We start from the raw sequence: 69,668 nt of genomic DNA on the forward strand, positions 1-69,668 counted from the left end.
TTCTTATTATGCTTATAAGCCCTCCCGGATATAAGCCCCTCCACTTATAAGCCCACCCAAAACCCCTTACGAAGTTGTATAAGCCCAGCCCAGGGCTTATAACCGGAATTTTATGGTATCTTCCTGCTTATCTAAATCAGGTTGATGTAGTATTGAGTATTGTAAAGAACATGTAAAAATAATAACATCCTCTTCACTTCCAGTCTGAGATGGGGTATATAAATATTTAACTCTTTACTCTGTAGTGGAGAAGCAAATTTGAGCCTTTTTGGTCTGAGATCATCACCACATGATGCTTGTCAGTATTTGTCAAACTCCTATTTTCCACAAATTCCTTTTCCCCCAGTCAATATTATGAAGTCAGCGTCACCACAACATACATCAGAATATTTTTACATATGATATGTAAAAATATTCTGATGTATGTTGTGGTGACGCTTACTTTTATAATGTAGTATGGTTGTTGCAGGCTCTTGGAAATGGACCCCGGGTGTCATTAATCCTCAGACTCAGGGGTCAAGGTAACCAGGCAAAAGCAAAATAATACATGAAAAAAAAATAAGTCAAATAATTTTGGCCTTTGCTAGCCCTGATTATCCATCCCTGTGTTTACAAGAAAGAGTGTCTTGTAGTGTGGATCAGAAAGCAGGCTTATTTCAATCACTTTTCAATTTTGCAATAAGCCAGTTCATCATTTCCACATAGTTCTGAAACTATCACGGCACAACTTAGGTGCTCTAGTCTCAATTCTCGTCATCTCACAACACTTGATGTGTGGTGATCAAATAAGAACAAGTGTATCTTGAAAAATCCTAAAATTATCACATTTAAAACATGAACAACACAACAACAAGACACTTATTGACTTGGCAAGACAATAAACAGCTAAGACTGACATTTCAACAAGAGAATTACTCATCAAAGCCAAAATACAACAAAAAATTAACACAACAAGTGTACAGAACGAAGGAAAATGACAAAAATACAGCTGATATACACACACAACCAACACACACTGACACAAAACAAAGAGTTATAAACCCCAATCTCCCGGATGAATATTAACCGAGCAGACACTGGCACGAGAGAGTGTTTTGACCGTGAAAACTGAAAAGACTGGAGACTAGTTGCCGATAAATCAAAATGGCGGATGAGTCGACAGAAACGAACGAAGAAATTTCGTCCAAAAAACCTACTTGCACCTTTTTTAAGAAGGCAAACAAAAACCGAAATGTGCGTAAGAGAAAGGTAGAAAAGTCGGACAGCGAAGATGATAATGTTACGACGGTTATTAGGAAGGAAAAGAAGTCGATTTCCAACCCAATGTTCCAGAAAACAGAAGGATTCGGTTCAAAGTCAAAACGTGACTTGGAAGAGGATGAAATCGACGTTTCATTTAAATCAACACGTTCTGCCATGCGAACAGGTCCAGAGGATCTTGGAGCGACAGCAATTGTAGAGATCGATACAGAGTTTGACCGAGATGCGCAAGCTTTGTTTGAGAAAAGTTTGAAGACGAATGAAGAACAGAAAGACCAGGAGAAAGATGATAAACAATATAAAGGATTAAACAACTACATGACCTTCTACGAGAAAAAGGGAACTGCACAAGGAAATGCTGCCAGTGGAATGGTCAGGTAAGCTTATTGTACATGTGGTGAAGAGTGACAAGTCCAGACTTTGAGGGGGTGTTTTTTTTTTTTTTTTTTTTTTGGGGGGGGGGGGGGTCACTTCCTTCCATTTGCGTAATTCATAAGTAACCAGTTAAAATGCCCCCAGGACAAAATACCCCCTTAAAAGTGTATAGAAAATAATAATTCACAATTAACTTACCTCAATGAAAAATAGTCTGGCTCTATATTTCTTGTTTTAAAACGTACCCTACCAAAGGCATGTACTAAAACCTGAAACAACAAAATCAAACCACTGAAACGAAATGGTCGAAACAAGTTAAACCACCGAAACGAATGAAACGAAACTACTGAAACCAGCGAAACCAAATAAAGTCACTGACACAAGCAAAACCCATTGCCATTGTTGAGAGCTAACCATAAACAGGCTACCCTGAGTGTGCACTCCGGTTAACCTAACTAGCACTCCAGTTAGCCTGTTTACGGTTACCTTTCAATAATGGTAATGGGTTTTGCTTGTTTCGGTGATTTTCTTTTGTTTCGCTCGTTTCGGCCATTTCAGTGGTTTTACCTTCCTTGGGGTACACAATGTAGGTGCAGTAAGCATACTACGATTTCCAGTTGAGTAAGGCACAAACAAAGTTTGGTGACGAGGTTTCAACGTTACAACGGCATTGTTGTCAAGGGCAACTTTCTCAGTTTCCATTGGTAACAAATTTGCGTTTGTAACTGTCTTGCTCGACAATCTCGATGCTTAAATAAATACAAACACTACAAATATCGTTAGCAACACTTTATTACGCTTTCAAATAAAAAAATATATACACAGAGACAACGATAAAAGAAACAAATAATGAAATATCTTATGCCTTAGCTGTTTTATATCGACGGTAACAGATCTGTGTTGAGAGTTGACGTCATGTTCAACGTGCGTCACTTTACCTTCATCGTTAGATTTACTGTTCAACTGAAATTAAATCGTTTTCCAACTCCAGGGATTTTCTAGCAGCTTTAAGAATTCCTTCAGCTTTAAATATTATATCTTTCTCAAGTGCAAAATGAATAACTCGCGAACTGAAATAAAGATCATTTGGCGCTTCGTAAAGCTGACAAAAGCTGACACCATTTCAGATCGAAATTTCAAAAATTAAACAATCAAAAAATTGCTCAATTAAAACTGACGCCATCTTGGATCGAAATTAGCCAATCAAAAAATTGCTCTGTTTCCCAAGAGGTCCTCCTTGTATAAAAGAACAATGGCGGTCAGTACCTGTAACGACAGTTACCAATGGAAACAGAGAAAGTTGCCCTTGACAACAATGCTATTGTAACGTTGAAACCTCGTCACCAAACTTTGTTTGTGCCTTACTCAACTGGAAATCATAGTATTTCCTGAATGTGCACATTCTGTATCAGATTAATAGAGATTTGATTGATCAGTTAACAATACAATCTCCATGTGTGTACAGTGATCAGATAACATGGTGATCTATCTTTTTTGTGGGGCAGTAATTACAGTGCGGCTACTGTAACCGGGGTCACCTAGACAAAGTTAACCAATCACAAAGCAGAACGGAAACAATAAATTTCAGCATTTTTTCCTTCAGCCAATGAAATATCGAGTACAGAACAAAGAAATTTCAACTTCTTCGTTCGCCACGAAAACACATCAATGCTAAATTTTGGCTGTATGGCACTGGATTTTCAATTAACTTCGATTGCATCCCTTTTGAGCTTGAGTAGTTGTGACAGCACAAGTTGGAAAGTAAATATCAGCGACATTAATGAAAGAGGAGTTCGAAACTGTGTCAAAACAGGGAAAGCAACGGCCGTGCCACATGTCTCCAGACGTAAAAGTGCGTGGCGGAGTTCCTCTATGGCATCAACCGGAGTTTTGGTGGTACCATTTGGAAAATAAATGCACGTAAGGCCAGCAAAGGAAGACATTCTAAAGTGCATAACGTACCAGAGAAAGCGAGGATGACAACATTTTTTTTCACTTGACACAATAAAATGTCAGTTGAGTAAAAAACAGTAAAATTTCATTTTGTTCACTCGTGAAGCTATTTACTTTATATGTTGAATGGAGCGTTAGCTAGCGTTGACGTTTCGATTTAAAATTTGAGTAGTTTCACATGCTGTACAGATGAATGTCATTTGTCATGCAAGTTTGCAAGAATCGATTTCAATCTCTGTGAAAGCAGTGAACGCGATGGTCGTTTGTTTGGACAAACTGTGTGGCGGAATTGATTCTCGGAAAAAGTAAAACTTTATAGCCGGCTGTTTCAGTGTTTTCTCGCAATTGTAACAATGCAGAAAACAGAACACATTCCAAACAGGAACATCGGTAATGTTTTCATTACTAACTAGCAAGTGAAACTGTTCTTTAAACTTCATCCATCTTTCGACGTGCTAAAGAGCAAGACGGATCGAAATCCGCCAATCACAGCCCACTAGCATGACCTTCTGAACTTGTGGGTCATTTGCATGTAACCAACAACGGTGGTGGGGACTTTTCTCGGAAAAATCGAAGCTTCTCTGCCGTACAAATGAGCGACCAATTTTAAACTGTTTTAAAGCAAAGTTGAGGTGCCCGAGAGAGCTGACCGGCGGCTAAGTTTGAAAATTTCAAAGACGCTATACACTCCTCATCATCCAAGACCAACAACTCGACAAGCTTGTGAAGGAATTTGTTTCGAAAAGAAATAAATTCAGATAAAAATAAATAAATGAACAAAGTATGTTAGTGTTGAAAACATCACCGATGTTCCTGTTCGGAATTTATCCTGTGTCTTGCATTGTTTATACAATTGCAAGAAAAACTAAAACAGCCAGCAATTAAGTTTTATTTTTCCCGAGAATAAAATTCTAACAAACGTCCGTCGCATTCACTGCTTTCACAAATCGATTCTTGCAAACTTGCATGACGAATGACATTCATTCGTACAGCATGTGAAACCACTCAAATTTTAAATCGAAACGTCAACGCTAGCTAATGCTCCATTCAACATATAAAGTAAATAGCTTCACGAGTGAACAAAATGAAATTTTACTGTTTTTTACTCAACTGACATTTTATTGTGTCAAGTGAAAAAAAAATGTTGTCATCGTCGCTTTCTCTGGTACGTTATGCACTTTAGAATGCCTTCCTTTGCTAGCCTTACGTGCATTTATTTTCCAAATGGTACCACCAAAACTCCGGTTGATGCCGTAGAGGAATTTGTTTGAAATTGTCACGAGCGAACTCCGCCACACACTTTTACGTCTGGAGACATATGGCACGGCCGTTGCTTTCCCTGTTTTGACACAGTTTCGAACTCCTCTTTCATTAATGTCGCTGATATTTACTTTCCAACTTGTGCTGTCACAACTACTCAAGCTCAAAAGGGATGCAATCGAAGTTGATTGAAAATCCAGCGCCATACAGCCAAAATTTAGCATTGATGTGTTTTCGTGGCGAACGAAGAAGTTGAAATTTCTTTGTTCTGTACTCGATATTTCATTGGCTGAAGGAAAAAATGCTGAAATTTATTGTTTCCGTTCTGCTTTGTGATTGGTTAACTTTGTCTAGGTGACCCCGGTTACAGTAGCCGCACTGTAACAGGGAGCAAAGTAGTCATGGAGCCAATAACCAAATACCGTTAGGCCACTGCTCAGGTGGATGGCAATAATGTGTTTGGTTATGTATAGCATTTTCTGTTTACGTGCACGAGACCAATCACATTAACCATTTTTTATGATACTTTGCTTTTAGACAAGGGCCTATTCGAGCACCAGCCAACCTGCGTGCGACAATTCGCTGGGATTATCAACCAGACATATGTAAGGATTACAAGGAAACTGGTTTTTGTGGTTTTGGAGATAGCTGCAAGTTTCTGCATGATCGCGGTGACTACAAACATGGCTGGCAGCTGGAACGGGAATGGGGAGAAGGAAGCTACAGCAAACAAGATCCACATGCATATGAAATAGACAGTGATGATGATGATGATCTTCCATTTGCCTGTTTTATTTGTCGAGAATCATTTACAAATCCAGTTGTTACCAAGTGTAAACATTACTTTTGTGAAGCTTGCGCCCTCAAACATTACAAAAAAAGCAAAAGGTGTTATGTCTGTGGTGTTCAGACTAACGGCATGTTTAATCCTGCAAAGGAGCTTATAAAGAAGTTGAAATCAATGAAAGATGATGAGAAGGAGAAAGAACAAGAGGATGATGAGGATTAGAAGAAGGAATGTCTGAGAGTTTTTTGTTTGTATCATTTCTATCAGTTTTTTATTTCAACAAAACGTTGATAGATAATGATGAATCAAAATGAAAATTGTTTAGTTCTTAGACTATTCGCAGTCCCCTATTTTTCTGTGAAGTTGTAGAAATCGATTGTTGAATCCCTGAACATGAGCAAAAACTGGGGAGAGTGCTCCCCCACCCCCACGCCATAAACACCCCACATCCCTGCCCACAGGTTTTTGCACACTCCCCAGTCTTTGCTCGCATTCAAGAACCAAGATGGCGGCATGTTGATCTCAACGATCAATCTTTATGACTTCACAGAAAAAAGGGGACTGTGAACAGTCTATTTAGTTTCTGTAAGTGAAAATTATGTTAAATGCTTGAACTACATGTTGGTTAGCATTGATTTTCTATTTAAAGGGATGTAGCTAAGGAAACACTGAGCCCGCTCATTGGCAAACTTAGCTGGCCTTTCTGGCTTTGGCAGCTCTAAAAGTTCACCTAAGTCTTTGTATTTATGTGACATTTCAGCTTGATTTAAGTTCTTTTTAAGTTGGTCAAATTAGCCGGCAGCCGGCCCTTAGTGACATCTTTGTATTCATTCAGAAGTTTTTAGCCTCAGTGACATAACAGACAAAGAGAATTTGTGATCATCATAAACTCGAGTTTTTTTTCCCAAATTTGCCTGGGATGACAAATCAAGATTTTATGATCCTACAAACTCTCTTGGTGTCAGGGACAACATTACTAGTTTGCAACACTTACACAAACTTATATTGTGTAGTGACAATCTTGGTGATAAAGTTTGCAAAATTCGGAGACATTTCTTATTACAGTGTTTCATTTACTACGGTAACCATTCCCTTGTTTCACATGGCATCTACAAGTATCAAAAGTGCACATTTCTGTGCAAGCTATCTAAACTTCAGAGGAAGTATATTTGAAGTGACTGAAGTTTCTCACAAGTGATTTTCCCCCCAGATTCAGCGGCGCTAAGTGATGTTATAGCTACTTGGAAATTATTCAAGTTTATTCAATGTCCTTGAAGCGTTGGTACCGGTCACCGGTAGTAGTCCTGAAGGGATACAATAAAGCCCTAAAACTTCAAAATTGTAATTTTTAATATACATACTGAAATATTAGGGACTTATTTTATTTTTATCGAGATAATTGGGGAGCCCAAAGCTATCTTAGGACCCAGACATAAGGTTGGGGAAATAATTACAGCATAAAATCCTGGGAGACCAACATACTGTAGATTGAAGTCTTCTCTTTAATGGCCTCTTGTACTCAATTATTCATCAACATAAGGCAAAGACCTGAAATTCAAATTATCTAAAAAATTGGGTACTGATTACATAGCCCTGTTGTGATCTGTGTGGTGTCACTGCTATGCCTCAGCTTCTTGTTTTGAAGTTTTGGACATTAAAAACAAAACAAATGAGTACCCTGGGTACAAGAGGATTTTTCTCCTGCATGGCAGTATACTTTGCTTACGAGCTTTTTGTGGGTCACAAAGACCTACCGGTAACCGAAACTTGAAACTGCCCAGGAAAGGCGGCGGTTAGCCTCCGGCACCCAGGGTAACACGGTGGTCAAATCTTGGACATTGACTCTTGCCAAGATGAATTGAGAGTGTAAGCATTTTTCATGGTAATTTATTAGCCCTGTTTTGTCTGACCATCAAGCAAAAGAAATTATTAGGATAAAGAAATATTCAGCTCAGGGATTGTTTTTAATATGTATGTTTTTAAGTTTACTGTACATAAGAAAGACTCAGTCTATTCATTTATATACTTGTCTACCTCGGTTTTTTCAAATGTTGAAAATAATGAAAACAGAAACCATTGTATTCCAGCTGCCTTCGATTCCTTTGTAATTGGATTGAAGTCTGAGAATATATCAATATACTGGTGTCTCATTTCCGAATAAAATTTCTAAATTTAGGATTATTTTGATTATATATTTGTTCTTTGGGTAATTACAATATTTACAGACGCTCATTTTCCCGCAAAAATTGATCGTGATTGATAACCATGAAATGTGATTGGCTAGCCCCTTGTCGCGCAATTCATTCGTGGATTGTGTTTCGCTTTTGTTTCGCTTCAAACTTCAGTCTTCTTCAGACAATCGCGAATTTTTCTCTCTCCAGGGGTTGTTTTGAACTTTTCTCAGTCGTGTTTAGAAAACATGAGGTAACCAGATGATTGATAAGCGGGTACAAGCGATTTAAAAGAAGACAAAAACGTAGATAAAAAAATTCAGTAATTGGAGAGCAGTTGGCATGCGAAATCTGTTCGTGATCGCGGCGTTGTGGTTCGTCCCCACAACTTCAACTTTCCTTGGAGGAGAAAGAACAAATTACGATTTCTAAAGGCTATCAAATGATAGCTTATAAGAAGGTAAGAGTGTGTTTCTTTTTAGCGCTTAAGCAATAACGCTTCTTGTTTTAATAAGCTAGTTTGTTTTCCTCTTGAATTCTGTGCTAAATCAATATTTTGCGGTTTCATTTTCGCCATGCAGCAAAGGCGAAAGGTTGACCCCGTCAAGCAAATCTTGGCTCGACTTGATGAAAAGCAAAGCAAGGTAAAATATAAAAAATCCTATAATTACGTGCTTTAGATATTGTTATCTTTATTTTTATCGTCATAATCAATTATAATCCCTGGAGTGCGAGTTCTTTGTATTGCAGTCTCGCTGTGCTATTTTGCTCCAGACATCATAAATAATTTACCCTTCCGAAGAAAAATAAGCTTACTCGATATAAGCCCGAACCCAAATAAATCTTTTAGATTTTTTTAATTGTTCGCATAATTTCTGCATGTTTATCGGTCAAATTTCCGTTGAAGAATCGAGCACTTCAGTGCAAATTGTAAAAGTCAATCTTGCAAGAAAATTACAGGGGATTAGATTACGGTTAGTGGCCATAGAAACATGGGGTGTTTACCATTTACAAAAAATTTCGGAAAATTTCCGTTGGGAATTTCCGTTGGGAAGAGTGCGTTCCATTTAGACGGGTCTCATTCGTTCACAGGCTCCTCTCTGCTCTCTGTTCAGTTTCTGTTCGAATCGTCCGCGAAATAAAGATGTTTATACTCAAGTGCCGTGATGAATGAAATCATAAAGTTCGTAGTTGACAAGAAAAATCTGATAAATTCAAAAGATTATGGGGAAATAAGTATCCTTGCAGCGGCTGCAACTTTCATGAGACGCTACCTGTGCCACAATACTGAATAGTAACGCTATTTTGAATGTTCTTTGTCAGCATATTCGATCGATGAATTTAATATACTTGCTTTGCCCAAAGAAAGCTTGGCTTCAGGCAGAACTTTTACCTACCATTTATCGTGATGCAGTATATTTTGTATAACTGATGCAAATACTTGAGTAGAGCACTCGTTTTAACCCTGAAAACTCAACCATGAAGAACTTACATAAGTCAGACTGACCCGCCATTTCAGTTGAGGAGCCGTGAGACCCGGCGGTGAAAAAGGCTTGGGACTAGTGAGAAAGACGAGAAATCTGTAAATGGAACACGAATTTCCATTGGGAAGTTTCCACCGGGAAAACGGGACTACCTTTTCAGGTTGTCCGTTTATTTCGGGAATTTTCCAGTGGGACGAACCGAAAAGTCGTGTTCCATTTACATCCCACCCGGAATTTCCGGAAATTTTTTGTAAATGGTAAACACCCATGATTTTTCTGAGCAATTTACATATATGCATTTGCATAAAGGGTCTGAAGGATATGGAGCATAAAAGTATTATCTTTTTATTCAAAACTGGCCAAGCATAATATTCAAAACTGTTCAGGTATAAGCGAATTCCTTATAATGATGATACTTGTGTGAAATTTATTTTCCACTCGTTTTATGAGGCAAAATTCAAATTGAGCATTCATTCATTTGTTCAACATTTTTTTTTAGTGAGCCATTTTTTATTTGCAGGCACGGATCCAGACCGGTTTCCACCGTATTACTGAAATTGGTCAAATATTTTACAAATAAATATTTTTAGTGTTTATTATGTTAATAAACAATCAAAAACAAATAATAATTATTTGTTATCATCCTGGCCGAAAATGCCCAGACATGGCACTTTAGGGAGTCAAAATCTAATTTTTTTTCGTCAGGGGAGCATGTTCCCAGACCTGGAGACTCGCGCTTTTGGCGTTTCTGTTATCGGGAAACGGTCATCATTTTGTCCACGCCTGATTTGTATCCCTCAATTTCCTTTGGACTGCTCATACACACAGGCCATTTTAGCAGCTTCCCTATAATTCTATTCTGATCTGATCAAGCTTGGTCAGTCCAGATGTCATGTACTAGATAAAATATTTGTGAATTTTTTTTTGTTTATTAGTTGACCAGAAATTTAACCTGTTACACACAAACAGAGAAGTAACACACTCCGATCCATTCATTATGTCTGCACCCTCACACTCGGTCAATAGCAACTAATAAATACATTTTTTTATTTTGTGAAAATCCAGCTCAACTTGTAGAAATACCGGTATACAGCGGTGCTTAATATATTAACTGGCTTAACTGTTTAATGTAAAGATTTACCGGTAGATCAGACCATGGAAATGATCAGTCTAAACTTTTCTCAAAATGAATCAAGTTTATGTGTTTTTCAATACTAGACCATTTTAAGTTTACTAGTCCAGATTTTTAAGCCAGCCATGAGTTATTGTTCTACATGAAAAATATTGAAGTTAGAGACTGAACCATAGTTGTAAAGCTCATATAGTCAGCTTGTGTAAATAATGATACATGATGGAGAGTTGGTGGGTATGATTGTAGACAAGACAGTCCTGAAGTGACCCTTCATTTGTATTTTATTTTGACCCTCCAGTCAGGATTGTCTTTATACTCAAGAACTGACATCCACAAATCAGCAAATGAAGATGTACTGCCAATGGTACATCCATTCAGTGGTAGGTAACATCAGAGTAACTGTTTCTTAGCTTAACCAAGCAGTATATATCGTAAAATTCCATTTAACAAACCCTGGGGATAAAACTAAGCCCCAAAATGTTTGACACAAAAATCCTTCCAATAATAAGCTATCCCGAATATAAATCCCTTGGGTTTATATTTAGTTTTGAAACAGAGCACTATATTCCTCTCAGTTTACTCATTCCCGGTGTAAATAACTGAAACTCATGCAGTGTCTTTCTCTGCTTTGCACTTGTATATAAATGGATTCAGGTGAATTGTTGGGATAATTTGTCAAATTGTTAGGGATTACTTACATGTAATTATTTGCAATTATGACTATTACAGTCCACTTTCGCGTTGCGGACACCTCACTATTACAGACACCCCATTATTACAGACAGGAGATGAAGTCCCAGCAAAAAAGACTTACTGAAAATAACTCTCGCTATTCATGACAGACTTTCTCTGTTACAAACACCAAATGGTGGTCCCAAAGGTGTCCATTAACTATAGAGAGAGTTGACTGTAATAGAACGTCTGCCATGGGAAATGTGTTATAAGATGCAGTAGTATCACTAGCTAAGTTCTTCTAATTATATAGCATTTTTTTATTTATTTCTATTTCCATTTGTCTAAGTATAAGTAATATTGTTTTTCTTTACTTAATTTACTAATTCAGAAGCAAACTCTGTGTCAAGCAAAAGCTCTCCATTTTTCCCAGACCTGTCAGCTGCTCGTCAGAAAGCTCACCGAAGGTCAGACTTTACATCTTTAGTTTGGTTTAAAATATGCGCTTGTAAAATATGTTAGAAACATTCACATCTAAGCACTGTTTAGAAATTATTTATAGAAAATGTGCACATGTATGGTAATTCAAATGAGACCTTGTTGGTGACCGACCATTTTGTCAAGCACTCTTTGTGGTTGCCTTTTTGAGGTTGTTGTACAGGGGTGTTTGACTGCAGTATTTGAATGGCAACTATGACTGAATGATTTAATCAGTTAAACTTTGAGAATTTGGCCAAATTTCATCAGAAATGTAGATCTCTGGATGATAGCAGTTTTTCTTTTAGAAGGAAATATGAAAAAAAATAGCCACACTCCAAGGAAATGATGTGAAAATATAACCAGATGAGCTCTCTTCTGGATCCCACAAGGGAAGGCAAAGGGGACAACACCTCCAACAGATAGGCTCATGGTAGAGCGACATGGAATGCTGAGCCCAGAATAATTTGTGGCAAGTGGAAGAGGACTATAGGCACCCTATGCTCCATGGAGGAGCAAAGGGGATAGTACTTTAATATAGACTGAAAAGTTCAGCCACAAACTTGTTTTATTTCCACCTGTCCTTTTAAAGCTGTTTTTTTTTTATTTGCAGGTTGAATGCTGGGTTGCAGCGAGCCGTTGATGACAGTGATCACAAGACATCACTGTACATGCAGGCCAAAGCAGACAAACGGCTTAACCTGACCTTTCCTCCTATCAAATCACAAGGAATGACAGCCGCCGTCAAACAAGACAGACTGGGTTATTCCTTTAGTGGCTGGTCTGATAGCCCTGTAAGTATCATAAGTAACAAAACAAGGCTTACTACTATTTAGAACAATAAGATGGTTAACTCTTTTTACTGTTAGTAATACATTTCTAAAAGGTAGGTTAATTCTGTGTCCGCGCCAAGTGGCCCATACAGCCGGAGCTTATCCCGGTTTCCGTAGCATTAAGCGACTGAGAGTATTGCTACTCCTCCCTGGATGGGATGCCAGTCCATTGCAGTGATTACCCCCCAGCAATAAATTCGCCGGTACCCATTTATACACCTGGGTGGAGAGAGGCACTGTGAGAGTAAAGTGTCTTGCCCAAGAACACAACGCAGCGCCCCGGAGTCGAACCGCGCCTCCCACATTCATTTACTATATGACCTTAATTCTGGTCAAACCTTAACACCATAGGCATCTGTCGATCATCTGTTATATTGGGAGGAGTAAAGCTTACAGAGTTGTACAAGTTGTAAAAAAATTCCAAAATTCCATAACACTCCAACATACAATAAGTGACCAGTGACCATCAAATGAACTTATGCTTAACTGAAATCTGCTAAACATTAATCCTATGTAAGAATGCTGCATCTGTTCTTGAGGTTTGATCCTAACAGTCAGTAAGGTCAAGCCAATAATTTATTATTGGCTAGACTGCATTTTAAAATCCAAGCCCCATTTATAACTTGCTAGAAAAAAAGTTGTCTTTTTTCTGTTCTGTAGTCAGCAGGTGTGGAGAATCTTCGTCACAGTCATAACACCAGCATGAATCCCTTTGGATACAGCAGACGAACCTTAGCATTCCAACCAACTTCTTTAAATTATGTTGTGGAGTGGCCTGAAACATGGCCTCTGAAGATCATGTAAGTCACTTCACTGACAATGTAGACTGTGCTGTGACCATTCTGGCTTTAAGCTCTATGTAATATTTCTCTCTATTGATGGCCACATTTTGAGTAATGAATATGAGAAATGTTGTCATAATGCTGCTCAAAAAGATAATTTTAAAAAAGGCTAAAAAGGGATAAAAAGTTATAAAGATCTTAAAAACAAAACGTTTTCGACTCTAAGGTCATCATCAGTGTTAATGATATGAGAAATGTTATTGATGTACATTGATACAATTTAATGGTTTTTGTTATTCTTGTTAACCTGCCCTCTGTAATGAAGCGGTTTCTTGTAAAACATAATTGACAGTAAATTATTAATCACACACTTGACAACTTATATAAAACGATTCCTGATGGGTATTGGACAGCTAATACATCATCTTAGACTTTGTTAATATATTTATGTAACTATTGTCTACATTTAATGTAGGAGTCTTGGCAAAGGAACTGGAGTACCCCACAAGAAGAAAACAAAACCAAAGTAGGTGCTTTTTCTTCCTCAGTTAATGTCTTTTTTAACTTCTTCAGAGATAAAAAAGTAAGCATGTGGGATAGGACACCCAATGTAAACACGCCCCTATCCATGACCAAAACTTGTACGTTCCTTATTCCTCAAAATAAGGAGTGTTTCATTTTCCAACAGACCCAAGGTAAATCGCAGGGTGCACTTTGATAACTCTCCAGCTCCTTGTGCTTCACCTGTTGAAGAATCAAGAAGCACGGTAAAACAACTGCCCACCGAAACAGTAGCCGCACCTTCACAAGACCAGTCTAACCAGGTTTTACCAGAAATGCATAATCCTGAGGTAACAGGAACAGCCCTGCCGCAGTCACCTGTCATCAAAGAACCTGCCCATGAAAAAGAAGCTGAAGAATTCCTCCTAGCAGGGCAAGATTTAGGAGCAAATCTTCCAAGTCACATGCTTGATGTTGAAGGAAGATACAGCTCAGAGAATCAGAGAGTGTACTCTGAGTCAAGTTCATTATCAGAAAGTGCTTATGCCAATGCATTTGAGGATGTGGTGAAGGTGGGAAAATTTGTTTTGAGCTTTTGTTGTTTGGTTATTTGGAGGTCCCCTGTTTTATGAGTCAAATGAGTCTATGAGTCATGAGTCAATGAGTCAAGCTGATTTTTACACAAAGAATATTCACGGTTTACCTTTGTACAAGTAAGCTTACAAGCACTTCACATTGCTTACGGTTAGTTCTACTCTGGTTTGCTTGCAGTTAGTTGCACTCCCGTTTGCTTGCGGTTAGTTCCACTCCGGTTCGCTTGCGGTTAGCTTTAATTTGTTAGTAAGGGTAGCACTATTTCCAAATTTATAACTCTAATTTAAGATTTGACTCATTGACTCATGACTCATGACTCATTGACTCATTTGACTCATAAAAACTTTACTCTCTTCACTGGTAGAATCTGAGAGTGGTTTTCACTTGAGTGTCTAAAGTAGTTCGTACCTGCTTTAGTTTTGCATCACATTTGCTTATGCTTTTGCCAGCTACATGTATTTGCTTTGAGTTTTGATTGATTGGTGCTTTGGTTTTTTTTGATTGATTGCTTTGGTTTAGGCTTTACAGCACTCAGTTGAAAACTTTTCTGTTCTGTTGCCTGGTTTTCATCAGTGTTGATGCTAGGTAACATGATGTGGAAGCTCACATGCCAACTTTCAGAACGCTCATGCTTATTTCTGATTGGGCAACACAAATTGGAAGTGCTTTGAGTATTTCTTGACACTTTTAACCCATTCTGATCTGAAATTGACATTGATATAATGTTGATGCAATGTTACGACAATGTTGACACAATGCTCTTTAGAAACTTTAGAAATTGAACACAATGTTAACATTTCTTTTTGCCTTTATGGACAGACAAATGAAGTACCAGAAGACACAAGTCAACAAGATGAAAATACGACCAGAATTTCCAGTGTGCCCCCCTGCACCCCCACCCCCACCTCAGCCAAAAAAGAAGACAAAAGCTTGGAAAATGAACCCCAGAGTGGTGTGGATTTACAAAAGGACCAGGGTGGGGTGGGAGAGGAGAAAGATTCACAAAGCCTTTTGATGGGTATTGTGTCCCAGATAGCTGCAGAGCCGACAGCAGATTATATGCAGGACATTTGACAGCTGCAGCTACGCGACCTAAGGAAGGCATGTCTGGAATGCATTCGCTGGCCAGAGACAAAGTATCTGCCTCGTGTGAGAAGTGAGACCTCTACTGATAGCATCTGAAGAGTTTTATTTTATCAGCCTATCTGGGCAAGTGGATTTCTAAGTCAATCACCCACACTTAAGTTAACTTGAATTGACTTGGAATTTCATTTGTAAATCAGGCCATGATTGCTTACCATTCTTATTTCAAAACTGGATCGTTGCTTTCAAATTGGTTCAAGCTTTTTTTCCAATTCCTCTAATGCAGGGGAATGAATTTTCCTTGTGGTGATTACATCGCTTCTCTGCACAAAGTATTTTGTAAAAGTTAGCCTTCCTGCTACTAAAGCTGATTTTGAGCCAATCAGCCATATCTTTCCCAAATGCTCAATCAAAGAAGACCTTATTGACGCATGCCTTGCAGTGACCAGCCAATTTTAGCTGTTAGTGACCAGAGGAGACAACTGAAATTTAGGCTATGCACTAGTGGAAAGCCTATGAAAACCTTGTAGGCATGGTTTTGAAATTTTCACTAACAGGCTTTAATGCATCAATGGAGAATCTCAGTTACTGGTATAGGGAAAGAGTACAATTAGAAAGTAGCTTCAACCTGACTAAGAAGTGGAAGGTTTTTGCTAACTACTGTGTTTGGAGACAACTTTGAGATTGAAATAAGAATAGCAAGCAATCATTAAGTTTTAAGTCTTGACATCTCTATGTTGGTTAGACTACGACTTAGCCAATCAAAGGCCACTTTAGATGCCAGGCGGAAATGTAACCATTGGTAAAAGGTATGTGCGGTTGTAAGGTGTTCCTTGATTATGTTGTTCCAGAAAATAGCCATACTACCCCATCAGAGGGTTTTTTGGCTTGAACCCCTCCCCCTCTGGAAATTTCAGTTTCGGTTCAAACTTTTTTTAAAAAAAGAATTTGGTCTTTAAGATCCCCCTCCCCTTGGAATTACCAATGATCCTCCACAGGGAGGGTATGGATATTTTCTGGAACTACACATTGGCTGAGAAGTTTAAAAAACCAATGGAAAGATGTCAAAAAGTTTGCTTCAAAATTTTATATTTTTGTTTCTAAACAATATCATTTATCAATTTTATTTTATATATTTGAAAATGTAGCTAAAAAAAGAGGCGTCTTTTTTTAAGAAAAATTATCAGAAAAGAGTGTTATATATAAAAAAAATATGTGTACATGAAAATATATATATCAACCCGCCTTTTCAGATTAAAACTCATATTTACATTTAAATGCCATAAGCTTGGCTAGGCATGTTCTGAGAAAAGTGAACGAGTTTAAAACGCGATGACACGAAGCAATTTTCGGTGTTGGTTAGTTGGTGCCAAAATCATACGGTAAAACAGTACCCTGCAAAAACAGGCAAGCCAGGCCATTACAATTTGGGGGTTACAGCTGATATTCAAGTCGTTGACTGGCCCTTCAATTTGACGAAAGTTGCATCGTATAATAATAGCGTTTTAAATCGCTGGGATATTTTTTTACTGTGAAATAAATTATAAGAAAGGTCCGAGGTATTCAGTATTGAGCATTCCGTGATTTCATTTTTTAGGCCGCGTAGCGCATAGACATAAATACACATTGTCAAGGGAACTAAACTGTGAACAACTCAGCCTTTTTTGTGTCAGTAAGTCCAAAATGATGGTTGTGACCAGCTGCAATCCTGGACAAAACTAATTGAGACAAACGTGACTTAAGTGAAAATAATAGTCTTTCTTGAATGCCACTACTAAAAAACACTCAAATTTTGTCATTTACCCGCCTTACCCCCGTTCAATGCTGTTTCAAAAGGTTGCTTCTATACTTGAGGAGTGATTCTTGATTAAAACAACATTGGGGGGGGGAGGCAGCGTACTCTTTATAACCTAAAATATGTCGGGAGAAAGGTAAGTGTCTCAACAATTTGGTCCAGGATTGCAGATCTTTTTTTTTCAGCTGATGTGAATTAGACAGAAAACAGTCCTTTTTCCTTCTCGTTTGTCTCTCGAGTTGCAATCTAAACGTCATTCAATTGAGTTCATCCACACCTTTTTTCCTTGGTCAGATAAGTCGCTTAGCAACCAGCAAGGTAGCGAGCTTCCTTAACAACCAGCATGGACCGTGAAATCAGTTTATTCTCTGACAGGACAACTTTTGCCAAACTGGCGCTGTTGTTTGCTGAAAGCAGTATTTGTTCCCTCTACAATGTGTGTAAACCCCTTTTGCATTCACTGTATTTGCGTCGTCACGCAATCTCCACTTAGGCATTGCGTTACGACCGTTATAAAGTTTGCGAAAGGTGATCACGTTCGTTAACTGCGAAGATTTTTCGATTATTTCAGTGCCTTGTAAACAACGATATTTGAAGATTTGTTCAGCTATGATTTATTGCAAAAAATAAGATTAATTTCAATATATAGAGAGTTTTATTATATATTTGTACAAAAAAAATCATTTCAAATTGTATTATTGCTTCGAGTTTGAGCAGATATTGGCTTGCCTCCATTTGTCAGGCTATTGTAATAAAATTAAATATGACAGATGCAGTCAATGTTCATTAAGCTTTATGATAAAAGGGGTTGGAGCGCTCCGCGAAACATCTTCAGTTATTATATAAAAAGTTTTGGTATGTTATTAGTTTTGCCTTTCATTCTGACAACTTTTCAACTTTAATACTTACGAAGCATTACATAAAGTTCCTTTGAACAGGCTGTCAGGTCGAAAATAGGTGGAACAAAAAGGCGGCAAGGGCGGCTGGAGTGAAGGGGTTGCCACTTCCTTTTCCCACACCGTGAGTTTGTTTACAGGCTATAGATTGACAACTACCAATGCATCGAGTCTGAAAACGCAGACGGATTTTACCAGTTGTTTCACGCCGCTGAAGTTAATTTTCAGTTGTTCAGCAGCGTGAAAACCAGGCTCGATTTCTAACCGTTTTGCTGTGGCTGTCATCCTGGGGCAAGAAACGCGGGCCACACAACGGGTGGAAATCGAGCCTACATGAAAACAGATTACCATCCACGAAAAAAAAAGGAAAAGTTTAACCCTGGGAAAGCCCAACCTTGTTTGAGAGTCCTGAAAGGGGGTTGTATGAATCCCATTTCCCAGCCCAATTTTGTCCAAATCCCATTTTCCAGCCCGTTGTTTTCCCAAGTTTTCAAAATCCCAGTCCCAGTTCTATTGTTTGTTTGTTTTTCGTTTTGATTCCCAGTTGACCCAAATCCCATTTTCTCAGTGAAAAAGTTCAAATCTCAGTTCCCATCTTACCCCTTCAGGTCCCTCTTGCTTAATCTCCTCCGAAAGATTCTTGGAATCGCTTCAAAATTTACAGTTTGGGTAAATAATTAGCTACGTTTATTGCCACTTACGTGGGAAATTAACGTGCGAAAATTAAAAACTCAAACGTCACAATGGATAATTTTCATAATTAGCACATGTTAAAATTTCACGTGCAGCAACTGCGCGCGGATGAATTCAAAAACAGAATATGAAAAGCCTGATCATGTGTTCTAGAAGCATTAGAAGTTGAATCGGAAGAAACTGAAGCAGACGTTTACTCAGGTAAGAACGCGAAAAAAAAAATTTGTTCTTCGGTTCTTCGTTGCACCTTTGAAGAACGCGGGTAAATATCGAGACATAAAGTCTTAGGCACGCTGTAGACTGCAGTAACAAACATTTTGGCTTTATAACATTTCGGCGTCCGACCATGTGGACATCTGAACGACCTGAACAAAAACTGAAAATTTCTTCAGATAACTCGAAGTGTAACTTTATAAAGCAGGACCCTGAGTCTAAGTACAAGAACTCAGGAGGCTGCGGTTTTGGCAATTTTAAACGGTCGTCGTGGTGTAAAGCAAACTGTAGTATTTGTGCGTTTTTTATTGCTCTACACCTAAATATTTTGAAACAAGATTACATGCATAGCGTTTGTACTCACAATGTGAATTTTGGATTACTAATTTATCATGTCACTTTTTTCAGCATTTATACAATGTATATACAGCGTACTTTGCTTGTTTGCACGCTCATGTGCGTTTTACTTGTCCTTGCGGATGCCTGGTGGCCGTTTTCCAGCTCGTCCTCTGAGGATACTAATACAGAACAGGGACGCCATTTAAAGGACAGCCCAGTTCCGTTCGAGATGACAACAGCGGAGGAAAAGTTTTTAGCACAAGCAAGAAAATACATGGGAGACCTCACCCCCCTGGACTCGTGCCATCAGATTGTAAGTACTGGAGTTATTTATAAAATTAAATTTGGAGATAAACAAGTATCGCAGAGAAAACGATTAACGTGAACCAAGCCACGTAAAATATATTCTAAGTAGGAAAGCAGAACCACGCCTTCACCCTTCTTAATCCCAGTGGAGTTTATCAGTAATCTTATGAATGATACAGCGATTTTTAGATCTTTGGCTAGCGCATAACATCCTCCCCACTCTACTCCAATTCATCCCCTCCCCACCCCTCCCACTCGCCTCCACTCTTCACGAAAAAAGCCTTCCCTCACGCTCGCGTCTACAAAATAAAAATATATTATCTAAACTGGTAAATTTTGCGCATTCTGAGGCAGTTTGTATCAATCTTGTTTGATACTTCTCCCTATTCTGTTGTCCAGTTAAATCATGGTTATTTTTCCTTAGGTTATCAACCGAATCAAGAAATCCTGTGGCGATATCAATGAAGTTGAACTGGCGAAGCTGGGTGTGGCTCTCTTAAACTGTCAATCAAAATCGGAGGGAAGGAAAACATACGAGTGCACAGATGACATGGTCAGTTCACATAATGACAATAATGTTTTTAGTCCAACTGTCTCGGCAGTTAATTGATTTGGCAAGCAGGAGGCCAGGACAGTTCCTTTGTCAGTTAATCAAACCGTCAGCAATTTAGTGCATTCAATCAGTAAGTCAGTCAGTCAGTCCGTCAGTCAGTTATTGAGTCGGTCAGTCAGACAGTCAGTCAGTCAGTTAGTAATTTGGTCAGTCTCTCGTTAAAGTCATTCAGTCAGTCAGCCATTCAGTCAGTCAGTCAGTCGGTCGGTCAGTCAGTCAGTCAGTCAGTCAGTCAGTCTCTCGTATGAGTCAATCAGTCAGTCATTCAGTTATTGAGTCGGACAGTCAGACAATCAGTCAGTTGGTCAGTCCCTCGTATAAGTCAGTCAGTCAGTCAGTCAGTCAGTCAATTAAATAGTCAGTTTATCAGTCTTTAACTTAGTTGATCAATCATTATTACTGATAAATGGCTTTAAATTTATTTTCAGGAATTGCGGGAGTGCACAGCTGAAATGGACGCGAACACGTGGAACAGTTATCACATCATTAGCAACAGGGCTCGATCCATCTGCTATGCGACAAGGCAGCAGCAGTTCAGACAGAAGACAGAATTTACTGTCAATCAGCTGGCTCACCAAGCGGAAAACCAAATGGACCTGATGAACAACTTACAGGTCAGGTAACCTGCTGTATAGAAATCAGAAGAATTCCGATCTTAACCTTGTGTTTTCCATCGTGTAATTTTATGGTTTTGAAATATAGAGCGCGCATCAACGCCCGCAAAACGTAAGCAAGTGTCGGATGTTCGGATAATTTGATTTTGCGCGTCGTCCTCTATCCAATCGCGAAACATACATGTATGCTTTTTCAACCAATCAGGGGCTAGATGTATTGTGACGTACGTGCAGTCTCCAGTGCTTGGAACCAATTACACAGTTTCCCGCGCTTGGCATCTGCTTGCAAGTTTTCGCGCGCTTGGCGCCGGTGACAAGGTTTTCCTGCGCTTGGCACGGTTACATCTGTTTTCCACCTTTGGAACCGTTTGCTTTTGCTTTAAGCTCTGATTGGTTCTTAGCATTTTTTGCGTTCTTGTGTCTGGCCATAGGTGATATTACAGTCTAGTTTGGATTTTACAACCGTCATTAGAGACCGCTAAATGCTGACCTTTGTTTTACCTTTTAACTTCAGGAGGGTCAAAGACGGCTGACAGAAGTAGCAGAGGATACCGTGATCAAAGTGGCCGCTGGACAGGAACGCCTCAATAGACAGCAGCAGCAACTGCATTCCAACTATGAAGATGTCCAGCGGTCGATCTCATACTCGCTCAAAGGGAACGTAAAGGCATTGCATCAAGAGAAGATGCTGATTGACAGTGGTCGGAGACAGCTCAAGGAGATGGCTAAAACTGTCAAAGAAAAGCTAGGTTTGTGTAGAAGTACATAGGTTTAGTATGCACAAACTGCTGGTGTGTGGTTTTCACTTGAGTGTCGAAAGTAATTTGCGTTTGCTTTGGTTTTCCATCAGGGTTGCACTACGCTTAGAGAAAAGTCGGTTTAAAAATTCTCGCGCACATTTTTCAACGATCAGAAGTGAAACTAAAACCAATCGTGACTCACTCACACACGGTTTTTCCCCGCTTCTAGTCCGAACTTTGATTGGTTCAGTGGATTGTCTGTGTACCTTTGTGATTGGTCAAAGTGATTGACTTCAGGGAATTTTGGTTTTACGACACTCAAATGAAAACTGCTCTAATGTCCATTCTGCGTTCAAGTTTTTGCGGATTCAAACGAAAATGGAGCCAACTTCTTGGAAACAGAAATCTCACTATTAAACTTCGGCAAATATAAGCTCATTTCCATTTTGGCCTTCGTGACCTTCATTAGACATCCTCACTCTTAATGTGTTCAACATCTGTCGATAACTGCTATAGGAAATCAGAACAGGAAAATGGGAACTATAGCTACAAGGAGAAAATGTTCACGAACGTAGCCTTGCTTAAAAAATAATTGTCAAAACACTGAGTTTACAAATGTTGATCAAAGGCTTATTACTTGTTTTTGTTTTTTAATTCTCACAGAAAATGCAACATTGGAAATTCAGAAGCAGGATGTAGACCGAAAAAAGAGTCACAGCAGAATTTTAGAAGACTTGAACAAGATTCGAAACAAGGCAGAAGAAGTTTGGAATAAAATTGGTAAGAAGCTGAATATCTGAATAAAATTGTATTTGAAAGGAAGAAATAAGTATTGTTTTATAGTGAAATTGTATTTAGGAGAAAAGATGAAAAAAGCTAGTGAGAACAATTTAAATTTAATTGAAACAGTACTTTGCCTTTTACGTAGTTGAGTATTGTCATGAGAAGGCTGCTGTTACAGGAACGGTGAAAGATTCTTGCATATGAGAGGCGAAAATTCCGTTCAATTGTCGATTTCCATAGTTTGTCTTTTAAAAGTTGCATGTTTTGTGCTCGTTTTATCTTGAGCGCCTGCATTGTCAGGATTCTGTGTCAACCAACGAGTGTTGTTTGTACTTTCCCTGCAGACCACAGTACCCTGCAGATGATGTCATACCACAGTGAGACCACACAACATTACAACGAGGCCATGGAAAATCTGAAAATCATCAACGACACCATTACATATTTACTAAAGGTATTTAAAACTTAACTTCGTATAACTTGTTAACGTGTTAACACCAGCAGAAGTCTTTCTAACATCTTGCTTACTGGGGAACCGCATATCGAAGTCAATTTAAACTTCATATTTTTGCAGGTAACCAATCAGATGCAAGAAAAGATCGATGACAGACTGGGTTGGTTGACGCAACACCTGGGAGGGACTGGAGACAAATTAGCAATGGTTACCACATGCTTGCTGCATGCAGGGTACTTCCTGTTAGCGACCCTGTGTATTTTGTTCCTGAATGCTCCTCTCTTCACACGACTCGTTCTTCTGGTTATAGTGCCAATCAACGCTTGGAGCGAGATAACTTTTAATTCCAGTTTATCTTACACTACACTCTCGTGTCTGCTTACCTTGGCTTTACTTGGTAAGTAACCAAATGTCAAATTTTGGTTCAATAGCGAAGGCGGGGACCACGACCAGACAGCCGACAACACGAAAGGGGGCCACCAGCCACCGGACCACACAACGCACGCGCCAGACCCCCCAGACACGATGATGGGAGCCCGGGCGGGCAGACCTCGCGCGTTTCGCTTCAATTCCTCTACTGAGAGAAGTGATTAAATCATTGAAATTGTGCAACCAATCAGAAAGGAGATACTTTCTAATCATCCAACCACAGCCAATCGTGACTCGCAACTCATAAATTATCATACTCGTGGTTCATAAATTATCATAAATCCTTTTTTTTTTTTTTTTTTTTTTTTTTTTAAAATTTTTTTTTTAAATTTTTTTAATAATTCTAGTTAGAAGCTAACGTAGTTATTTTTTTCCTTTAGGAAACTGGTTATACTTTTACGTAAGGAGAAAGTATTTTGGACCACGCGAGAATCTTCTCTGTGCACCTCCGCCATCACCTCTCGCTGTGAAGCATTGTTATCAACATATTAATACCCCTAGTAAAGAAAGAGACGAGTTGGATTCGACAAGTATGTTACTCTTTTGCATTATTTTGCACTATTGGCTCACTAATTAACCCATTTTTTCTGTCGACAAGGTATCGTTTTTCGTTGTTTTTTAAGGAATCGCAGTGGAGCTTGAAAGAAATTCTAACTCTAAGCAAATCGTTGCCTCCAGTTCTCTCGCCGTTCTTTCCGCGCAGAAAAATACGAAAAAAATGGAGGGCTTTTAACAGTCTATCGAAAAGATGACAAGCGGGCACTTGGCTACAAAGGACCAGACAACAAAAAATAAGCACTTTGACTTGTCTGTTGCTTAGCAATGTTCAGATTGAAACTATGTAGGTCTCCTTGAATTATCAGAGACGAAGTTCAGAACAAGTAATAGTGTCGGATTAGCATCCCATCCAGGGAGGAGTAGAATTACTTCTGGTCCGCTCTGGCCTGTTGGGCCTCTAGGTCAGGACACAGACTTTAACATGTGCGCCAGCAATTATTATTTTTTTCTTTCGTCTTACCCAGGCAGTATCGAGAATCTGCTGGACGATTCAGCCCTCGCTTTAACACCTAAGGGCCCTGTTGGAAACACCAAACGTCAGCTGGACCTTTCCTTCCCAGACGCAGCCTCGACCCCAAGTAGAAGAGTGACTACTCCACGCAGGCGCTGTGGCGCTCTAACAAAAACAGGATCAGCGTGTAAGAGAGTGGTCTCTAATGGCAGCTTTAGATGCACTTCACATACCCCAATGGAACCTAGTTATATCCCAGAGGAGTGTTAGAACGCGGGGACTGAACAGCTCTGCGCTAAGAAACAACTACAGAGAAATATTACGAAATACTTATGAACAGCCCCATAGACGGTGCCTTCTTACATTACCAAAAGCTTTATACTTCATCAATAGGAAAACAGTTCGTATAACCGTCATTAAAGCTCGGTATCAGCAAATTATTTCACCCAAAGCACGTAACAGTTAGCCTTTATTTTCAATTATTCCTTTCATATGCGAAAGCCTCATTCTCCTGGATTGCCTATATTGAGCTTGTTAACGCTATCGTAGGATAAACAACGATTAACATGGGAACATTGCAAAGAAGGCTTGCAATGTTAAAGGCTATTACCTTACAAAAAGCAAAATCCAATTTAACTGGAATATATATAAACACAACTTTCCACACTACAGACCTACATATCTGGCTGCTTGAAACTTTTGACATAACTTGGACTTGGAGTTGCATCGTGTAGCTGGATAAATGTCAAGCACTTTTTGTATAGATGATTCGTAAAGTAACTTATATTATAGCAAAGTTTTAAGGTTTATTTCAATAAATATTTATCCTTTATCGACAAAGGACTGTTGTTATCTAGCCAACCCACCCTGGTCACGTGAGCTTGCGCGCAATCCTGCAACCTCGTCCCCAGGGCCTACCTGTTTGAAGATGGCGGCTAGACAAAAAAGAAATCGTCGCCGAGAAGACCCTGGGGACGAAGTTGGGTCGTTGGGTTGGCTGACAATCGTTACCTCGCAGTCAAAACAACGAAAGAAACGCGATCCCATCAACGGGCCAATGTAAATATACCAAAAAGGTGCAAATAGCGGCACACAATTGGGGGCCAATAAAAATATCGTCGTTTGATTCGTGATTGGTTGAAAAAGCGTTTCCAACTCCACCTCCGACAAATCCAAAAGATAGGGCGGTACTATTTACAGAAGCAAGATGAATTCGGGCGTAACAACAGATTAATCCGCTTGATAAGAGACAAAACAAGTCTGCAGTTTGAAAACTTTATTTTTTCTATTAATTTAAACGAATATTTTGTTTTTAAATGATTAACAAATGAACAGTCTGTCCTGTACCAACTTCCCATTTTATAGTTATCTTACAATTCCCCTTACATTTTTCGTACTTGGAAATGATTTATAGCGTGACTCGACCCTTATTTGGGTGTCACGCAACCCTTCTCCCTAATTCAATAACCATGCAACTTCAACGGAAAAACAAGCCTATTATATTGCATTAAAATCTCCCAGAGCAATTGTCGCATTATAACCAGCACGACTTTCACTCACGGCACTTTTTAAAAAAGCTAACACGTTTCCATAGAAACATCAAATCCACACAAATCTATTATAAAAAGCCTAACTGGACTCGGACACGCTATTTTAGACTATCTTGTTACAAATGTACTATCTGGAAATTAATCTTAATCTTTAAAGGCGAAACGATGTCTAATAATGGCTTAGTCTCTTACTCCTAGTCTATCTATTAAAGATTCCTGCCAAAAAAATTTTGGACTTCGTAGACATTGCAACTTTGCCCTTTTAAATAGCGAGACCTAGCCACCTTTTTATGCTAACGAGAAATCTCCACGCTATAAAAATTCAAGCGACCATTAATTCATTGACTGCTAATATGTTAAATACTAGATAAGCAAATAAGAGAAAATTCTGTTCGCTTCAGTTCGCGATATGAATACTTATTATTCCAATAACAGCTTTATATAAACGTTAAAAAATTCTTTACGGTAGTCTATAAATTGATTATCTGTACGATGTTACGTTCTTAAATATCATGCGCCACACAATCTGAGAAAGTGAAGACTGCATGTGAACTTCTAAACCGCCGGAGGAATACGAGTCATTTTCGGTAAATCTTCGTAACGCAGCCGAAGAGTTTCCGATTCTTATCGACTAATCACAAAGTTGCACGTAAGAAAACGTCATATTCCGACTATGGACTTGTATTCCTCCAGGATTGGGAAGGAATAATTGGAATTTTTGACGATATCTTGCTATAAAAGACATAACCTAATTTTAATTACAATTGAGGGCCTAATGAAATTTCACTTCCTGCAGCTTTGATAAGTTCTCGTTGAAGCTTAAAAGCGTCCTCGCAATTTCTCGCAAAAACAACAACGCAAGCCTTGTGCTGAATATCTACAGAGAGCTCGCCGTCGGCCAAGAGGATCGCTCTGCCTTTCCCCTGAAGATTAAGATGATCTATAGCTTCAAGTAAATGTTTGATGTTGGTGGTCAAAATTTCCATGACGTACGAAACGGGGTAATTTAACGCGGCCATATGTGGTACAATTAAAAGAAGATTTGTCGAAGATGAAATTTTAAGATTCACGTCAATTACAAAGAGGCCTTTATCGTTGGCCAAGATTTCGACGCCAAAGAAACCGAAGTAGCCATTGCGGTGAAGGTATTGCGTGACGGGTCCTACGACGTCACGCAACTGCTCTTTCAGCTCTTCCTGCTCATTCCAATCGACGTCGGGAGTCGGGATATATCCCGTGGGTCGCTTGGCAAATGGCATATTCGTTTTGCATTTTACGCCCAGCCAATGAACGTGTCCGTTTTGAAATAGGTACAGCTGAGCGATGAGACATTTGGAAATATCCTCTATGACTTCCGTCACCACAAGCTCTTCGTTGCAAGAATGATTGCTAAGCTCGTCGAAGGCTTCCTTCGCTTCTTTCTCTGTTTTCACAAGAAACGTTCCTCTTTTTCCATGTCCTTGCGCTGCCTTTATCATGCAGGGGAGTGTGTAGTTATCACGTGACATGTATCGGGGGCACGGTGCTCCCATCTCAGGGATTCTGGTCTTGGAGCTAAGCTTGTAGTGAATGTCGGGATCGACTGCGTGCTTTTTGGCGGGAAAACTTTGGAAGGGAAAGTTCACAATCAAAGGTTTCTCTCCTGTATCTTCTTGGTCGAAAATGCGTATATCGGGTTTAGGAAAGAACGGAAGCCACTTTAACCAGTGCTAGAAAATGTAAACAGAAATGAAACATAATTAAACTCAGATGCTTTAACATTATTGGGGAGGGGTGGAGAGGCCGGATGGGGCGAGCGTCCCGCCGAGGACCCGCCCGTGACACGGAAGCGACGTGCTCACGCATCCGGATGATACCGGTGTCGGGAGCGTCGGATGAGCTGGAGATAGTATTGAAACAGCGAAATGACCAGACACCGAGAGAATCACCCGGGACGAAAGTCATCCCGGGACGAAAACCTCATGTAAAGAGGCCCTTAGTCATTAGGTCTCGCGAAAACACCACATGGTGTGCACGTGATCGATTTTTTTGGTGTACGCGTCGAGAAAGCGCGGGAAATTTGGGGACAGCTGAATACTCTGTTTGCATTGAGTTTTTTGATGCGATTTTAATGCTAAAATGGTTCATTTTTTTAGTGTCGTGCGTTTGTGGAGTGGATAAAAAGGCAATTAGCATGGAAACAAAACTGCTTTTATGTGCAAGGTAAGCTCATAATATTCAAATTCTTTTCTTTTAGCCTGTTTTGTTAGAAATCTTATAAACTCAAGGCCACCGCCATTTCGCACACATGATGAAAGTTAACCTAAAATGTTTTTGACAATTCATATTTTCTCGCAAATAACGATTTCTGTTTCGTCTACTCAACATTAAATCTGCTATATCACAAAACTATTGGAAAAGCTTCAACCATGCATGTTATTTTCGTTACGAAGTGCACACTAGCGAAGTATAAAGCTTACTAAAATTGAAGTTTAGCGCGCTTTGTCTGACAGCGTCTAGCATATTTCCGCGTGTGCTTGTCGCAAAAGTTTTCAAACCAATTTGTTTTCTAGACGGGGAGGGGGGGGGGGGGGGGGGGGGGGGGGGAGGGGCCGGGCGCGGGGTGCGCGGGGAAGGAAGGGAGGAGCGAGCGGGGGGGGGGGGAGGGGGGGGGAGGAGGGCGGACACCGCACGCAGCGCGAGGGGGGGACAGGGCGCGCGGGAGGCGCCCGGGGGGCGACGGGAAAAGATTGGCCGTAAAATTGATTGCTATTAGGTAACAAGCAAGTAAAAAGACTTGACCAAGTGTGGGTGGGTCTGTAAGGATGTAAAGAGAATGCAAAAGAAGTAGCTAACAAAGACTGAAGAAAACTCAACGGGATATTCAGGCTCATGCAAATGACACTTGCTCCCCCGCCCCCCTCCCCCAGACCAACCAGGGGGAAGGAAAGTTGTAAAAAAGGCCAACGTAACGAACAAACCCCTATTGTAAAGATTGTAATAGGCCTACACCATGAAACATTTATCTGAGTGGAAAGAGTTTTTGTAGACTTCTTGTTTGACAGGTTGAAACAAATCAGTCTAATACTTCATAAATGTATGCCTTGTAAAAATCAAGAAGAGTACAAATCAGTTGGTTTGGAGAGGTTGACTTTGATCAGCTAAACTTCATCTGCCATGATACAGTGGACGTTTTACAGGACTTAGCATTGGCCAAAGGGCATAGACTATGAGCAGCGAAGCTTTTTTGTTAGTCCATTGAGTGTGAGGTGAAAAAAGTGGGAAAATGGCCAAGCAAAAACTGGGGGATAGACATGTGATAGATTGTGGGCAGCCATATTTTCACAAGTGCTTTACAGTCAACTCCCAAAAACTCAACCCTTCGGTTCCTAACTCGAGCCTTGCGCTAACTCCAACCAAAAACAATTTCACCTGGACAGGGTTGCAAATAACAGTCGGTCATCGGACATTGGCCGACCAAAATTTGCTCATTTCTGACGAAATTCCAAGTGTGGTTGACATAATGTCTGGACAATTTTTTGATCATAAATCATTTTATGGCAACGATGAATAAAAATATGTCCGACCACAATGTTGTTTTGTCGGACCAAGATGGTGTTTTAGTAGGACGTATGTCCTTTCAAGTGAAAAAAATTATTTGCAGCCCTGCCTGGATTTCCGTCACACATTTGCTGTAATTTTACCCTCAGTAACTCATACCCTCAATAACTCGAACCTCCTGTTAACTCAAAGCAAATTTCATTTCCCTTCAGGTCATTTTCTTTATAATTTTAACCTTGATAACTTGAACCATGTCTGTCAATATGTGACAAGTCGAAACAAACAGTATGAAATCCATTCAGCAGTTGCACTTGGTAGTCAACTTGACTGTTAACAATCATTCACAAAATTATTCACATTATTTTTTTACAGGGGTCACTTACCTCTCTTATTAGTGGATTTATGTCTCTTGTTACTAGAATGGGAAATTTGCTTCCAGCCACTGGGCAAGCTTTCATTGCCTTCAGGTGCTTGCTGTCTTCTGTAAAGCTGGGTAAGTAGTCATAGATCACATATTTCTTGTCATTGACGAACGCTGCTTTGCGGTTGAATGTTGAAGGTCTTTCAGTGAAGATGTAGGCTTGGGGTAGGTCTTGAGCCAGTAACCAACTGAGTGTGACCACATTGTTGTTTGTCATTCCTATAACTGATGGAACCTTAAACCCAGAAGAAGTAAAAGAGTGATCAATGCCTAATTTTTCTATACAGTATCAATACACTATGACACTCATCAATTAGTTGTTATTAAAAACTGGCTATGGTATATTGAAATTCCTGAGTTTTGATTGGTTTATATGCCACGGTATATGAGCTCATATACCATGGACCACAAATATGGTATGCATATAAGTCAGGGAGAACAGCTGTGGAGCTCAAATATTGCCATTCTTTGGGTGTTTTTAAATAAAACAATTATTTCACTTGCCCTTGTTGGATATGAAATAGTTAAAGCTAACTCGGCACTTAACGTGCCTCATTGGCTATCTACCATCTCAATTATAAACCAACTATATAATCTATTATAATTTATTTGCTTTCACCAAATTCAGCCTGCGACCGAAATAATGAATTTGGTGAAAGCAAATCAATTGTTACAACAAGCTATAGCTGTTATCTAGAAGCTAATAAATTAAAGCTGTGACAAGCATCTAATAATACTCAAGCACTCCCTGTATGGGGAATCTAACTAGGGCTGTAGACCAGTCAAGTGTTAGATTTTTATATCTTTCCCTGCCCTCAGCATATTGGGAAATATCACAACCAATTGAAAATAATGCAGAAAAATTTCATACTACCGGTATTTAATTCAACAACATAGCTGTTTTTTTCAGCAGTTTGATTAGTGTTCTCCATGCATGATCTACTTTGTTTCACTTGCTTGCGTCTATTCAACTATGGCTCCTTGCTGCAGAGATGTTCTGCTTCATTTTGTAAAAATTCTCACATTTCTTGTTTTTAAAGGTTACTGTTACTTTTTTAAAATACATTTCAGTTTAAGAAACCTCATCAGATTGTATTTACCAGTAATTAATAATTAATGGCTCCCACGAACAACTAAAATTAATGAAAATTAAGAGTTGCATGTATCTCTGGAAAATAATGTCTGAATGTTAAAAATATACAATAAAAAACTGAAAGTTTCAAGTAAAAAAATATTAATTTTAGTATTTATGAATGGTGCCGGACAAAACAATGATCCATGAAGCTGTAGCAACGACGTTAGTACGTTTTGATTACAACATCAACAATTAAGGTAAATTTTAGTGATAAAATGAATAGTTTGTGGTAAAAAATCGAAAAGACTACAATCTGCTACAAAAAGACTTCAGAAGACTTACGCACTCTACAAATTTAATCTCTTAAAGTCCATAGTTTATGATACCCTTTCCCCATATTTATTTTTTTTTCTTGTTGAGACCTTTTTAAATTTTTTGGTAACGATGGTGAATGGGAAAAAGGGAAAAATTTTTTTTTTTTTTTTTTAAAATTTTTTTTTTTTTATTATTTTTTTTTTTTTTTCCCTCTGCCATTTTTTTTGGTTGAAGGTAACCATTTTCTTCCCCACCAAAAAATTTTTTTTTTTTTTCTTATTAAAAAAAAAAATAAAATCTTCCTTTGTGACTCTATATAAAAAAAATAAAATAAACACCCCACATAGTTGCTTTTCTTAAATTTCCTTCACACCAACATTTTGTATAGAGATGATCCACTGAAGGGAAAAGGGAACAACAATAGCTCCCAACTCTCCTGTTTTATCCTGCCTACTGGCAATGTTTGTAAAAATCAGTTTTCTGCTTGGTACAGCCGACTTATTAGATATTCATGGTGTATATAAAAATTAACCTAATAAAAATTTGGTTTGTATCTGATCTAAAAATGTTGGTAAAAACGTATAAAACTAAATTTTCGGTACTCTCTCCTAACTTCATCAGAGTTAAAATTGGTTTTTTTTGCATAATATTTTTTTTTTCAAGAACATCTAAGTCTGCTATGTTAAAATTATTTTTTCTAATGCTGCTGAGTATGACTACGTGGGCACTTAAAATGGAATGCTGCTAAATAAATAACATTCTGTGATTGTGGATGGGAGCACAATTAGCTACACTGCTATGTGATGTGGAAGCATTTTATAACTACATGTATGCGAAGTTGAAAAATCTAACTTAACTGATTTTTCCAAATTCTGCCCAATTTTGCTTGAAAATGTGGAATTCTGCTGCCAGAGTGCTCAATGCCTAAAGAAGTACACTAGGCTGAATTCTGTTGGCAGAAGTTAGCCAAGTTTAATCACTAGACAGTACGACGAAGTAGGATCATCATCTAAACTTACCCCTTTATTTGACATCCAGAATCAGCCCAATTTTATGCTCTTTCAGTCTCATATGAAATTTGGGCTTCCACCATCTTGAAGTTCAAACTGAAAACTCTATTTAAACAAACACCATACCTAGGGTACATTCATGGTACAGCCCACAGCGAAATGTATGCCAAGGTTTCAACAGTCTACGCCAAGGTTCTTTGTTATTCTAACCTTTGTCATCTGAACACTAATTAAAACAAGCCGACTGAATGATGTATGCCAGTAACCCCACCTTTTGAGATCCACACGAAGATCTCGGCGTAACCTACGAAATGCAGCCGGGCACCATACACACCTCTCAGGGAGGGGGTGTTAACGATTGTTGCTACACAACCCCAAGTAATAATAATAATAATAATAATAATAATAATAATAATAATAATAATAAAGAAAACTTCCACACCCTAAACTATTTGCTACCTCTGCCCTAGAATCACAAAGATCCCATCCTGTGTAACATGCTAAATTTACCAACTTTCGTTGTTGTCTAGTGGTAATGAATACAACAGGAAATGTGTGAGTCATTTGAACTGTTTCTAAAATTAGAAAACCTTGATCAGCGATAAAATCATCCACAGCTAACACTTTTAATTTTCAAAGCATGACTTGCACAATTTCCCACTCAAAAATTCTTTCAGTTTAATTATTGATTGATTGATTCAATTAATTGTTTGATCTGGCGTTTGCTGGCTATACTGACCATACCGGCTGATTAGTCTAATTCTCCTGTAGTAAAGAGAAGTTTTATACCTTTCATCTACGTCGGTCATTGCCAAAACATCGAAAGAACTTCCTGTGTGCGGAAGACACGTATATATGCATTCCTTGGAATGGGCTTGATCGACACACAGAGTAGAAGATAGCACTGTCCCCTGGCTTTTAATTAACACCTTTCAATCGATGTTAAAAATTCTGTAATTTTAATGCAACACGATCCGTTCATTTCGCCCAAGTTAGCCGGCCGCCATTTCATGATCTTTGTCACGCAACCATCCTTCGATAATGTCTCGATACTTTGCGATTTATTTAGTGCGTCAGTTCAAAGGTAAACATAATGCTTGTTGCAATATTTCCTGAAGTGTTCATAGATTCAGTAAGAAAGCTTCTAAACCCCTCGAAACAATCGCCATAGCTTGTAAACAACACGTTGATTTGAAGCTAACAATTTAAGGAACGAAAGCGACAACCCTATCACCATGTATGCAATATTAATACAACCTTACCATCAAGGTTTGTGAAGCTATTTAGCAAACGCAAACAAATCGTATACCGTACATAAATAGGACATGAGCAGTTGCTTTGTTTCGATCGCATATGCTATCGAACCTCTTCAAGCATCGGCATAAAATAAAGCGATTCTGGATTCTTTTTTTCGATGGCGTGCCTGAATTCGTGATCAGTTTCCGCATTGAAAAAGTCAATTGCTTATACACGGCACAAATAAGCTGTTATGAATTGATTTCTAAGGATTCCGATCGAACGTAAAACGCAGTTAAAAATTAAAAAACATTCGAAGACCGAATACAAACAAGGCAAGAGTAGCTGACAATTAAATGCAAATAGCCTTTTACTGCAACAAGTTAAAATCGTTAATCCATAAATTCGCGAGACAGTTTGCAATGTTTGGCGTCGAATATGTCGACCAACGATTAGTCTGTATACACTTAATATTGAACTTGCTCAAGACATCAAGGGTTTTAGTACATTAGAGTCAACACTTTCAATTCTGTGGCCAAATAGGTTTCGAAATCGAGCTGGAAGAATTTTCAATCGCGTACGACTCAGCGAATCTGACCTCACAAGTTCGATTTCAATTTAAATATTAAAGATTAGTGGCTTTACTTACTGTTAAGTTCCTGATGCCTTGTCTTGTCTTCCAATGTCGTATTCGTTTCTTCGTTAAAACACTTGTTGGCGAAACCGATCGCCGTTCATGTTTGTATTTGCCCAAACTGAGGGACCACTGGGTCGGGTCGTCACAATACCAAAATATTCGCCCGCATGCACGCCTGCGTGACTTTAGATTTGCATAAGTAAGAACACTTTTCAAATTTACATTTTACAAAATGACCTGTAAGTATTTGATACGTTTACCGCACAACTCCAAAATAATGTAATTGCGGTCTAATAAAAATAAACTTCAGGTGCATTTTGAATTGGAAAAATGGAAGGTGATCGGAGAATTCACCTATGGTGAGCACACTATAGTGAAGAACTTGGGTCAAGTATTAAACCTATCACGCTGCAATATCAACGCGAAAATAAAGAAAATGATCAACTGAGGAGATAGTACTGTTTTGATGTATAAATACTGAAGATTTTTTCGATTGCAACCAGGCAGCTGTTATCCAACATCCCGGGCCTGGGTGGAGAGAAGCGTTACGTTGCGTGACGACAGAAACCGTTTTTTTTTTTTTTTCGCTTCTCGCCTTGCCCCGCCTCCTCCCCCCGCGCGTAATTTTTTCGCTATAAGCTCGACGAACTCTTCGAAAAAAAATTTCGCTTCAAGCTCGACGGACTCTGCGAAAAAATAGGGACTGCTCGTAGTCTAGACTAGAAGGAGCGACGTAATCGTTTCGGCGCATGAGGCAAGAGGAGGGTTAGACTACCAGCAGTCCCTATTTTTTCGCAGAGTCTGTCGAGCGTGAAGCGAAAAATTTTTCGCAGAGTCCGTCGAGCGTGAAGCAAAAAAATAAATTATCGCGCGGGGGAGGTGTTGGGGCGAGGCGAGAAGCGAAAAAAACAGACTCTTCGAAAAAAAAATTTTCACTTCAAGCTCGACGGACTCTGCGAAAAAATAGGGACTGCTCGTAGTCTAGAGGAGGGTGTGTCATGTGCAAGCGTTGTTTACCGTGTTTACATGCACATGCAGAGTATGAAGTATTGCTTGGTGTGAAGTGTTAGCCGGGGGTGGGGGTACTTGACCTATATTAAGGTATAGGGGTGCCGCTGGGGGTTTGAAACCTTGACCCTGTTAAGGACAATAAAAACTTAAAATACTTACCCTGTGTAGGACAACACCCCCTATTTTAGGACAAAGGACAACATCGAGAATCATTTATGCTTTATTGTGATTGCGTCCCGGGCACGATGTTCGACGCATTGGAATGCGAACACCGATCCCTCCAAATAAAATAATAATGCTTTTTATTGAAGGGAAAGCGAAAGCAATGTAAATACTGTACTTGACGACAGTCTTGCAGCCATACCCTGTCTAAAACAGGTTCAGGTCCTGTTTAGGACAGAGAAGCTTTTATACCCTGTTCAGGGCCGATGGAGTCAAAAACCATACCCTATCCAGCGGCACGTCCCCATATAGGCCATATAGCGGAGTGCCCCCCCCCCCCCGGGAGTGTTAGCCGTCTCCTTCTCTAAATATTGCTGTGATTTAAGGTGGCTTAATACAGTTTTGAGAGGGCAAATCAGTCCAACCTTTAATTCTCTTGTACAATTTCCAGAAAAGTTTTGTCTTTCTCTTATCACTGTTTGTTACATCCCAAAACCATCTAATGCGATATTTGGAAAATAAAAGTGCTAATAAACCGCTTAAATGAACGGCCGAGTGCTTAAGAGGGGACTGGCACTAGTAGTTTAAACGGCGTTTTTCTCAAAATCTACCCGTACGACCCTACCTCAAAATTTCAGAAATAAGAAATTGGCCATGATTTATCATTCATGCAAAATTATATAAAAATCTGTAAGACAGATTTTTCGCAAAATAGGAAAATGTGATATTTTGCCGATTTTTAAAATAGCTCAAAATCTGTCTTACAGATTTTTTCAAAATTTTGGCTGTGGACGTGATTCACCCCATAAAATTAATTGTGAAAGTTTCATAATAGGTTGTACGGTAGGTTTTCGAGAGAATCTGGATCAAAATCTGGCTTTTACGACCTCCGAAGCGAATCAAATTGCGCGTGCGAGCGCGCGCTAATATGACGCCATGCGTCGCGAGCGATAATGAAAGACAGAATTAGAACTTCTCTGTCGGTTGTTTATCCACCTTTTTTGTCGTATTGTTTTCCGTCCCAGGTTTCAAGACCTATCTGAAAGTATTTTAAAGTTTTCTTTTGTATACAAATTTGGTAAAGCGCGGTAAAACAGATGAAACTCTTTTTCGTTTCTGTTTAGAGTTGCTAGCGCCATTTTAGCCCGCGCGAGCAGTACTGACGTCAGGCAGAAAATCGTAGCGCGCGCCTTTGAGCCACGAAAAAACTGTATTCAGCCACCTTAACAATGACAAAAGTGCAAGTCTTATATTACAGTAACATATACTACCTTATTATAGGATATTAACGCTTCCGAAAATTAAATTCGCGTTAATTTTTGTAGGCGTTATTTCCGCAACAGTATTTTGCGACGGTTGAAGAAACCTGATGAAAAGTGTGAAAAATTTTAGCCTAACAGGTTCTTAAAACTCTGATTCTTATACGCGGGGTTTTACCGTATGCTACATTATTAAAGGAAATTAACGCTTCTTACAATTAAATTAGGCGTCATTTCCGCAACAGTATTTTGATCTATTTTGCGACCGTTGAAGAAACCTGATGAAAAGTGTGAACTTGTAAAAAAGAAATCTGAAAAAAACGCCGAAACGCCACATAAGAAACAAGGCGAACTACTACAGAAAAACGGAAAAGGGATCAGGAAAACCAGAAACAACCAAAGACAAAAGAAAATAAATTTTAAAAACAGAATTTCTGGGGAGGAATCACTCCCCAAGCGAGGGTGGGGTGGGGGTGGGATTGTCCATTGTTTTGGGTCGCACATTTTTGGGATTTTGTTTTTTTTTTTTGACGGGGGAGGGGCTGGGGTGATGGTAAGCAAAGCACGTGACCAAAATTGCTGACGTTTGGCGCCGAAATCAACTGTCGCGCGTCTGAATTCGCGCACTACCTGTTTCGGGTGTATCTCGTTTTTTTCTTGGTAGTATAGTAGTTCGCTGACTTGAGTTTTGTACATGATGATGGCAGAAGAGGATATTCCCCCGGACTTTTCCCAGCCTTGGGAGTTAAGCGACGTGGTTCTGTTAGTGGAGGGCAAGAAGTTCCACGTGCACAAATCCGTTTTGTGCTTGTGGTCAAGCGTCTTCTCGCGAATGTTTCAGTCAGACTTCAAAGAAGTATGTTTTATAGTGATTTTTAACCTATTTTATCCTCATTCTACTGTCATTTTAGTATGTCTTAGTATTTTTATGTAAAGAGTGTCCCCATTTAGGGCCTCTTTACATGAGAGCCGAGATGAGTTTCGTCCCGGGATGAATTTCGTCCCGGGATGAAAAAAATTTCATTTTACATGAGCGTGTTCATCCCGGGATAAGTCGTCCCGCCCGAGTTGAATTCATCTCGCCCGTGCTTACATAACATTACATTTCATCCCGGGAAGGACTGTTTACATGGGGTTTTTCGTCACGTTTCATCCCGGTGTTTCATCCCCGGATGAAATCGTCCCGGGATGAACTCATCCCGGGACGAAATCATGTATCATCATGTAAACAGCAACAAGAAAATGACCAGACACTGAGATGAATTCATCCGGGACGAAAGTCATCCCGGGACGAAAACTCTCATGTAAAGAGGCCCTTAGTGGTTTTTAGTACCGCTATTTCAGCAGACACTTTAATAAAGTGTACGGGGACAGGGGGTGGGAGCCAGGGAGAAAAGGGGCGGGAAGCGGGAGGAGAGAGGGCGGGAAGCAGGAAATCTTAATATGGCGGGAACCGGGAGAAAACGAGTGAAATTTCATAACATTTCATTATATTTCGCAAGAGACGTGGAACAAACAGGAGAAAACAGCTATGGAAAGTCCGGAAAGGGCTGGGAGGCGGGAGTAAAAGGTATGGGAGGCGGGAGGTTCAGATCCCCCTGTGCCCCCCACAATAAAGGTTTCATTTCATTTCATTTCAGAAAGGTCAAGACTGCATACCCTTGCCAGGTAAAACAGCCAAACAATTTCGGCAAGTTTTACAAGCCATATACCCAAGTGTTGAAAAACCTATAAAAACATTAAAGAACTGCAAAGTTCTTTTGAGTTACGGACGGGAATATCTGATGTCAACTTTACTGAAGAGATGCGAAGCTTTCCTCTCAGAAAAACTCAACTCTTATGGAAAAGAGGTGAGATTCTCTTGGCGCCGGCGATCTTCTGACATGATAGGACAAGAGAAGTATGTTTCCCGTGTAATGAAGATTTTGATTCTTGCCCAAGAGTACGAGTTCTTGCAGCTTGAAACTAAGTGCGTCAACAAACTTATGGCAATCCAGTTTAGTGAGCTGAAAGTTCACCCGCAATATGAAAACATTAAGTCGGCCAATCGTCTTCTTATCTTAGAGGGAAGAGTCTCAGAATTGGAGAAAGAGCAAAAGGAGCAAAAAGAACGTAATGAGCGGGATAATTCTTCTTCTTCTAATTGTCGGAGTGTTGCTTATAACTGCTACATGGAATTTGGAAAAATAGTTAACCTTTTAGGGCGTCACATTTCCCAAGAAAACTTTAAGGGTTGTATAGTTCCCGAAGACTACGACACATATCCGTACCACTTGGAATGCATCGGAAGAGATGCTGAAGCTGGGTCTGCTGAAGAAAACAGTCGCAAACGGCGAAGATGTGATAGCATGGCCGAGTTGTATGAGCCATTGAACAAGCTTGATTCTCTTTTGCAGGACATGTTGTGATCATGTTTCACAAATGCCGACAAATTAATTGTCAAATCAGCAGTTAATGTTTTCTTTTGACTATTTGTTGTTACAGTTAGAACGCAAAAAGTTTGCATGAATTTCAACAGTGATTAATCCAATAATTGCTAATTATTGATTTAATTTGGTCAATAGAATGTTCAAATGATCATATCAGTTTAATATATGGCACACACGAGCCATCTAGGGAGGACATCCCGCAATCAATTGTGCAACTTGGATGAAGATTATTGTTTGTTTTGTTTTGGTAATGGTCAAATGGCCAGTACTAAGTTAGGTTGCAGTTTATATAAGCACAATCTCACATCATTGCCTCCACACTGATTTGCATATTATCAGTCCTTGTTTTGGGGGGGGGTGCACCTTCTGTGATTCAAAATCATTGTGTGAATGGGTTAGGTCTATCAAACATGATTCTTAACATGTGTAAATGGTAGCAAAGAATCCTTTGGTAATCCAGATAGAGCAAGAGAGTAATTCAGGAAAATTGCACATCATGCTCAACTGTATTAACCTGCTATCCTAGAAGCAGGCTCACTTGTTTGGCTTTTCGTGCAAGTGACAAAGCTGTGAGTTACAAGATGGCAAGTGAAGGTAGCTGCTTCTGCAAACCCAGGCTACTGATGTGACTTCATTCAAACTGGTTTAAGTTATCTTTTGTTAAAAGTGTTTATTGTTTATATTGTGTATTTCTCCATATAATTCAAATTCTAAATATGATGTCATGAAGTTGAAGTATTGTGCCAGCATATTTCTGGGAAAAGAGACAGCTGACAAAACATGCAAATAACTCACCCTTTTGTTTAATTAAGTTGGTCACCTAACGCATGTTGTCTCGTGACAAATTGTTAAAGTACAAGCTAATTTTATTAAGGGTTTTTTTACGTTGTTCAAATTAAATAGAATGTTAACTGGTGCGTTTTTCAGTTGCCCTGTTACATACCTGTCAGGGGTCCCAGCAAAGCTACTTAACTTAGTGTATGTGGTCAGGGAGGGAAGGAAGAGGGAGCCATAATAATTTTTAGGAGCTTTTCCAGTCCAAAAGGACGAAACTTGAAAAAATCAGCCTGAATTTTTCAAGTTGAGATTTAAAGTTCCCAATGGCATTACAATAATATCACTTGTTTATCGCTTCAGTACACTTTCATGGCGTTTTTAACAATATTGGACCACTATTCATAGATTCCATACGTCTTTAGGCTCTTGAGTTTCTGAGGTGAAACTGGTGACAGTGTCCCTTAAATAGGGGTGGCCACTTAATAGAAGTTGGCCGCTTATAGGGGTTTTGTCAGAAATTAGCATAAATTAAGGCATGTAAAGTGCGTTGGCCAAATATGCAAATAACAAGAAGAATATGTGGTGGCCTCCCCTATAAGCCTGGTGGTTTCTTAGAGGTTTCCTCTCCGACACACTTTCCAAAAAAAGTTAACTCAAACCTATGTGAGAAATGAAACCTCCATGTAAATGAGTATTAAATGACAAGATTTTTTTTTTTTTTGACAAACATGTTCATAACCTTAGGTCATAACTGTGACACAGCCATAACTCTGAAATTCAAAATGCATTGGATTCCAAACGAAGGCTGCTATTGATCTGAGCTGAAAGGTTGCAAACATATTTACTTTCCGTACCTTTTCATCATGAGGCCTCTTTCGTGTTATGAATGGGCAAGGAAATGGGGAGAGGTGAAAAGTAAGCGCGCGGAGCCTGAAGAGAATCAAAACGAAAGCACGTACGCGCAGAAAGCGGGGTAAACTGTCGTCCCCCGCGCTTCCCCTATTTTTCATTTTTAACTTATTCGTAGGATAAGTTGTTGTGTGTGGTGGCATTTGTGGACATTAAATTGCGTGGACGGAAATTAAACTGAAATTAAATTGCTTAAGGTGGCTCCATAGGGTTTTGAGATATTACGGCGCGCGCACAAGTGATACCCATCAAGAGATCATTTTCGCGTTATTTTTTAAACTAGTTAAATATAAGCTGCCGAAATATTAAAAACAAGGACTAAAATATGTTGTGCATTATTCTTTTTTAAAATAACGGCCTTTGTTTTTGAGCTATATCTACTCAAAAAGTCCTATTTTTTGGTGTTTTTATGGCTTTGATCTTAAATTTCTTTAATTTTCTTCGGTGAAAATTTTTTAAATTCTCCCAACGGATTGAATGTGATGAGAAGTAACTTTTAAAAACAAAAAAAGTAGGGGTTGTCCAGGTCGTTTTTGCGTTTTTGGTTATTTTGTGTTTTTTTGACTAAGCAAAAAAACTGGCTTACAATTTTTTTTAAAAAAACGGCAAAAGGGGCAGTTAAAAAGGTATCACATCTATGCCAAATTTTAAGGAATTTCACCGAAGGAAACTCTAGTAAATACCAGGGAAAAATTTCTATTTTCGCCCGAATAACAATTACGTCATCAGAATAGAAATTGTCCAAGATCGCTATTTGAGCATGCGCGAACTTTCGAACCATACGAGTTGATGTGTAAAGACGAGCGTTCCCCGTTGTTGTCGGTTTTTGTGCGAATATCTGTTAACCCAAAGGTTAGTTAGAGACATACCTTAATCCTTTATGTAGCAGAACCTCTGAAATTCTGCTCGAAGTATCTCACAATCGCGGAGACTGTATTCTTTATTTTCTCTTTTGCTTTCGATCGTACGAACTTTACAAAAGCGGCTAGAAGCACCGCGGACGTTGTAAACACCTTTTTAGGGTGTTGTAAACTCTTTTATCCGCTCAACACAGGAAAGCACGGGTGTTGTTTCATTGGCAGGAAGCAAGTCTCGCGTTTTCTCGCCGAAAATTTCACGCTCGCGTGAAGCCGCCATGTTTGTTTTGATTTGCCGGCATTTCAAGCTCGTACCCATTCTTCGCGCGGTCAAGAAACCCTATGGAGCCACCTTAAGGTCGCGGGGGATACCAACAGCATGAATAAATTCATGAAGGGAAATTTTGCTTGACCTGCATCTTTTAAAACGCTTATTTCTCGGCTGTTATGGGTGCGATTAAGCTCAAAATTTACAGAGACATAACGAAATGATGAAAGATTGTGAATGTCATCTTTTATTTGGTAGATTGCTTTTTACGGCGATGTTATAGCCTCGTTAGTGCCAAATTGGGAAAAACATGATTTTGTGGCAGAGTTTGCGGAACGAGTAGAAGACAGCACACTGCGACTTTGTCAAAAACTAATCAGTCAATACCTCTAGAGTGTCATAACAGAAGCAGATTTTTTAATTTAAAGTTTGCCAGCAAGTTATGGCGGTTTAAGTGCGCAAATTTGAATTTAATGTCTTCTACCTCTTTCTAAAAGCGCTCTTTTAAAATTCCGCTTCTGTTATGACACACTACAGTATTCATAGTTTACCTATCTGCAGTGGCAAGTCATGAAGTTCTGTATCCGCGCTGGATTCTCTGCCACAAAATTGTCGGAAAAGTCCAAACTTTGAGATTTCCGAAGGTGTCCCGACCTAAATACGATCATTTTGCCAAGGAGAGATGTAATTATGGTAATTATATTCCACGCTTTTATGGTGAGAACAATGCGTTTTCAAAAAGGACACGATTGTTTATGCCGAATATTTTTGTGATTACTCTGAGTACACTAGTTGCAGAAATAGTCAAATTTAAATAAAAATAAGCTCAAAGACTTCCTACAATCTATATGAACGTATATCGCTAATTGTTGTTTTAAATTGGTTAAAATATCAAAGAAACAGGGATTTTTTACAAATCACGCGCACGCGCCCATATTTTTCTCCAGTCATATATATCTCGTAAAGTTGTCGATGTGAGTCGTTGTACTTCGTGCATACGCTTTAAATAAATGCATAATGATGAGCCTAAGGTGTCCCCCGCGACCTTAACCGGAAATTAAGTTCAGTCTGGCTCGCAATGCATGCTGGATCCACGTTCTCTGCATGGCGGCCATCTTTGATGGGGGATTCTGTCTCCAGCTGTTGCCGTCCTTTTGGACTTTTGGGTGAGTAACAATTGTTTTCTTGTGGTTTAAATAGCTGAGCTCTAAGGCATACAGCGCAAATATCAATCTAGCGGCCAACAGTCAAACTGAAACCTTAATAGAATTCCCAGTTCGATCGGCTTCGATCTGCCTTGACGGTCGCGCTGCAATCAATTGCTAGACAAACCGCTATCAAACTGTGAAACAATACCGCATCTAAATACGAAATAAAACCTCTTTATAAATGGGTATCAGTCGCATTATTTCATTTATAGACGTTATGTTAAGTCCAAGTTGTACTTCATTGCTCGTAAGGTTTGCTTATTGATTTGCATTGTCAATGACAGGGACATGCGAAGTCGAAGTCTTGGATTTCAGTAGTTCTAAAATGTTTATAGAAAGCAATACTGAACATTCTTGGCAAGCTTCAATATTTGAGTAATATGTCAAGGCAAGGAACTTGGGCGGATAGAATTTAAATTATAATTCAAGCAGTTCTTCGTTCTCATAGTTTGAGAATCAACTCTGCACAATCAATTGCAATATTTTTTTTCTCCCATTATTATTGCAGATGAAAACTGGATGGCATGTTTCAGTCACTTAGAAAAGTCAAGGGATATAATCTCGAAACAAAGTCAAATAAGATGTCCAGGAAATTAATTAATAGTCCCAACACTCTTCTTAGTTAAACAAATCTTATTTTGAGATTTTCATAGAGGAAAACAAAATTATTATTAAGCCAATGAAGATGAAGTAAATATACTTTGTCACCCTTACTGTTGCTGTTGCTAAAATTCAATAATGCCAATTAAGGTACAAACTGTGTGTTTTATGATCCTCACAAGACTGCTCTATTCCTTGGAATGTTATTCTATTGCTGTTGATGACCACAAGCATTTTTGGGATCAAAGAGAACAAAGAAATTTAGTCAACGATGATAAAGAACTCAATATACTGACATTGTCATCCTCAGTGTTGTTGTTATTATTCCTCGCGAAGCGAGGCCGAAGGCCGAGCGTAGCGGGGTGTATAATTTTGTCCCTCAAAGGGCTCAGGCGGGATGAAATCTCGTGTGGAGTTTACGGTCATATTTGTGAGCTTGGTGTCTGGCGGAAATGACGTCACACGGCCGCGCGCTGGTGGCCTAATGGTGTGACGCGCTGGCTTGAAATCAGATCTTCGGGACTGAGGGCAGGGGTTCGAATCTGGCTAGGTTTTTTTTTTTTTTTTTTTTTTTCTACTATTATTTTTTTTTGTGGGTTCGAATCCTGAGCCTTTCATTTTTATCGTTTTTCTTTTCGGATTAAAATAACACTGATTTCCACATAATACTCCCTCAACGCCTATTCAGGCTATAAACTGCTGGTGTTGAAAACTGTTCATTGTCTGCTGTATTTTGTCGAAGTCTCTGTAATCGGGCAGTTCATTGTTGTTCAGTTTCTGTTTGTATTCTGTCTGCTGTACGTAGCACAATCCTTTTATGCATCACTAGCCCACCTGCTTTGTTAAACTGCCCCATCTACTGTTGTCAAGAAACTAATCAGGAGGGGGGGAGGGTTTCTTAGGCAGGTGTTGGGTATGTATGTGTTACCAAGGTCTTCAATATGAATCCGTATTTCTAGAATAGCACAATTTTTAATACCCTAGTCTAGAAATCTAGTTTATTTCAATGGCCCACTTTCTGGGCCATTGAATTAATATTACACCCTGTTCCAGCAAATGTCTTAAATATTGGATACTCTGTTCTAGAATAGGAGTACTGTATAGATATTTTAGAGATGTACCCTTCTGAAGTAAAAGGATAAGGTTATACGCACAGGTTAACTCTTTGGAGTGAGTAGAAGTGAAACATACTACTACTTGTTGGCTATCTTTGCAGATTCACAAATACTTGGAACCCAACTACAAACCCCTTAACCAACCCTACTCATTTTCAGTTCACAATTATGAAGATCCATGCACCCAGCATACTTGCTTGTAGGCATGCATTGCATTGTACACATGCATTTCAAATCAAGTAAGCAGCAAAACATGTACAAACATTACATGAAGTACATGGTACGAATAAGTTGGCTCAAGGAGCCTTTGATTCATGTTTTCGCCTTCCACACTGAAGTAGCCTCTGTGGAGGAGAGTATGGACCAGTATGGATAAAAACTTTAGGGACTCTTTAGTTTTGTATTTTTAATAGTACTTGATGACGTCACGTGAAAACGATTTGTTGATATGCGCATGTCAATGTCACGCGACTGCCTTGTACCCAGACGCCTCTCTCTTGTGTTTGGGGACATGGGCGCGCAAGGGAGGATGCCAAGAAAACGACAAAATTGCCAAGAAATCGACACGTTTTCTCGCAGGCGCTCGCTCCCTTTCCTTCTCCTTCCTGTGGTCCCTCGCGCTTCGCGCTCGCTTTGTTCTCGCTTTGTTGCAGAAAATCAAGGTGCCTGAGCAGGAGGCTGGTCACGCGATGTAAACACACATGAAAATTTTAGCCATAATCTCCTCTGGTTTGCCGGCGGTATTGCCCTTCCGGTTAAATTTGTCTGAATATAGGGGTTCTGGGGACAAAATTGCAAACAAACCACCGAACTAAAAGGTAGATTTTTCCTCGCTACATATGTATCTGTGTTCAAATTTTGTTTCTTGTGGTGGTTCGACCCCGGGTCAAAATCACGGCTCTTTCTAGGTATACTGTTCCAGACAGATTATTAAACATAACAAACAACATCTCTAACTCTTTCAGATCGGCTTCATCTTTACTTCGCCTTTATTGTGTGCCTTTGAAGAGAATCATTTATAATGCAAGAAATGGCCTCCTTGCCGACATTGAAAAGTCGAAAACTTATACAAGTCGGTGATGAGAGTTACAGTGGAGAACATGATATTTCTCTTGTCACATACAACATTCTTGCAGACTTCCACCTTCAACTTTCTTTATCAAAGGGAAACTCGAAGTATAAGGATTGTCCTCAAGAGTATCTTAAGCCAATGCAAGACAAAACCTGTTCAAGACACAAACTACTCTTGACAGAGGTAAGAGACAAATCTGGCCATGTGTTATTGTCCCCCTAGCTAACATAATTTACATAGTACTTGTCATTGCAAGGCTTAAAAGCTCTCGCGCTCGCAGAAAAGATATCAGTCTTGCCGCCTCGCGAAGTCTCACATTTACCATTCAACACCCCTACAAGTACCATGATACCCTGCAGGTGTGCGCCATGGAGGGAATCTGGTATTCATACCCCGGGGTGGAGTAAATTACTGCAGAAGTTTAAAAGTGTCTTGCAGAAGAACACATCACAATGACCCCAACAAGTTCTCAAACCCAAACCTCACGGGTCTCCCACCTGATATCTATAGTATTAACTTTATTTATTTATTTATTTATTTATTAGCTTCAATGGTTAGATGGCGATATTGTCTGTCTACAAGAAGTGGACCCACCCTACTTTGCAGGGATCCTTAAAGAAGAAATGTCATTACTGGGATATGAAGGATTGTTTGCACAGAAGATACGTTTTGTAGAGGGTGTGGCATTGTTCTTCAAGAAGGACAAGTTTTATCTCGAAGAATCAAGGACACTTGTTATCGATGAAATTGCAAAAGATCTCTTTAAAGTTGATGAGTCCAACAATTTTGGAGAAGTCTTGATACTTGCAGCCTTACGACATAAGGAAAGCAATACTATGGTGCTGACAGGTACAAATTAGATTATGAAAACCGTAAGTCCTGCATTTTATTTGTTCAATTTTTTGGTGGGCTCAGTTATTGGAGGTGCTACAAATACATTTGGAGGGCTTACTATAAAATTCTGGTAATAAGCCCCCCTGGTTATAGGCCCATCTACCTGGAAACAAAAAAATACATCTGGTTATAAGCCCCCCACCCCCCCCCCCCTCTGCTGTGGCTTGTCTGTGAACGTTTTTTTATTCAGCTTATAAGCTCCCCCTGATATAAGCCCCTCTGTTTAACCACCCAAAACCCCTTATGAAGTTGTATATAAGCCCAGAGCTTATAATCAGAATTTTACGGTATTATATTATTAAAATATTGAAAAAAAAAATTGAGTCTAAGGATTTTCTTTTTGGGAGGAGGGGAGGGGCATATTTTCAGGGTGCTCAGGTTATTACCAGCAACTTAGTGCTTTGATGAATGTCTGATTCGACATTAAGAAGGTATTTTATACTGCAGGCAATCACACTGAGGGTGAGGGATAAATAAGTGGTAGTACATTTTGATGCCAACTTTTCCAACATAAAAATGTTAAATTTGTTTTTTCCCCTAAGCTACCACTCATATATTGTGGAAGGATCTGCTAGAACCTGTCACACAAGTGTGTGAAATTGCACTTGTCACACAAGCTGTTCATGACATGGTGACTTCACTGAGGTCTCGAGATGAACATGTGGCTTATATTCTCTGTGGAGACTTCAATATTGACCCTCATTATCCTGCATATCACCTTCTGAAGGATGGACAGCTAAGTGAAGAACAATTCTGCAAACTCCAGACTGTTGAATACTTGAGATTCCCTTTAGATTTTGAAAAGCCCCACCAGGTATGAAAACTGCAACCCATGGCAAGTTGGGAAGGTTGTGAAAATATACTTGATTACAGTGAGTTTGTTTGAAATCAACTCAGTAAACACTATAAATGAACTGTTTAAAGAAGCCCCTGCTCCCCCTATCAATGTTGGAACCTCACTTTACAATAGATCTTGTGTGAGCAACCCTCCAAGTTAAGACCATTTTAGTCACCACAGTGACTAAAATTTTGGAGCTGGCAACTTAATTGGAACAGAAGTCGCCAGCCTGGCAACTAAAATTGAAAAGAAGGATTGAAAGCGTGAACTTAATTTAGCGACTAAAACTTTTCCCTGGCGACCAAACTTGAGCAATCAGTGGCCAAATGGCCACTAAGGAAAAAAATAAACTTGGATGGTTGGTAAGTAAGGATTCAGTGCTAGAAATTCAAAATTCTTTAGGGGAGGGGAAGAACTAAATTTAGCTAACTTCCCAACTACTTGTCTTGGGTTGTATTTCTCCGTGGAAGATGTTTTAGCAGTGTGTGTGTGTGTGTGTGTGTGGGGGGGGGGGGGTCGCCAAAGTTTTTGTCATAGCAGGCAGGATTTTGCCCTTGATTGCTTTGTTTCAGCTGCAGAGTGACGAATATGGGCAGCTAAGCTAAGAGGGAAATCTCAACTCAACTACTCCCTCAGTTATTCTTGGGACTGCAGTACTTCTATTGTTAGAGGCTCCTACACGCAAAGAATGATTTTGTTTGAGTTTCCAAATTAACTACTCAGCTCGTTTTTAAGTTTCTTTCTATTCTGAGTAGTTTTTTGCCAATTTTATAGTTACCGGGTAATTTATTTTATGCTATTATATTTTCTATTTATTTTTGGCAAAATTAAATGGTGGTTATTGTTGTTGTCCAAATGCAGGTTCTACCTGAGCAGATATCACTTTTAAACAAATTAAAGGACAATCTTCACAATCCCCTGACAAATATACAAAGTGCTCACAAGGTTGTTATGGTATGTACAAGTGTCTTACATTATCAGTGATACCTGCATCTATATGGCGTTACGACATTTCTTTGCCGCCACTACTAGCTAAAGAAAAGTTTCTTTTCCAGGTCTAGAACTTGACTTAATTTCAATGATGTCGGTTGTATCAGTTGCCCCATGGCTAAAACAAAACCTAGAAACTAGACGAGACTGCCCCCACTTTTGTTTGGGATGTCCTGGTGACTGTCATGGCCTCATGGTGATCGATACTCGCTAATAAGGGCAACTACCACCTTGTAGAGAACACTGGTTTCAGTGGTTCCTAGTCTCCTTTGAAACAGTACCGTATTTTCGCGATTAAACGCCGGCCTCGTAAAAACGCGGGTCAAAATTGCTAATTTTTAAATAAAAGCCGGGGGCGTTTGTTCGAGGTCCTGGCGTTTATTTGAGGTCAAATAGCCTGCGAATACAGCCGCCTCTCATTCACGTCCCGCAAAGGGACGCGAATGAGAGGCGGCTGTATTCGCAGGCTAGAGGTCAAACTAACAAGTAAATATATTTACTTGGATGGTACTGCTATGTCATACTAGTGCGGCATGCTGCTTTGGGAATTTCAATAAACGTTCAAAGGAAAAGTCCGGCGTAACATAGCTAGGACGGACGCTGTACAACAAAATACAACCTAGCAGTGTTCGCGTTCCTGTCTTCATGACTGACGCATTTCCTTTCTTGTGTTAGTGCTCAAAGTCGTTGAAATCTCGAGGATCCCTCCAGCGTTTGTTTACAAGCTAGAGGAGGTCGTTTAAAAACTAGGAGGACGTTGGCGACATTGCCGTTTATGAACTTAAAATGTTCTACCCATAACCTTAACATGCATGCTCCTTTATTTATTGTCGTTTATATTCTGTTTGTCACAAATCTTGATCGCAATAATGCAATAATGTAACTTTGGGTAGTTATCAACTTTGGATACCCAGGGACAGTTTTTCGGAGCAGAATGGAGAGAAAAATCGTCCAACCTTGACAAACTGTCCCTTGGTCTCGAAGATCGGTAACAATAAATTAATTTGAAAATTTGACAGGAAATTGGCAGGAAATTACAGTCCGTTAATAAACGCCGGGTCCCGATTAAACGCCGGCTTCGAATAAACGTCGGGTCCACCAAGCCAAGTTTGAAATAAACGCCGGGGGCGTTTAATTGTGAAAATACGGTACTTTCTGTTTTCGCTTGATGACCACATTCTGTCTATCTCAGGAAAACAAGTTTGATGTTTTATTTTTTAAAGGAAATATCAAAATGTTCCTGTGAAGGAAAAGGAGAAAGACCTTGGATTTAAATGGCAGAAAAAACCTGAAGACGTTTTTGAAATTGTAGCGAAGTTTAATCTAGAGTGTTTGTTTTGTTTCAGGGTTCTGAGCCTGAGTGTACAAATGCTGAGGGTGATGCAAGCTGTTTTTGGACATTGGATTACATTTGGTTTGATTCTGAAAATTTAAAAGTCACAGCTGCATTGGAAACTTTACCAAAGTCGGTAGTTGCTGCATGTGGATGTTTTCCTAGTGCGTCTTTCCCATCAGACCACTTTCCACTGAAGGCGCATTTCAAGCTCATCAAAAAAACCTTGAATTAGGTTAGAACAATGCGGGGGAGGGGGTACTCCCTGTAATGGCCTATACGGGGAGAGCTCCGCCTGAAAGGGGTACCTTTTTCATGCTTTAGTATTTAAAAGGGTAGGGAATTTTCAAGTTTAGGTATATGAAAGGGTAGGGATAACGCTCATTTAGCCATTTAAAAGGGCCTTCAATTTAAACATTTTGAATAGACGCAACTTATGGCTGTAAAGTGGCATCAAGACTTCCTGTTTTTGGCATCTGTCATGTCTTTTCGGTATATGAAAGGGGTACCTTTTTCAGTAAAAGGTATTCGAATTGAATAGACGCAACTTATGGCTGTAAAGTGGCATCAAGACTTCCTGTTTTTGGCATCTGTCATGTCTTTTCGGTATATGAAAGGGGTACCTTTTTCAGTAAAAGGTATTCGAAATGGGGCGCCTCTTCTGTCAAAATGGTATTTAAAAGGTTAAGGGGTTGGACCTCGGGGCGGAGCCTCCATGTACAAAACTTTTTAAGTAGCCCCAACGGGGAACAATGGCACAGTGAAATACAGGACTCGAACTTCATAAGGTGATTGTTCTTTTTGAAGTAGCTGCTCCAAAACTTTTGAACACATCACCTTTTGGTATAAGAAGTAGCCTTTCTGTTTTTTTTTTGTTGAAAAGCCTTAAGGTGAATAATTTAATTTTAAATCCATTAAATTCATTTTAATTGTATACTTATTTTTAGTAGGTTTCTATGTAGCTTAATTCTAAACAGCAATCTTAGTAGTTTTTATAGTTTAACATTTTATATATTTTAATTTTCACCTTTAAATTTTTTAGCACTGATGAAAATATCCAATATTGAAATTGGCGCTATATAGGCTAATTATGTTCAATATTTATTATAACAATAACTACAAACGGAAATGGGCTCCTGCTACCAAAAAAAAAAATAACCACATGAGAGTGCCACAATGACTTTCACTTAAATGGTCACACATGGTTTTCATGCATTCACCTAAAGTTAGACAAGTTATCCGGAACCACCTTGAAAGACACATAAAAGTATTGTTTAGTTAGTAAGTTTGCTTCTCACGTACACAGACGTGTACTTGCGTTTGTGATTGTTCTCGCATGTTTTTACAAATCTTTACCAAGGTTTTAGGTTGCTTTGAATAGTTTGCCGTAGTTTATTTTTTTAAAAAGCCTTTGCAAAATACGCTGCGCCTACCACTAGAACAAGTAACAGTTTCAACTAACGCGTGTGGAAATTATTGCGTGGTGGAATTTGGCTTCGTTTTCTTCAGTTTCGTTATAACAAAAGGGATTGATCCAGTTGAAAATATCATGGCACGCTATATAAAACGAATTCTGATTGGCTACTACTAATCGATAATTGAACGGGACCCTTGTAATACGCAGACGCTTTGGAGACACTTATCGCGTGAGAGCTTATATAACTATTTAATAAAACATCTGTCATGAAAAACATTTACCACTTGTCTACAGGACGATGGCAAATTCTTTATCCAATCTATCTCAGGGCATATCTTTTAAAAGATTTCATGAATTCGGCCCAGGGTCACGTTATTGCACGCGAGTGCGGGTGTTCACGATGGCACGCGAATCTCGTACGCCTTTAAAGACTTCCGTTAAGAAATAGATAGTATGACGGAATCTCTTATGTGAGGCTACAACATTGCATTACATCAATCCAGTGTGTGAAATGAAGAGGATTTAGCTGAGCATAAGTAAAGTTTTATAATCGGTGCCTTAACCATTTGAATCACCTTTAGTCACGCGGTCAAGTTGTGGTGAGAGTCTCGTTTATAGTCTGGTCTGCGGTCAGACAAGCCCACGTACACATTGCCCAATATCAGCATACAAACTCTCCTTACTGGTTTCCATACATTTTGTGTGGTACCAGCTGGGAGAATTTATTAGTTATCAAGACACCGTTGATACTAATCGCACTTCGGTTTATCGAGATCTAATCTCGGATAATCTTGTCATGTCACGGACACTTTACGTTAATTAATTTTGCTTCATCTCCCCCTGCGCCCATTTTACAAAGTTGTAAATCTTCGGCAATGGGAGACAGGTGAATTATAAGGCAATGCATTATATCAAGAAGACGGGTGATGGAACTAAAGTAATTCGTCAATAAGATCAGCAATAATTCGAATTTGGGACTTGGAAAGTTCAACAAACTATTAGGCCACAACCTTGAAAAATATTGGATGAGGCAAAGGACCATCGCGTGCAGGTTTGACAAACTCTCTTTAAATAAGTGGATGCCAAACTTGAAAGGTTATGTTTTCTCCCTCTTGTTGTCTGCCAGGTCAACCAAGTCACCTGGCATCTTTCGTCGCGAAAAACGAGTGGGTTGAATAAATTCAGTTAGTGCCAAAATTAATTAAATTGTCTCGTCAGTTTAGTCCAAGATTGTAAGTCCCCAACCAGACCAGAACGTTCTAATTATCGTTGCGAATCGCCATCATTTTCCCGTCTTTCCTTATCTCGATGTTTCAAACTCGCGATGAAGCTTGAAATGAAGTGAAATTTTACAATGACCACCTCTCTTTTTCAGCAAGAAAAAATAAAGCCACATCTCGACCACTCCCCTCCCTTGGCCCGCGTGTTCTGAATACATCTGGATCCGTCACTAGCACTGTAGCTTATACACTTGGATTGTTATGTCTACCGGTTATTTAAAGACAACCAGCTGACGAGCAGCACTTAGACTATCAGTTTCGTAGGAAATAAAGTCATCAATATTCTGATACTACAGACAGTATTCAGTGCTCAAAGTCAGGGCGGGGAAGCATCACCCACGTGTAAAACAGTCAAACTCTATTTTAAGAAACTTTCGTGCAGTGCGAAATCATTATATCCTTGAAATGAAATACTATTTTGGTGCCCTGTTGTGACCCAAAACATAGTAACTCACGAAACATTGGCCTTGTTAATACAGACAGTTCCCCTGTCTGGGCCTGGAAAACGGTATACCTCTAATTATATATGGACACCTCGATAGTACATCGGGTATTAAATTTGCCCGCTCCTGAACAGAAAAACTCGTGTAAACTCTGCTTCATTCTTTCATTCATTCTAGTACTCTTTATAATATGGGCACCCAAGTTAATACGAACATATAAAGCAGCCCGGAACAAACGAACCTCGAAAAAATTCGACCTCATAATACAGAGTTCTTGTTTTTAGACTGTTCCCTTGCAAACTGGCGATACCAGAATATCTGTTTATACCTATACTTCTGCAATACGAACACATTATTACAGACAAACGATTGTTATTTTGCCCAGAAGGGACACACGCACACACACTTTACATCCTTAACATGCTTTAACAAAAACAAGCCAAAGCTGGCAAAGTCATCTGTGACTCTTTAATAAACCGGGTTTTTAGCCAATTGTAGCTTTTGCAGAATTACTAAAATCCATATTTATAGCACAATGTACAAAACTTGATACAGGCACCCTGCGACGAGGGAAATTCATCTCAAGCTTTACCCCATTTTAACAGATTACGGACATCCCCATAAATGGACAGTCAAGTCTGTCCCTTCCGGGTGTCCTCATTGTATCAACAAATAGAGAGGTGTGTAAACATATAACAACACTGAACGCCCCCATGATCTCGTGCTGTTTAAATGTCTAGCTGAAGTAAGGTCACGATACTAACACGATTTGTGTTAATCCAGCAAAGCCTTTGACAAATCTGACTGCTTGTTTACAATTTTGAATTAATGCTCTTGTACCGTGCAAAATCCAGTCTCTCTAAAGGATGGGATTTTGAATCGTTCGATAGAAGACTTTGACAAAACAATTAGTTAACGTGACTTTTAAAAAGTATGAGATAAAACAAAAGGGATGATAATTAAACAGTTAGATTTCCTTTATGATTTCGTGCACATGGTGTGAGTCATTTTGAGACGTTTATGACCTCTGTTACACCCAGTGCCAGAATACACAGACTGTTAATGGACATCAAATGTCTGGCAATTTTATAACTCGAGTTCTTTGTCAAGTGATATGGCAACTTCTCAAAGGGAAATTGAGCCAAGCCCAGCACTAAAGTGAAATTCAAATTAAGGTACGAAAAAAATATATTTTTGCTAATCAAGTTTTAGTATTTTAATACAAAACGTGACAGTGGGTTGTAACAAATTAACGTTATTACATTTCAGTCACATCCGGCGTCTCGTCATATCTTTCGTCACGCACTTCTATGTGTCACGCAAGGAACGTTCCAGTGACTTCCAGTTTAGAAAGTTGTGGTGTCCAAGATAAATGTTTGTAAATGATTTTGAGTATTTTGTGTGGGTTTAACTACAGTTAAATATTTTAATCCTAGTCAGGTTTTTAAAAATAGCACTTTACACAAGATAGACATGTTGAAATGCGAAAAATTCTCCGACTTTCTGTTTCACAGGGTGGGGGCGACAGGAGACAAAACGTGTTCTCAAATATCGCAATCTATCCGAGATTGGGAAAATAAAGGCGTTTAGAAACGATATCCTGTCAGAAGCCACAGAAATCTCAAGTAGAAAATCCGGATTTAAGGGCACGTTCGTTTAGACCAATAGAGTAGGATTTGTGCTTTATATATCCACGCTGTGAGAATGAGTAGCCATTGTATTCTTGTGTTGTATCCGATCAAAATGTCACAAAAATTGGTCAACCTCTCGTTAAGATTATTTGTACTCGCGTTTGTACTTTTGGCTGAAAGTGGAAGTGGCACGTTTAACATCACCAGGTACACTGCAGGCGATGTTTTTCAAAATATAAACTCTACACGATCTTGTAACGAAAGCGGCGCAAAATGTGTTTTCGATGGAGAACGCTCGCCATTTTGTGGAGTCAACTGTTGTTATTGTCAATGCAAGAGCCCAACGCCGACGTACCTTCAAGGATATGGCAACTGCACCTCAGAAGATCAGTTGATGTCGATTTTGAAAGCTCAAAGTACTATTCAAGGTAGGAGAATTTTTATTTAACCCCGAGGAAAAACTAAACCCTTGGGGCGCGCATAATTTCAGTAGGCTTGGTATATGGAGCGCGCAGACATGAGATATATTCGCCGATATTCGCCAAAAGGCTATTCACGGTTCAAACATGTTTTGCGAAAGAAAAGGTAGGTATTGTGATACATTAGTTTTGTTCAGTACACATGGCTAAACTTCTCGGCTGTCAGAGAATAAGAGGCGTTGATAGAAAACATTGCTATTTTAGCCATAGCATTGCCTCTTATCAAAAGGCGGAATTTCAATCATGAGTCAATCATCGCGCATTTCTTCACGACTTTCTTTTGAGGTCTTTTGAGGAGGGCAAATTAAACAAATAACAAACAAACTTCTTTTCGTTCTATTTGCAATATCATATACTTAGAAATGTTTTGAGGCATGTGAGTAAAGTATCGTATCGCACAAGAACATCACGGTGAATTGCTTGATCTGCTTTAATAACCAAGTAAAGCCTCTTACGACACAAACGATATAACTGCTTTGTGCCTTCATCTGTCGCTCACTATTATCCAAACGGTATATTCGTTAAGAAAGGAACTATGAAAGTCGAGCGGTTATCTAGTTCATATGTAGTTGATTTATAACGAACTGTTGATCAATCCTTCGAAGAAGAGTTATTTCGCTTTCGTGATGAGTTTGACGTCAGAAATTTGGCGCCGTGGCGGTGAAAGTACCAAGGTCATTTATTTCGTCTGTTGATTTAGCTCCAGATTATGATCACTATAGCAGTTTGATGGACAAGTTTAATTGGGAAAAGAAAAAAGAGAATCGTCTCGAATTAATTCTCAAGTTCTAGTAGTCGACTAGGAGTTCGGAAGATTCGGAATCTTAGTACTTTTATTCGTAATACCACGGAAAGGCTGCCGGAAAGTTGATATATGCGATTACGGTATTTATGTCACGGCTGAAATATGCTTATGATTTATTACGTCGGAAAAGCAGGAAAGAGTGGGAAAGGATTAAGTCATCAGTACATTACACCACTGAAACTGTAAACAAATGAACAAAATAAGGCTTCTGGCACCTTTATCTTGCATTATGTTTCTCTTACAGTCTGTAATGTACTCCGCGGATAGAACGCCTTCTATCATGTCTATAGTCTGTGGAACACAAGTAGCCACTCCCTTTCATTTTGTTCCCAGTCGCAGCTTCTTGTCTCGTCGTGCAATCTTTCAGTCACGCAATCTCTCCGTCGCCACAAAGGAAACGGAATAAATGAACGTCCACGGCCACGTAGGAATAAAAAGTTATGTTCTCGAGGTACATTCACGGAAGCACGAACCTAAGCTTATTCAGAAGCGGAAACCACACACTACATTTACTTTCCAAAATTTCAAGATGACGGAAGAAAGCGGATTTTAATGCGATGGAAAAGTCAAGGGGCATGTGAACACCGAAACTTTCTTCGTACAGACTTTTTTAAGCGATGGCGTGACATCGCTTATATGCCATCGAACGATCGGTTCGTTTTGTCTGTTTGGCCCGATCGAACAGAAAATCAAGTTTAACTTAACAAGAAATCGCCGCGTAAACACAAAAGCAAAATACTTCCGTGCAGTTAGAATGGAACACTACAATGTATAAACGAAAGAGACTTATTATATATGATGGGGTCTATTAGATTTAGTTGACAGAAATTTCTAATTCTTATAATACAAAGGGACACTGTGAGCAAGAGACCGTTTGACCTTTCTCGCAGCTTCAAAGCTTGCTCGCGCGTATCGTATGTCGTTTATCCGTGATATCACACTACAGTATAACGCAATATTTGTTGAGACAACATAGGGAAATCTAAAAAAAGTATAAAAATATAAAATAAAATATTACTTTTGTTCAATTGGGAAAATCTACGAAGAAAATGTATTATTTGCATCCTTGGTCTGTGAATTCATAACAGCTATACAAACACTAACAAGCTGCTTATGTTTAAAAAATGTAAGCTGCAGTTGGATAACAGTTTTTTCACACACAAGGTGTCAGCTACTTTTCCTCAAAATTATGTAAGACCCCTTGTGAAACGCCATCGCTTCTGCATGCATCGCGTGCCATTTATCTTATTAACGTAGCCATGTTTTCAGTCATATTTTCTAGAAATGAAGACTCTGATTGGTTTGCTGTTCGGTTAAAAATGAGCGTTTTTTGGAAGTAAAAGAATAAGAAATCAATTATCGACAACAACAACATTATGCGCGTACTTAGGCATTCTCACTACACACACTACATAAACTATTCATTTTTAATGCACAGTGTTTTTCATAGCTTCAACTTGTAAGGTCGAACGAGATGCGCTTCAGGCGACTTTTTGTTTTCTAGCAAGAGTATCTAAAGTATGTAACCGGTTTCAAGCGCGGGAAAACATATAACTGGTTTCAAACGCGGGAAAACATATAACCGGTCGCAAGCGCGGGAAAACATATAACCGGTTGCAAGCGCGGGAAAACTAAAATCAGTGGCGAGCACAAACAATCTGGTGGTAAGCGCGGGAAAACAAAGTACTGGTGCAAAACTTGGGAAAGCACATAACTGGCGCCAAGCGCGGGAAACTTTGTAACAGGTGGCAAGCGTAAACACGTGACCATATACCAGAGCATGCTGCTTTGCTGCGCTAAAACTGAAGTCCCCCTTACTTACCTCTGTCTCTGGTTTGTAGTACTGACCAGTGATTTCATGATTCCTAGGTTGTGATGACCGCCTTGTTATGGCTGCGGACCATTTTCAATGTCAGAAAAAGGGTCTTATCATGCTGAGTACAGCAGTTCCGGGAAACAGTACCTTATATTTTTGTCCATGGAAAGAGGAGAGTGCCACAGGTCTCATTCATTTAAAACAAGCTAAGAACTTGCTGAGATGCGAGGTTCTGCCAGAGGAATCCCTTTATCTTTTCAATGGCAGTTGGAAACGTTTTCCACGTGATGAACAGCCTCTGTCAAAATTAAGTGTTGAAATTCGGCCAGACCCCGGTCTCGACAGTATGGATCAGCTTTTTCTCAATGTAAGTGCAAAGTAACGCTTTTCACTGTATCAAAAGTCGCTTTAGTGGGTGGTGGTTTTTTGAGATTGAGGGAGGCTGCTCTCAAGGTCTCTTAGCAGCGAGAGAAAACTGGGGATGGCTGGTTAGAATTCATCCTCGGAGACCCAGGGGCAGTTAGTGGGGGCGGGGGAAAGTCTATACGGGCGAAAAAAAAATCGGCGAAGAAAAGTCAAGAACGAAAAAAATAGCCCCTGGGGACAACCTCTTACCGGACCAGTTCCATTCTCGTCCCCATAGCCCTTTCGTTTCTCTTAGCCGGCTTGGCACGAGAAAACGGAGGGCTCTGGGGACATAGGATTTTTGAATTAATTCGGATTTTTTTGATTGGCTGTTTGGAACAAAGAATTCCTAAACGGAAGTCGAAAACGTAACGACTCTCTCATACATTCTTTTGAAACGTCATGACTGCATACATGAAGACCGGAAGTCCTAGAATCTAGGACTGGAAATCCTGTGTCCCCAGAGCCCTTTGTTTCCTCGTGCCAAGGCCCAGCCGGCTAAGAGAAACGAAAGGGCTATGGGGACGAGAATGGACCAGTTCCAAAAGGACGCCGTCGTTCTGGCTTCTGATTGGTGCCAGCAAACCTTTGTTATTTTCTGCCCAATCACAGAGCGGCAAGACTAGGAGTCGTTTCGTGTGTTCTTACACGGATAGATACACGAAGCCTAGTTGGTCGCCATGTTTTCTGTTCGTTGAAGCTACAGTTGGAGGAGAAAAGTTGCAGTCACAGATGTAGGGGAAATCATTCGGCATATCTGCAAGAAACTTACGCGAAATACGCTGGATCTTCGTAGGTATCGTACACACACCGATTAACTGATGTCGATATAACTTGGACGTGTTTCGAAATTCGCTTTCTTTGGCTGGACGAACAGTTTCTGGTTTCTTTCTCCTGCTTTCTCGCATCACTTGCTGTGACTAAAACTGTGCCAAATATGCAGAGTATTTTTTTTATCGCACGGGCCAGGCAGGTATGTCAAGCAACGGACAGCTTCGTGTACGAGTGCACCAATGCTATCGAGCGCCATGTGAGTACTTGTTCACAATGGGACATTCCATTTTTTATCCGCACCCCCCCTAAGGATGGCGGGTTTTTGCAAAGGGGGGTTCGGATTTTTTCTTCAAAGAAGCCGACAATATTTGGACCGTTCGGAAATTTTTTTCAAAGGTGCCGACAAACAACAAACCTTTCGGATTTCATTTTTCAAAGGGCACCGACAAAAAATTGAGGGTTCGGATTCCTGTCATCCTTAGGGGGGGTGCGGATAAAAAATGGAACGTCCCAATGAGTAATATTCATTTGGAAGAAAATTGCCATGACGGTCGAGTCTATTCTTTTGTTTTTGTTAATAAAAAGAGAAAGAGAAACCTTGTGGTCGAGTTTCTGAAATTATTTAAATTTGTCAAATCTTATTTCACCCCTTCAGGTTCCTCAGTATGTATATCGAGGTACATACATGTACTATCTTAGAGAGTATGGTGCATATTTAATTTACATAGTGAAGTTTTGCCTGTAAGAGCCTAGAAGATTTACAAGCCACAGCCTGAAATTTACCATTTAGACACCCATTTTTATAAGAACCAATTCCATCTAAAATTTGGAAAATATTCTTATTTGGTAGGCAAGTATTATTTTCATTATTCCCATTGGAAATACTACCTCTTTGTGGTTCACTGCACCAAAGTGGCTCATTAAATATCTACCACTTTGGGAATAACTCCTATTACTTATATTTGGCTATCAACCTGTGTTCGCATGTAGAAAAAGTGAAATTGTACAAATAACTACTTTACTTCCTTACCTCAAATGCTGCATTCAAAGTGTAAATATGGCAGCCCTGTTTTATACTTTACAAAAATGTTTTGTTGCATGCCCCTGTAACTTGTATACCTTATCTTTCAAATATGAATATTGTCAATTACCCCAGTAAAAGCATCATGCATGATGAATGAATTACTAGTAAATTTGTATGGCCTGATAGACAACAAGGAGTTGAATCCAAAGGACTGTGTCAAGCACAGATCAGTCACTCTTGCTTGGAATTGGACAAGGAATGTAGGAAAATTGTTTGGAAAAAGTCTTTATTAAAATGCATTTCCCTGGAAGATCTCAAAAAAATTAAATCGTCAAAGCTGATGAAAGAATACAATACAATACAATACTTTAATTTGACACTCCCCTTACAGGGCTTTGCAGTGATGGGAATGCAATGCCATCACATTGCATTCTAAGAGGTAAATGTAGACTCTAGAGTAGTACTGTTACTTGTTCCACCTGGTACTATGTTCATCTGTTTGGCGTTGAGGTTGTGTGTTATTGTTTTGAAGTGACAATACTGTTTCAAAACAAAAAATGGCTGCAAAGCCAAATGGGTGGCCTTTTTAAGGCAAGAAATTACACAAACGCCTGCTGTTCTACACCTTGTTGGCCTTTCTCCTTTTCTTGTTTGAACACAAAAAAGGTTTGTTTTAAGATCTTTATGTTTTGTTTACATGTTTCACGATTGCAGTTGCTAAAAACATCACATCCTGGCAGTAAACAGGATATTTCTCATAGGGAACTACAGTGTAGGGTTAACTTCCACAAGCCTTGTAGGTCAAAAGCAGAGCATCTGGAATTTACTTACTGGGATGTCATAGGTTCATTGCATGTTGGGAGATTTGAAATTACAAGTTTGCCTGTGTCACTGACTGAAAAATCACCATGATCATTGAATTGCCAGGCATGTTTCTATCACTGTGCAGCACAACTTGAGTTAAAAATACAACAGTGGCACCTGATCCTGGTATGAACAACATATGTAAATACATCAGTGATCACTTTCAGTAACACCTGAACTCTGAAGTTCAAAACCCAAAGATTGCTTTTTTGCTGCCGTCAATCATAATAATGGCAATAACCCACAAACCTTAAAAAACAAAAACAAGCCAACATATTTGACCTGGTTTAAATTTCTCCCGTGACTGGTCCGCTTAGATGATTGACAGTAGCAAAAACTGTAAACATGTTTAGCGGTTGATTGAGCTGAGTTCATGTTACTGAAAAGCACAATAGATATACAGTATCTCAATCTGTATTATCAAAATGAAGACGTCATTGTTTTTCAAAGGCATTTTGAAAACCACTTGTCAATCAATCAATTTACTTCATCCCATTTATCATCACACATACACTGTAGACTGAGCTAGACTAGGCAGAGGCACACAGGCTATAAATTGTTTTTAGTTATACAGTTAAAAAAAACTACATCTCAAAAAACAGTCAGGTCCATTGATGAGGAGTCTATTAAAACGACAGACATTGGTATATACAGTGGCTTGGAAGAATTCTCTGACTCAATATCATTAATTATAATAAATGATAATCTTTTGCACTTTACAAAATTAAAATGACATTTCACGAATAAAAATCAGTGAAAACATCAGATGAGAATTAAAAACTAAGATTTAATAAACAAGTTAAGCTTATAAATAAGTGCATTTACATTTAGCTTCATTTGCACGTTTATGTCAGGGAAAAAAAGGAATATTACATCATGAAATTCACTGTTCTCAAAGAAAGCTGAAGAAAGTTGTGCTCCTCTCGTACACGAAGCTGTCCGTTGCTTGACATACCTGCCTGGCCCGTGCGATAAAAAAAATACTCTGCATATTTGGCACAGTTTTAGTCACAGCAAGTGATGCGAGAAAGCAGGAGAAAGAAACCAGAAACTGTTCGTCCAGCCAAAGAAAGCGAATTTCGAAACACGTCCAAGTTATATCGACATCAGTTAATCGGTGTGTGTACGATACCTACGAAGATCCAGCGTATTTCGCGTAAGTTTCTTGCAGATATGCCGAACGATTTCCCCTACATCTGTGACTGCAACTTTTCTCCTCCAACTGTAGCTTCAACGAACAGAAAACATGGCGACCAACTAGGCTTCGTGTATCTATCCGTGTAAGAACACACGAAACGACTCCTAGTCTTGCCGCTCTGTGATTGGGCAGAAAATAACAAAGGTTTGCTGGCACCAATCAGAAGCCAGAACGACGGCGTCCTTTTGGAACTGGTCCGGTAAGAGGTTGTCCCCAGGGGCTATTTTTTTCGTTCTTGACTTTTCTTCGCCGATTTTTTTTTCGCCCGTATAGACTTTCCCCCGCCCCCACTAACTGCCCCTGGGTCTCCGAGGATGGTTAGAATTGTACAATACAATTAGTTTGTTAAGGAATCCTTAAAAGGTTATTTCATCCTTAATTTACAATTGTTGATAACAAAGTCTTCTTACGTCAAAACGGCAAAAGATTCTTTCGGGATGGATTGGCAAAAAGGAAAAAAAAAAATGCGATCTCTAAAATGCCCCCTTCCTTTTTTACTTTTTTAATGGGGGCTTCCCCGAGTTTATACCATCATCCTCTATCACCAAATGTTTCTCATCCGCCAGCTCCCAAAGAAACATTTTCACTTTAATGTTTGTGGTATATTTTCGCAGTGGACCGCTGACATTGGAAAGCAGTATGATGGGCACATTTTCTCGCTCAAGCTGCGGTGTCATGGCAAACAAGGAAAAGATTTGAATTCTTGCGTGCATTTCAAGAAAAGTGGATCCCGTAAGTGTTACGTTTTTTAATTCCAAGCAATGACATGGTCCGCAGGAGTAAGGGAAAAGAAGCCTGAAAAAAAATTCAGGGCTTCAACAGCATTCGAACCCGTGATCTCCGAGGTACCAGTTCAAATTGCTGCCTCTATCGTGCAATCAAAACTTCACTTGTATTTGGTACAATTGCAAATGCAATGTTGTGCAACACTGGTTTTAGAAACTGGAAAGTAAAGAATTAACGCTAAGGTAATTTTTCCAGCACTCTGAGTTACCTTAGAGTTAATTCTCTTCTTTCCAGCCTCACTTATCTTGTTTTCCTTGTTGCCCATAGTTACTGACATTGAACCAACTTTAAAGCCGTCAATGAAAAGTACCCGAATCTCAAATTCTTCTGTCCAGCGGAATACACCAACAGAAACAGCGACAACGTCGTCTGCTTCAATTGGAAAGGTTTCCACTTCATCAACTACGCGTGCGCTGATCGTTGGTGTTACGTCACTCGCTGATCTGCCACCGAAGTACAACATAGTTGTCATTGTTCTAGCAGCTCTGGCTGCGGCGTTGTTTGTCTCCCTTGCGTGTGTGGCCCTTGTTTTTCTTCTGTGGAGACGCAGGCGGTATGCAAGTGAACATTTTTTATTAACTACATAATTAATAAGCTCTTCAACTCCTTGAGTTTTGAGTCAACTTTAATACGGTTCTTAACTAAAGACTAAAGTGTGTATTAAACCATTTAAACGAAAGCTATTAAGCTGTGCTGTTATGTGGTACTGCTGTGCAACAGTCCGGTACATAGCCAGTTCTGGATATGTAGTTTCCTTTTATTTGATTGGCTGAGAGACTCAACCCGAGAGGACTAAGTTTCAGATAAATGGCTCAAGGTGATTCTAACTTTTGAGTCTGTGGATGAAGCCCTAGTGTGTGACCACTTAAATAAAGGGTTCTGAACAGTGTTCTTATATGTTGTACTGGTTAAGCTTTGCTAAGTGGTTCTTACTTTTGGGTTTGTGCATCGGATGAAACCTAGTCTCTTTCTTAAAAATAGAACATGTCGAGAAGCACTTTTTGAAAGAAAACTTTTGATCATGAAAACCAACCTGATTAGTGTTCATCTCGTTTTATCTTACAGACGGTTTGAAGTGGGAAAAGAAGCCAAAAATGGTAAGCCTGTTTTTGAGAAGTTTACTAGACTTAGATTAACCAAAGTCTATGTTCTCACATCGAGAGCCGCTGAAAGAGCAAGTTCAGCTTCCACGCGAGAATCACCTTTAGTTTTCACGCGCCCTCATTGCTCCATGACGTGTCAGCTCCTTAGTCGCAGTCTGAAACTATATATCTCTTTGTTTTCCCTCTGTCTTTCTCTACTCACCTATTTGAAACTCGTCAAATATTCTTTGTAACTTGCTTGTTAACTGCAGCTAGATTTTCAAGCTCGAGCTAATCAGATTTTTCTTTCCTTACCAGCAAGTAACCCTATGTACGATCGAGGTGCTTCGGACACGTTAAAAATGGCGCAAATCACAATCAGAAGTAGTGAAAATGAAGAAGAATTGCCCGAATACCAGCCACTAGTCGAAAATACAAAGCCAAATGAACGAACAGACAGCCTGCCTGGCTACCGAGCTCTGTCTGTAGGACGCAGACCTGACCAAGGAGTCCGCTCCTCTAATTATCTTAGTTTGATAAAAGATGATATGGACGAGGGACGAGATTATCAGACTTTGGTTAGAGATGTTAACACACAGGTTAGTTCCCTCCCAACATCGAAACATAATTTCTCCTTACTGATTTCCATACATTTCTTTTAATGTTAGTTCTGGGAACCTTTTTCAGGCTTCACGGTAGGGATTTCACTAGTTTAGGTATATGAAAGAGTAGGTATATCGGACATTTAGGTATTTACAAGAACCTTCAATTAAAATATTTTGAACATACGCACATTATAGCTGCATCATTTTAATTTATTTAACGCCACATAAAAATGACAAGAAGACTCCCTGTTTTAGGTATATGCCATGTCTTTTAGGTTTTTGAAAGGGGTATCTTTTTTCATAGACGAAAGGGGTGCCTTTCCCGTCAAAATGGTATAAAAAGGGTGGGGGAGGATGTTCGGACCTCGGGTCGGAGCCTTCCCGTCCAAAACGTTTTTGAGTAGCCCCCCTCCCCGGGGGGAATTTGGTGTTACTTCAAGAGAATACATAACAATACCAAACTTTAGATTTTCGTGTTACCACACTTCTCTTTCAATAGACATCAACATAATCTCTTAATTGATGAGTTTTAGTGCAGAGTGCACTGTTGTGTGATGGTTTTATCCGTTTAGTGGGATGTTTTAGACTGCTAAGCTGCTAAAACGCTATGGTGTAAACGCTTGCGGTGAGCAGTCCTGCGCACTACGGAGAACTTGAAACAACTTCCATCTTATTATTTTAAACTTCTGCCACTTGCCTGCTTGATAATAATAATGCATTATTATGATAAGGAGAAATGTTAAGATATATTGCGTGATGTTGGTTTTTTAGGGATTGGAGACCGTTAATGAAGAGGAAAAGATTCCTGATTACGCGGAGCTGGAAGAACGATCCGACAGTGAAGGTTATTAATTACTTCATTTCTTTTTCTTGTCACAAGTAGACTCGTAGAAAGTTTGTTGGAGGGTGGGAAAGAATGCGTGACTTATTTCTCGGCCAGCGCTTGGAGGACTATGGGAGCACGAGCTTGAGAAATGCTTATAAATAATTTCTCTTTTTAAATTATAATTTCAGATTCATTTGATTCTTCACACCACCCCTCCATGGACTCCGGGCTAGATTACGAAGAACCTCCACTGGAGGCGATCATCAAGAAATTAAACTCGCCAACGCCAGGAAAACAAAAAATAAACGATTTATCTTTCGATATACACGATTATGACGAACCAGAGGGTATTATTGTCATATCAGACCACGAAGATAATCACCAGCAGGCGATAAAAGACAATATTGACTTTCACGATTACGCCGACCCAGATGATACTGATGAAGATAACACGAGATGTCACGTGGTAGTCAGTGAGGATGCCTCATGTTACCATGACTACGATGATCCCGCTGAGTAGGAGAGAGGCGCATGATGTGATGTGCAGTTTTGTGAGCGTGACTAGCTTTGAACGTGACTACCGTTGTGCGTGACTAGTCATGAGCGTGACTTGCTATGGAGTTCCATTCCCGAGTATTGACTGAGCCTGCGATTTTCGACGTCGTCGTTGCCTGGCAACATGTATTCTGATGGCGACAAGCTGACGACAAAGCCGCAGTATTCATACTGTTTCTGATTGGTCAGTGAGAATCGGAAACTCTTCGGCCCTAAAGAATGAGGAATTGTTAAAAATGTCAATAGTTCTTCCAACTGTCCAAATGTCCTTGTTGACAAAAAAAGATGTCGGAATGAGATGAATAGCAGTCGTTTTCCACGGAAGTCTGTGCAAGAAAGGGAGTGAAGACCAGATATCACTCAAGAGAGAGGAGAAAAGAGAAAAAAACGAAAAGGAATCGTCATTTCTTCCGTGATATGTACACGAAGGAACAGTCACTCGAAGTCGCGACTTTTAAGTACACTTGAACTTTAAACTGTTTTCTAATATAAACAAAGTTAGTTAATCGATAAAGGAAATCTGTTGCAAAACTCCTTGCCGTTTGTTTTCGGTTTCGAAAATGAAGGACACTTTTATTGCTTTGTCAACAGTAGAAATTTAGTGAAAAGGCCGAAACGTGTTCTTCAAAAGAACAAAATGAAACTTTAGTTTACAAAGACATCGTTCTAGATGTCCAAGACAAGATTAATATATTGTTAACGCCCTACCGATGACGTATCACTACAGAGATTCGTGTTCTGTCTCTTGTGTCTCTGACTGGTCACTACTTGTGCGCGAAAATTTATAACAAAGAAACAACCAATGTAGTGCTTCCTTATTAGTATGGACGTTCTTGGTTTGAATCTTACGCTTCTCTGTAGCGAGGCATGAATTGTGGGCCAACGACTATTTGAAATCAAGCGTTCGTAATTTAGAGCTTATAGTAAATCGGAGTCAGAGTACTATGTACCTCTACTCAGAAACAAACGATGGCAAGATTTTATTTATCTCGTGAAAGAATATTTTTAGCGGATCAATTAGTGATCCGTTTGCGAAGCTAAATTAAAGATTGCCTTCAAATTCTGTTTACAGTAAAGCTCTACCTCGCACCAGTTTTACTCTTGTTAGCTATTTCTTCGTATTTACTTGACTAAAATATAAAAACTTCACTCTGAAGATGTCTTCTTTGTATTTTATTTTCTCAAGTATTTTTACTGTGGATCGAGGCCAGCGATAGATCCTCGAAGATCCGGTAGATTTCAATGGGATTTGTCGCTGTGGTCTTTCTATGCCGGAGTCTTTGAATACAAGAAATATTTCCTTGCATTGTCATATTTTCACTTTTATACAAAGAAACCAGAGAGATGTGTGGTGAAGTCTTTCTAAAAATAACCTTAATCATATAAAAGCTGATTCAAAGAATGGGGGATGGAAATTTCTTGTCGGGAACGGTTGCTAGTGGTAGAGTGCCCTGCTGCTGTTGAGCAGTGGATGAATTGTGAACTGTGCCACAGTAGTCGAATGACAAGGTTATGTTCTTGTTCTTGTTTCGCTGGTGACAGTAGACAAACCATATTATGAAATTGCATTTCTCTGTTTTCTTCATTCGTGCGCCCCTGGATTGAATACCGTTTGTAGACAAATATATTTCAAGAGTATGGGAACTACGTAATCATTATATATACGCTGTGCGATGTCAAGTAAAAGTTATTTCATCATTCTGTGCTAATAGCGGAGCTCCTAAGCGTAGCACCATAACCATGAAAGAAGGAACACTATCAAAATGAGTTGTCATGGTCAACATGGATAGCGGCATGGTTCGCGGGCGCGTACGTACGGCGTACGGAGTCGCGCAACATGGCGGCCATATAGTTTGATGGTAGAAAGAGTGAAGCGTATAAAGGCGGCCTTTAAAATTTAAAGAGGTTTGAAAAGAAAAACAAGAAGCAATGAAACAAAATGTGGCTGAAAATTACGTGTAGAAAGTAATCGACCGCCAAAAAAGTGGGCATTGAGAGCCATAATCGATCGATGACTTTCGCGTCTATCTGTAAAGCCAGCATCGTACATGAAGGAGCATTCGAAAGCTAAATCGGGTTGATATTGTAAACAAACCATTTTATTGCTACGGGGTAAAAAAAAAAAAAAAAAAACTTGACCCTCTGGGATTTGAACTCACGACCTTCCGATTCGCAGACTGGCACCTTACCGATTGAGCTACTCCGACAGTCTCTGCGATTTGCGTTGAATATATCCTATATCAATGTAATAGATATTGTGGAGTCTACTAAACTGCTGCGAAACTATAACAGGATCGCGAAACTATTTTCTATTGCTAGAAAGCAGATAATTTACTGTACTCTAAAGTAATTTTTCGTGCCATGAGTAATGATTTTGCCCCGCTTTAAGATTATTATTTCAGTGTCGTACTGCTGACATTCGGTTTAACCGTGAGCTATTTAAATTTGTCTTGAACCTATAAACCGCCATAAACATTAGTACTTTGGCCGCTTATTCACTAGAATGAAAACATTGTAAGCTCCAGTGAAAATTAAATAAATAGGGAGCTCCGCTTTTAGGCGTGCCTAAATCTATATATTATTCGGTTTTATCGTAGGGGTGGGTAAGGGTTTTTCATTTAATTTCTGGACATAAACTTGATTTCCGTGGGCGACTGTCAGACGACAAAACTTCGAAAGAAACACTTTATTCATATTTAAATATGCCCTACCCACATCCGCTGCGCAAATCCATAAAAATAAAAATAAGTCAATAAAGGTACGAGAAATAATTATTGTTGTAAGTAAAATTTAAATCTTATCAGATACATTCGAAATTGTAGTGAAATTAAGAACTCGAGCTTCAATTAGAGCCCATCATCTTTTCCCTATTTTTGGTAAATACTCTGTAAATGTTGCTTAGCAGTGTATTGATATGGTAAGGAGAAATTAGATGTGCTCTCCAGGCTCCTATTCCAAAGTCTCCAATGGTTGCGGAGGCGTCTTAAGACTGGGAACGAGGTTACTGGACAGTATCTAAACTGTCTGCTGACCAGCTGTGACGTAATAAAATTTTGATCAGTATTAGACGTATTAGTCACTTCAAACGCTTGGATCACGACTTCGTTTTGCTTAACTTACGGGAAAATCCTAGATTCTGATGACTTTTTGTTACAGATATGTAGAGTTTTAACACAACCTGGAGTCGGAAAATTCAGAAAAACCACGACTGAATTTGAGTTAAACTTTGTGAATAAATCACTTGTAACTCAGCGATTCCAGTATTACATATATGCTGTTCTCCAGTTTTAGCGTCAAATGTCCTTAATTGTCGAGCGACAATACAAAATTAACTTGAAACACTGCTTGCTGTGTGGCAATGTTGGTTGCTCATAAACAAGGTCGAATACGTTTCCAATATACTGTTGAAATCTTGAAGTTAAAAAATTAAATTTATTAGATAAAAAATTTCCCTGGCTTAACCAAATCCGATTACATGAGGTAATTTTGTGGTCACTAAGTGAATTTTTTTTTTCTTCGTAAACGTCGCGGTTAGGAATATAAACGTTGACCAAACATGAACTTCACGAAACGAAATGTCAAGTGAAGTTTTCAATAAAACTGCTGATATTTAATTTCTGAGTGATTCTGTCGCGTCAAACTGCGTAAAAGTGCGCCGATCACGTTGATAGGCCTTAACACTCATCACGGAAAATATAACTTATTCGCTGCTTTCTCATATCACATCACACCAGCGCCTTTGCAGCCGCTAGAGGGACGAATTGCCTGGGAAGGCCACAGACTGCTGGTTGGAAACACCTCAGTGCTAAATCTAAACATTGGATCATGAGGTCAAAAAGCTCCAAAGTTAGCTGCCTGCTCATTTTGATTTTAATCCAAGTAATAACAGTTAGCTGCCAGAATGAAACTTCGCCAACCTCTAGC

The 69,668-nt window shown here is 39.4% G+C and overlaps 8 protein-coding genes across 8 annotated transcripts in view; 7 read left to right on the forward strand and 1 right to left on the reverse strand.

The window, feature by feature from the left end:
• Positions 1–1,124: 1,124 nt before the first annotated feature.
• Positions 1,125–5,857, forward strand: LOC144628194 (E3 ubiquitin-protein ligase RNF113A-like). Its single transcript, XM_078486258.1, has 2 exons — positions 1,125–1,637; positions 5,386–5,857. Exons 1-2 carry the CDS (start codon positions 1,144–1,146, stop codon positions 5,855–5,857), a joined length of 966 nt encoding a protein of 321 aa, XP_078342384.1. The 5' UTR covers positions 1,125–1,143.
• Positions 5,858–7,938: 2,081 nt separating this feature from the next.
• Positions 7,939–15,623, forward strand: LOC144667152 (uncharacterized). Its single transcript, XM_078528545.1, has 9 exons — positions 7,939–8,266; positions 8,388–8,450; positions 10,721–10,802; positions 11,486–11,561; positions 12,185–12,365; positions 13,065–13,204; positions 13,662–13,712; positions 13,875–14,259; positions 15,101–15,623. Exons 1-9 carry the CDS (start codon positions 8,249–8,251, stop codon positions 15,353–15,355), a joined length of 1,251 nt encoding a protein of 416 aa, XP_078384671.1. The 5' UTR covers positions 7,939–8,248; the 3' UTR covers positions 15,356–15,623.
• A 3,170-nt stretch (positions 15,624–18,793) lies between these two features.
• Positions 18,794–25,030, forward strand: LOC144667396 (protein brambleberry-like). The gene is made up of 10 exons (XM_078528791.1): positions 18,794–18,949; positions 19,370–19,613; positions 20,031–20,159; positions 20,648–20,833; positions 21,348–21,582; positions 22,237–22,353; positions 22,701–22,810; positions 22,931–23,207; positions 23,620–23,769; positions 24,262–25,030. Exons 2-10 carry the CDS (start codon positions 19,380–19,382, stop codon positions 24,516–24,518), a joined length of 1,695 nt encoding a protein of 564 aa, XP_078384917.1. The 5' UTR covers positions 18,794–18,949; positions 19,370–19,379; the 3' UTR covers positions 24,519–25,030.
• Positions 25,031–25,986: 956 nt separating this feature from the next.
• Positions 25,987–30,209, reverse strand: LOC144667153 (uncharacterized). Its single transcript, XM_078528547.1, has 2 exons — positions 29,722–30,209; positions 25,987–27,507 (listed from the first exon to the last, which is right to left on the reverse strand). Exons 1-2 carry the CDS (start codon positions 29,974–29,976, stop codon positions 26,557–26,559), a joined length of 1,206 nt encoding a protein of 401 aa, XP_078384673.1. The 5' UTR covers positions 29,977–30,209; the 3' UTR covers positions 25,987–26,556.
• A 6,933-nt stretch (positions 30,210–37,142) lies between these two features.
• On the forward strand, positions 37,143–38,872 carry LOC144628805 (BTB and MATH domain-containing protein 36-like). The gene is made up of 2 exons (XM_078486919.1): positions 37,143–37,320; positions 38,105–38,872. Exons 1-2 carry the CDS (start codon positions 37,159–37,161, stop codon positions 38,870–38,872), a joined length of 930 nt encoding a protein of 309 aa, XP_078343045.1. The 5' UTR covers positions 37,143–37,158.
• A 6,776-nt stretch (positions 38,873–45,648) lies between these two features.
• On the forward strand, positions 45,649–49,994 carry LOC144667481 (uncharacterized). Its single transcript, XM_078528903.1, has 5 exons — positions 45,649–45,882; positions 46,245–46,548; positions 47,136–47,407; positions 48,293–48,385; positions 49,768–49,994. The coding sequence occupies exons 1-5, from the start codon at positions 45,649–45,651 to the stop codon at positions 49,987–49,989; spliced, it is 1,125 nt and encodes a 374-aa protein (XP_078385029.1). The 3' UTR covers positions 49,990–49,994.
• Positions 49,995–54,349: 4,355 nt separating this feature from the next.
• On the forward strand, positions 54,350–66,900 carry LOC144667150 (uncharacterized). Its single transcript, XM_078528542.1, has 8 exons — positions 54,350–54,953; positions 57,679–57,992; positions 62,505–62,622; positions 62,944–63,229; positions 63,742–63,773; positions 64,077–64,357; positions 65,135–65,207; positions 65,378–66,900. The coding sequence occupies exons 1-8, from the start codon at positions 54,599–54,601 to the stop codon at positions 65,707–65,709; spliced, it is 1,791 nt and encodes a 596-aa protein (XP_078384668.1). The 5' UTR covers positions 54,350–54,598; the 3' UTR covers positions 65,710–66,900.
• A 2,529-nt stretch (positions 66,901–69,429) lies between these two features.
• LOC144667403 (uncharacterized) overlaps positions 69,430–69,668 on the forward strand; it is a 7,185-nt gene continuing 6,946 nt past the window's right edge. Inside the window, exon 1 of the mRNA XM_078528799.1 lies at positions 69,430–69,668. This exon is cut by the window's right edge and continues 7 nt beyond it. Within this exon, the coding sequence (XP_078384925.1) occupies positions 69,570–69,668 (99 nt within the window). The 5' untranslated portion in view covers positions 69,430–69,569.

Source organism: Oculina patagonica, chromosome 10 (genome assembly GCF_052425735.1).
Source record: "Oculina patagonica isolate OP01 chromosome 10, crgOcupat, whole genome shotgun sequence".
Lineage (NCBI taxonomy): Eukaryota > Metazoa > Cnidaria > Anthozoa > Scleractinia > Oculinidae > Oculina > Oculina patagonica.

What these genes read in the sequence shown, in the direction of transcription:
- LOC144667150 (XM_078528542.1), top strand. Translation starts at nt 54,599, where the DNA reads ATGAGTAGCCATTGTATTCTTGTGTTGTATCCGATCAAAATGTCACAA. An exon ending in TTTCAAGAAAAGTGGATCCC is followed by an intron (nt 62,623 to 62,943) that starts GTAAGTGTTACG and finishes TGTTGCCCATAG; the next exon opens with TTACTGACATTGAACCAACT. An exon ending in TTAGAGATGTTAACACACAG is followed by an intron (nt 64,358 to 65,134) that starts GTTAGTTCCCTC and finishes TTGGTTTTTTAG; the next exon opens with GGATTGGAGACCGTTAATGA.
- LOC144628805 (XM_078486919.1), top strand. Translation starts at nt 37,159, where the DNA reads ATGATGATGGCAGAAGAGGATATTCCCCCGGACTTTTCCCAGCCTTGG. An exon ending in TTCAGTCAGACTTCAAAGAA is followed by an intron (nt 37,321 to 38,104) that starts GTATGTTTTATA and finishes ATTTCATTTCAG; the next exon opens with AAAGGTCAAGACTGCATACC.
- LOC144667396 (XM_078528791.1), top strand. Translation starts at nt 19,380, where the DNA reads ATGTATATACAGCGTACTTTGCTTGTTTGCACGCTCATGTGCGTTTTA. An exon ending in AACTGTCAAAGAAAAGCTAG is followed by an intron (nt 21,583 to 22,236) that starts GTTTGTGTAGAA and finishes TAATTCTCACAG; the next exon opens with AAAATGCAACATTGGAAATT. An exon ending in AGACGAGTTGGATTCGACAA is followed by an intron (nt 23,770 to 24,261) that starts GTATGTTACTCT and finishes CGTCTTACCCAG; the next exon opens with GCAGTATCGAGAATCTGCTG.
- LOC144628194 (XM_078486258.1), top strand. Translation starts at nt 1,144, where the DNA reads ATGGCGGATGAGTCGACAGAAACGAACGAAGAAATTTCGTCCAAAAAA. An exon ending in GCTGCCAGTGGAATGGTCAG is followed by an intron (nt 1,638 to 5,385) that starts GTAAGCTTATTG and finishes CTTTGCTTTTAG; the next exon opens with ACAAGGGCCTATTCGAGCAC.
- LOC144667152 (XM_078528545.1), top strand. An exon ending in TTGATGAAAAGCAAAGCAAG is followed by an intron (nt 8,451 to 10,720) that starts GTAAAATATAAA and finishes TTGACCCTCCAG; the next exon opens with TCAGGATTGTCTTTATACTC. An exon ending in GTGGCTGGTCTGATAGCCCT is followed by an intron (nt 12,366 to 13,064) that starts GTAAGTATCATA and finishes TCTGTTCTGTAG; the next exon opens with TCAGCAGGTGTGGAGAATCT.
- LOC144667153 (XM_078528547.1), bottom strand. Translation starts at nt 29,976, where the DNA reads ATGACAAACAACAATGTGGTCACACTCAGTTGGTTACTGGCTCAAGAC. An exon ending in TAAATCCACTAATAAGAGAG is followed by an intron (nt 27,508 to 29,721) that starts GTAAGTGACCCC and finishes TACATTTTCTAG; the next exon opens with CACTGGTTAAAGTGGCTTCC.
- LOC144667481 (XM_078528903.1), top strand. Translation starts at nt 45,649, where the DNA reads ATGCAAGAAATGGCCTCCTTGCCGACATTGAAAAGTCGAAAACTTATA. An exon ending in ACAAACTACTCTTGACAGAG is followed by an intron (nt 45,883 to 46,244) that starts GTAAGAGACAAA and finishes TTTATTTATTAG; the next exon opens with CTTCAATGGTTAGATGGCGA. An exon ending in ATTTTGAAAAGCCCCACCAG is followed by an intron (nt 47,408 to 48,292) that starts GTATGAAAACTG and finishes GTCCAAATGCAG; the next exon opens with GTTCTACCTGAGCAGATATC.